The following is a 60,948-nucleotide window of genomic DNA, read 5'->3' as shown; positions in this document are numbered from 1 at the left end:
CATACCCTTAAAGAAATGGAACATTTCAGTCGACTCGATATCCTCTTCTCAACGTCCCATGTCTCCAGTTCGTGTTCAAGAAGTTTGGACTGTCGTGAGTAGAAATGGTCGCCATTTTTGATTCAGCCTCACCTGGGAGGCGTTCTGGTCCATTTATTCTTCATTTTAGCCTGTTTTTGAGCTCTGGATACTGTTTTTTTCCCCGCAGTTCTCACTAGTAGTGCGTTTTTGCCTGGTGATAACCCTTTTTTGTTTTTGCCTCTCCTGCTGTAATGTTACTTTCTTTTTCTGTATTGTACCTGATTACAACCTTTTATTTTTTGCATATTACACAAGGGCAATTGGTTATATGGTAATGCTTGGGGCACGGTTGATTCCGTGCTGGCGGGTGGGCATTTCTGCTATAAGGTATGCAGATTACTATTGTGAAGGATGATTTATTTGCTTATATTCTCTGTATGAAATTACATTGTGAATTATCAAGCAGGAGGCCGAATTACTAAGATATGTATTATGTGAAAGTGATGATAATGTTTAAATGATTTCGTTTCGTGCAGCAGCCATTTTGTCTGGAGTTCCCATCTTGGTTTTATTGTAGTGAATAGAAAAGTCATTGTTCCTTTAATACAAGTAATGTTGATTTCGTATGTTTTATCTTTGACCTTGGTTCCCATGCGAAGATGGACAGGGAGTGTATTTTATTGTATGCTTTTTACTGAATAACAAATATTGTCACATTGTCTCTGATTGGTTTACCTCAAGCCTACACCCCTTCTGAATTTCAGTTTAACAGTTTGAGTTTGGTAATAAATCCTTCAGATGAGAATTTTTAACATTATCAGCAGCGTCTGTGTGTTTTCTTCTCGTCTCTCGATATATATCGGTGAAATATCCTAATTAGGATTCTGACTAATGGGGTCTGGCCTTGAGAGTCTGTTGGGACTCGTATAAATTTCAGTCTAATATATTTTGAGCGATGGATTTCCACGACAGTAATGGTGCCGATAAAACCCAGGAAGATTGCACGTCTGATAAGCTGTCACTGGAGAGGTCTGGCTTTGCATCTGTGAATTACAAAAAACCGCGGTAGGTAAGGAGCTTATTCTTACACCATTCACACATGTATTGCGTAAGCCTTGGAATCCAGCTGTCAGAACGTCACTTCTATGGACGAGACTCCTTAGTCAGTGGGTTGCAAGATGGATCCAAAAAGGTATGTTGAAGCTTTTTGTGTGATGAAGGATTGCAGGTGTGTACGTGATCTTAAACTGTTGATATGAAAGACATGAGAGAATTTTTGCCAGCAAATACATAGTTAACCAGGAAAAATTGTGAGAAGCCTTTGGAATGCAGTGACGTAGCGCATGGCAGAGAGAAGCCGTAGCTCACATGTGAAGTATTTGAAATGCAAAGAGTTGTTTTGGACTGTGAGGAAAAAACAAAACTTCTGCTTGCTGCTTTGTTGTAGCGTTATTTGTTATTTAGTTGTGTAAAATTGTTGAGGATTAATAGTTGTTCTGTTACCCGTTTGTCAGGGATTATAGTTGGGAGGTACTGACTGTTTGTAGGTGAGATAGTTGTGAGTAATATCCTGTAGTACCACAGGGGCTTCAATGGTTAAGTCCTGATAATGTAGAATCCAGTGCAAGGAGAAGCAATTGTGTCTATATTAAATTTGCACTCAATACCATTACCCAGTACAATAAGGAAGACTTTGAATACTGTATTAGAAAATCATTTATATTTTCCTAACGCATTGCCAGCCAGTGATATTGTGTGTAAGGGTCCATAAACCAGTTGTATGCATTGCCAGAATCGCATAAGGTGGGAATAAGTACAGACTGATTTCTAGCACATGATAATCCGGCATATACACTTTGATGTAAAATAACATCCAAGTAATTAAGTCTGTAGTAGTATAACATCAGACCGCTGGATTGAATACCGTTGTAATATAACATCCTGTATTCAATGAATGACCTGACACTTACCCCAGATGCCACCTGTGTCGTAGTAGTAATTACAGTGAAGAACATTGGTATTGGATCAGACCCATAGCCCGTAAAGAAATTATCACCAACATAGATAACAGCCCCCTAAACTACAACCCACAAAGTGAACGGCTGAGCGGGGAGGATAATATATATATGTTACCAAATATAATTTGCATGTGAAACCATTGCAAAGTGCTAGAGGAAAGAGTTTGGGATATATGCTAGATCATGGGCTGTATGAACTGAAAGACACCCCTCCGGCAGCAAGTGTTCTGCATAAGTGAAGTGACCAACTCCTGCTTGAATCAATGGAGGTTCATGAATGTCGATTGTGTTGAAGAATTTGCTCTTGTAATTGTTGATTGGCAGCATTTTGTCTGTTCTTGATGTTCAATACAGTGAGGGATCAGAGGATCCTACTGCTAGAATGTCTGGAGGAACGACTTTTGATATCGTATTGGTAAGACAGTCTAGGAGATAGACTGGTCTGAGATATCTGTCGGCAAACGTGGCCTGTTTGCCTGGAGGTGGGGGATTTACCGGAAATCACCCTACTGCTCTCCGACCATGGGGTCAGGAGGAAGTTGGACAAAGATGCTTTGGGGCACTGGTCCCGGCCAACATTAGAATGAGCAAAAGGAGCTGGGGCTTTAATTATAAAGTATGTGAAGGCAAAATAACACACTGAAAAAAAAATTGTTGAAGAGGCTGGCAGCGTAAGAAGGATGTTTGCATGTGATAAAGACAATGGTTTGTGGAAAGTTGAGAAAGGGAGTGGAGTGGCCAGGACAAGGCATAAGTTAAAAGGACAAAGCAGGTGATTACAGGTGGTTACAAGTAAGATGATGTGAGAAAGAACAATTTAAATACAGGTGTAAATTTTCATTGGAAGAGTGAAGAAAACGGAGCAGCCGGGTACATTGCAGTGACTAACGTGGGTCAGAACGGGGGGAGTGTAGTGTGTAATGTGATGTGACATCTGTGTGATGTGTGATGTGTGCAATGTAACATGTGTGATGTGATGAGACATCTGTGTGATGTGTGTAATGTAACATGTCTGAAGTTTGAAACTAATGGCCACAATAAAAGCAGAACTATATTGTATGTTTCCTATTTTTAATAGCAGTAATGTCTAAAAATGTTAGTGTTTTGTGTATGGGGTTAAAATCAGTTCTACTTTTTTTTTATGCAACGTGTTTTATTTTCGCGCAGCGCAGTCGTCTGTAACTACACCAAGCGAGAAAAATATTACAGCCGGCTGGATCTGTTTGTAGAAAGATAAAAGCTATACTGCAGATTAATGTGTTATAATGTGATAAGATTTAATGTTGGAATGTTTTGATGTTAATTCAAATGTATTAAACTACAGATATTGTGAGACACGGGGTTTTGAAAATGTATGTGCCCCCTCTGTTCCCTATTCTTATGTACAGCTTATTGGTTTGCAGTAATTAATATTACCAGATATATTATTTTCTGTGTTATTGAATAACTAATTACATTTGTCTTGTTTTTGTTTTCACACATGAGGCACGTGATATGGTGCTGCCTAAACGTTATTTTTGAAAATGTGAGATGTTTTACAGGTAAATGGTTGCAGGTCATTTTAAAGATAAAATGTATTTTTGTCAGGAGAAAGTAATCTTTTTTTTGTTCCAGGCTGTTGTGTATTACAGGGGGTTAAACTAGTGCCACCCCGATAGAGTGTCTAATTTCATTATGTTGATATGTAGTTTTGAACCCTGCTACATTATTTTCGCAGAGTCCAAATAGGAGGGAATGTTGAAGGGACTGATCAGGTAGTTTTTGTTTTTTTGTTCTCCTTTTTTTTTCCAGGCAATTTTATAACCCCTTCACAGCCAGAGGGAGCTATGCCAAGCACTGCCCTATCCCAGTGGCTGAGAAAGGGTTGAAGATTTCCCAATATTGAAGGGACTGATCAGGTAGTTTTGTTTTGTGTTTTATTTTGTTTTGAATTAATGAATTTGGTTCTAGGAGATCTACAAAATGTGTATGAGTTTCAAGGAGTAACCCAGATTAAATGTGTATGAGCTTCAAGGAGTAACCCAGATTAAATGTGTATGACAGTAACTTATATTTTGAGGTTTTTATGTGTAGATGGTTCCAGATCCCCCTCCAGCCAATTTACACAGGAGGCAGAGGTGACGTCACTCACAGATGAGTCTTTACAGATTTAGATGGGGAGAAGGCAAAACAAAAAAAATTGTTTGAATATTGTTTATTTTATGCCAGATTTCAGTAACATAATTTGTTTGTTTTTGTATTAATCAGGTATTTACAGGACCTGGTGGTGGGATTTACAAGTGTTCTGGATCATCAGATAAATGTGGAACAATAAAACTCCACCCTTTTGAAATGTTCTATCTATATGTGACATGGGTTTCCAATGTAAATTTGTAATGTAGACATACTTTATCATATACAGCATGTGTAGAACAGGATACAAGGCACAAGGTAAATTACCCAGAAACCACTCTCACCTTCTTGTTCATCTCAAGGAGCGGAGTTGGAGGTGCTCGCTGAGGCTGTAACCTGGCAGAAGGTAAGACGGCCGACATTTACACTGACTATAGGTACGCTTTTGGCATCGCCCACAATTATGGGCCCATTGGTAGTAGGAACTTTATTGGATCATTGGGTAAGCCAATTGAGAGAGCAAGAGAAAACAGAACTGACAACAAGGGTATATGTAGCCAGGTGTCAGTAAATTGGCTTGTCCCTGGATACAATAATGCCACCACTAGGTTTGTAGCAGCCGGCATGATGTGCGCACGGCATGACATAGGTAAAACAGCAAAGGTACCTGTGAAAAGTGCAGCCCGGCCAGATTACCCGTCCCAGCGACTGCAGAACATACAACTACCCGAGGTAGAAGTGTATGACAATGTGCTCGTGTGTGTAGGTGTAGACCTGTTCTCAGGGGGGCCTGAAGCCCGGCCTGTATTTTCCCCACTGCAGACGTTGTGTGCAAGTGACGGGGGAACAATGTTATCCCAAGTATTGACCTGATGTTTGTACAATAAGATATCAGCAGTTCTCCAGATGTTATCCCAAAGTTAGTTTGTTTAATAATTGTATTTAAGAAGTGTTGTGGGAATATTAAATACTGAAGTTAAGTTTTATGTAAAGTTCTGGATCAGCCTTAGCATTGGACTATTAGAGTCATGCGTCAGATAAAAGGTACAGAAGTGGAATATTCCCATTTGAAAATATTTTTAGTTATTTGTTTTTTGTCGTTGTTATTGTGAAAGGAAAATTCTGTGCAGTGTTTGTGTGTGTGTATATATATATATATATATGTATATATAAAGAAGAAAAATGAGTTTGCATGTATCATTTCTAGTTATTGCTCAATGTGAACGTTTGATGTAAAGATGTTATTTGTTAATGTTTTTCTTCAAATTAATTATTTGATTAAGATCAATTAATGTTTATACAATGAAAAAGCTTGTTCTCCACAGGACGAGTCCAACTGGGAGCGGAAGGCGTGAGAACCAGATTCTAACAGAATGTGGACGGATAAGGGAACGTGAACCGGTAAGACCCAAGGCACTCTTGATGGCTTTTGCATTGATGGTGTATGACCTCACATAGGCCCCAAGACTGCAAGGATCGATTTGGTGAGATCTAATTGGTATGTCCCAGGCTTTACAGCTGTTGCTGCTAAATTCTGTTAGAGCTGTTTGATTTGCCTACAGAACAGTCCTGGTAGACCGGTGCCAACCTTATCATACCCGCCTCCCACGAAGAGAACAGACCTTGAGAGGCCTCCCCATGCAATACAAATTAGAGTAAGAAAAATTGGTTTGCGACATTTGTCAGATAAACATGTTGAATCTGTGTATATTTGGTGAGCTGGAAATGTTCCAGGCAATCAGCTCAGATCAAGGTACAAATCCTGCTGGAAAGCGTGAAACCAAGTGCATATGAAATGTACCCAATAATTACACATCTTCTAGGTGCCCTGTCCATTAGAACAGAGACGTTTTTCTTATATAAAAGGTGTTTGTTTGATTTAGTTTAAGGGCCTGACATTGTTACGTAGATGTTATCACCAGATTAGTAACAATTGACAAGGGTTGGGGTCCCCCAGCAAGTGGCAGTAAACATGAACCAAAAGATTTTTAATACGATGAACTCCATTACTGAGGTGCGGCAGGAGCAGCCGGAGCCAGTACAACGCGTTTGTCATGAACTGACGGCAGTGTCACAATTCCAAGCAGCCGCCCAGACAAGTAAGAAGACAGATGAGCGGAGGGTTTGTGGGGTCACAATAACACCCCACTAATCCGCCTACGTGGGATCTCACACCAGGCTCACAGCATGAGGTGTTGTGTATAGCCCGGTGACGTAAACTAAAAGAGACGGTGTCTGACAGATGAAAAGGACCAAATCAAGTCCTGATGACATCAGCAAAGTTCCAAGTAAAGACCAAAGACCTGAGTGAATCCGTCAGCAGTATCAAGTGCAGAAGACAGGAGAAGAAGAGGACGACGATGATGTACATGACTTGTCAATACACTGGTGGGACCCCATACCCTAACCGGACATTGGTGATGGCATCATATTAGTTGTGGCCCTATTGATATATTGTTTGAGTTTCATAATCATAATATATATAATTTCTGTAATTTAATATGAGAAAAAGGGAGGTTTGTGAAGGATGATTTATTTGCTTATATTCTCTGTATGAAATTACATTGTGAATTATCAAGCAGGAGGCCGAATTACTAAGATATGTATTATGTGAAAGTGATGATAATGTTTAAATGATTTCGTTTCGTGCAGCAGCCATTTTGTCTGGAGTTCCCATCTTGGTTTTATTGTAGTGAATAGAAAAGTCATTGTTCCTTTAATACAAGTAATGTTGATTTCGTATGTTTTATCTTTGACCTTGGTTCCCATGCGAAGATGGACAGGGAGTGTATTTTATTGTATGCTTTTTACTGAATAACAAATATTGTCACATTGTCTCTGATTGGTTTACCTCAAGCCTACACCCCTTCTGAATTTCAGTTTAACAGTTTGAGTTTGGTAATAAATCCTTCAGATGAGAATTTTTAACATTATCAGCAGCGTCTGTGTGTTTTCTTCTCGTCTCTCGATATATATCGGTGAAATATCCTAATTAGGATTCTGACTAATGGGGTCTGGCCTTGAGAGTCTGTTGGGACTCGTATAAATTTCAGTCTAATATATTTTGAGCGATGGATTTCCACGACACTATAATATCCCTTAATGTGAAGGGTCTGAATAGTCCATTTAAAAGAAGTATGTTTTGGAAGGAAGCCACTATAGATTTTATTAAGCTCTTTATATTTTACAAAGGCTGCAGATGTACCCTCAGATTTGTATTTTTTAAATGCCCTTTTTTTGTCATGTATTGCCCCTTTCACAGAAGGTGTAAGCCATGTGGGGTTTAATTTGAGTCGTTTATACTTGTTACCTGTAGGAATAAATTTTGCACTATAATAACTCAAAGTAGATTTGAAAATCTCCCATTTATCATTTGTTCCATTATTTGACATTAGTTCTTCCCAGTCTATATCCTGAATTGCCGCCCTCATCCTGGGGAAATTGGCTTTCTTAAAATTAAATGTTTTTGCCCTCCCAGCCTGCATTTGTTTTTTACAGTATAGGTAAAATGTAACTATATTATGATCACTGTTACCGAGGTTTTCACGAACATTGACATTCCCAACAAGATCTGCATTATTAGAAATGACCAGATCCAACAGAGCTTCACCTCTAGTCGGGTCTTCCACAAAGTTCTCACCAGTAGTGCGTTTTTGCCTGGTGATAAACCCTTTTTTTTCCCTCTCCTGCTGTACTGTTACTTTCTTTTTCTGTATTGTACCGGATTACAACCTTTTATTTTTTGCATATTACACAAGGGCAATTGGTTATATGGTAATGCTTGGGGCACGGTTGATTCCGTGCTGGCGGGTGGGCATTTCTGCTATAAGGTATGCAGATTACTATAATATCCCTTAATGTGAAGGGTCTGAATAGTCCATTTAAAAGAAGTATATTTTGGAAGGAAGCCACTATATCTCGTGGTGATGTAATTTTTGCTCAAGAAATTAATTAAATTCATGGTAAACACCCTAAATGTGCGCATATTAAATTCCCAATTTTTTTTTTCGTCTGATGGGATTAGGAAGAAACGTGGGGTTTTGATGGCGTTTGGGGATTCTGTGGCCTTTTCTCTGCATACTACTATACTAGAGCCTTTGGGAAGATTTCTTATCGTTGTTTGTGACATTAATAATGTTTCTTATACCCTAGTGAATGCGTATTTTCCTCACACTAGTCAGTGAAGATTCTTCTCATCTCTTTTTAAAAAGATGGATGCTGTCAGACGCGGGAGTTTGGTTGTGGGAGGGGATTTTAATTCTGTTATGGATCCTTCGCTGGATATTTCGGCAAAGTCACGGAGATCTCCATCTGCTATTGTTTCTCTTTTAAGTGAGCGGGTATTGTATGATACCTGGAGGTGTCATCACGGATCAGAGGTAGATTTACATTTTTTTTTCCACATGTATATTCCAGCATTGACATGTTCTTTCTGGAGCATCAGGGTTTTTGGGAAGTGGTGGGGACCGAGATCGGCACGATAACCTGGTCGGACCATGCACCGATTACGCTCTTACTTAATGAAACCGTTTCGCATTCGCCTACTTATGTATGGAGGCTTAATTAATATATTTTGTCGCATCCAGACCATCAACACGTATTGGAGACGGAACTGGTACAATATTTTGACACGAATTCAATATCGGTTTCAGACGATTTTATCATCTGGAATGCGTACAAAGCAGTCATGGGAGGTGTGCTCCTCAATGCGTTTGCCTTCGCTAAACGGAAACGTGAAAAAGAATGAAATTTTTTAATTTCTAAAATTAGAATGGTTGAGACTCAAAATAAAACGTCCCCTTCTGATAGATTAAATTCCGAATTGCGTATACTTCGCTCTGATTTACGCAGCCTTTTGTTGTCAAAATTTAATTATGTGTTTAAAAAGACCCAATTGAATTTTTATGCTCGTGATAACCGATCGGCAGCCGTATAGGCTAAGCAATTAAAAGCAACAAGATCTAAACAAAAAGTTAGATTTTTATTAGACTCAAAAGGTCATAAAATCACACACCCTCAAACGATTGCAGAATAGTTTGCATCTTATTACGAGTCCCTTTATAATCTTCAGCAGGACCAGGGCATGTATATACCGTCAGAAGTCGACATTTCTGCGTTCTTAGACATTGTTTCCCTCCCCCATTTGACTAAAGATCAGGTTATTCCTCTCTCGCTCCCTATCTCTGTGGAGGAGGTTACGCGAGCTATTATGTCCTTAACTGGTTCCCGACCGCTGGCTGTGTTTTTTACGGCCAGCGGTCAGGGTCCTTAAAACCCGAGCCATAGACTTTTTACGGTCCGGGTTTTAACTTGCTGTCTGAGCGATCGGGCAGCTGAATGTCGGGTCTCTGGCTGTCAGTGACTACCGGGGACCCTGAGGAGAGGATAGAAGCAGCTTTTGCTGCTTCTGTCTTCTCTGATGACATGTACACAGCGCTCAATGAACGCTGTGGATAGAAATAGAAGCAGCGGCTGCGCCGCTGTCTCTATTGCTCCCAGTGTTCATGTGACTGGTCACAGGATCGCCGGGTGCCGTTAGTGACAGACTGCTGCTGGGTCTTACTAGACCCAGCACAGCCCTATTAGTGACAACCGTCACTATGAGAGGGCTGATTTCCTCTGTAACTGGGGCTGCCGTGCAGCTCCAGTTACAGGGGAAAAGCATGGTGTAAAAGAAAGAAAAAAAATATATATAAAGTTCCCCAAAGGTCTTTTTTGACCTTTGAGGGACAGACCATAGTAATAAAAAAAGTAAAGTAAAGTGCAAAAAAATGTAATAATAAATACACAGAAAATACCCACCCCAAAAAAACGTTCCCCTTCCGCCAATCATTGTCGTAATGCTTGCCTGGACCCAATTACCCTAATATAGACATGTAATATATTAAAATTTACGGTAGACAATGACAATCACAAATAAAAGGTCTATTATAGGGTAAAACTATGTTATTACCAAAAAAAATACCTGAAACTTAAAAAAGCTTATTTTTTTTACTATTATTTTCAAACTTTAAGAATAATAATTCTAAAATAGCAAAAAGGATGTGTCCAAAAATGATATAAAAAGAAACCTGCATTGTCTATGGAAAAAACATCGCAAAAATCACGTCGTTGGCCCAACAAATAAAAAAGTTCTAGCCATTTAACTAACATATGCTAAAAAGGGCTAAACAGTGTCTGGTCCTGAAGGCTCAAAATAGCCCGGTCCTGAACTGGTTAAAGGTTTTTAAGTCCCCTGGTCCGGATGGTTTTTCTAATGGGTACTATAGGAAATTTGCTTTGAACCTGGCTCCCCACTTGGCGTCTGTGTTCAATTTGGTGATGGTTCAGGGCTCTTTCCCTGCGGAAATGCTGGAAGCTCTGATAATTACTGTGCCTAAATCTGGCAAGGAGCCGACTACTCCTGCAAACTTTCGGCCGATCTCCTTGTTGAATATAGACATCAAGCTATATGCTAAGATTCTGTCTGCCCGTTTGTTTGCGATTTTGCCTGATTTGATATATCCTGACCAGGTGGAATTTGTTCCTCATAGACAGGCTCCCAATGGCACTAGATGATTTTTAAATCTTATCAGATCTGCGGAACTCGCTCCGACCCCTTCTCTGTTTCTAGTTTTGGATGCGGAAAAGGCATTTGATCGTATTCACTGGGGCTTTTTGGAGGCAACATTGACTAAATTTGTCTTTACAGGGCCCACTTAATCTGCCGTCTTGGCTTTATATTCATCTCCCTCTGCGAGGGTGTTTACATCTAGGTGTCTTTCAGGACCCTTTCGTATCACTGATGGGACTAGGCAGGGGTGACCCCTGTCCCCTCTCATCTTTGCACTTATGATGGAAACCCTGGTGGAGCGAGTTAGAACGTCACCTGGGATCCAGGGAATTACGGTGGGTCGACAGGAACACAGGATTAGCCTTTACGCCGACTATGTGATTTTGGCAGTGACAAATCCGGTGGTCGCTTTATCATGTGTCCTGGATCTCTTAAATGCCTTTGGGTGGGTCTCCTACTATAAAATTAACAGGTCAAAGTCCCTACTTCTTAATATTGGATTGGATCCCCTAACCAAGTTCTCTATAGCAACCTCCTTCCCCTTTAAATGGAGTGATTCTAGTATCCCGTACTTGGGCATATCCCTGACTAGCCCTAGCTCCGCTACGTTTGCGTGGAATTATACTCCTTTATTGTCTTCAGTCCCTGAGATACTGTCTGGTTTTCGTAAACCTTTCATTTCCTGGGCTGGTCGAATAGCAGTACTTAAAATGATGATCCTCCCACGCATTTTATATCTGTTTAGGACTTTACCAATTCTGGCCCTGGTGTCCTTTCTCAATAAGTTACAAACTATATTGAATAAATATATCTGGATGGGGCGGTGGGCTCGAATAAACTTTTCCACGTTATCTAAACCAACTGATATGGGGGGGATGGGTGCTCCTGATGTTAAAAAATATCATTATGCCACCATGTTGGACCAACTTAAATTTTGGTGGCCTTCAACCTCGCAGAAGTGATGGGTTTCTATAGAGGTGACGCTTTTAGGGGCCCCTTTAGTATCTCTTTTACACCCCAAAACGGCCACCCCTGTCTGTACGCTGCCCCAGGTAGCTAGCATAAAAGCGGCAGTTTGCGCATGGATCTACCTCGATTCTGTATGGACATCTGATTCCTCGGGAGTGGTGCCAATCTCGGTCCTTCCTTTATGGTATTTATATACATTTATCCCACAGCTAGATCTAGCTGGGTGGGAAACATTGGGTGTTAGGAAAATTGGGGATTTGTATGAGGATCGGAAGCTGGTTACAATTTTTTATACTGTGGAAAGTATTACGCACACCGATGAGGATAGTTTGCAAGTAAAATCTTTTATTTTATCATACTAGAGTGCAACGTAATGTTTCGGTCCTGGCACAGACCTTTTTCAAACACTGGAGATCAATGGTAGATACACATATAAGTTATTAAACATCATAGCAAAGGGGGCGTGGCTGGACGAGCTGGAGAGCAGACGCGTGTGAGTGAGCTCTCCAGAAGCCTGTGCTAAAAAGGGACAGACAGGGCAGTCAAATGGGGAAAACCCGCTCCAAAATGTCTCAACGGGGTACCCTGACACAAGGGGGTACAGATACCCCGTTTTGTAATTTTTTTCTACCACTGACAGCCGGGGATTCGAGCTCGGAAGGAGCCAAGACGCCGCCTCTGATGGATCCGCCGGCGGGAAACGTGGCGTGCAGCCCCGCCCGCCTAGCTCTCAGCTTGGGAGATCTGCTGTCGCAGGAGGTAGAGCGGACAGAGGCACAGGCCCCCGATTCCCTAACTGGGGGGGACGGACGAGAGAGGAGTAGAGACCCGAAACGCTCTGGACCTCGAAGAGGTTCCAAGATGGCGGCGGCCAGCAAAGAGGTGAGCCACCGCACGAGATGGCGGATGTCGGGCCATCCTCCGGACGCGGGCAGGCCCAGTCTGCGGCGCAGACGAGGAAGAAGCTGGCGGTGGAGACCGCTAAGTGGAGCCCGGGAGAGAGCAGCGAGGGTAGGGGACATCGCCTACCTGAGCCTGCCGACGCCTCGAGGGGGTCCCAAGATGGCGGCCGGGACCGGAGCTTGGCAGCGGCGCAAGAGATCTGCGCTGGGGAGGTGAGAGGCAGTGTGACAGACGGGTCTCCGATGCAGGTCACCGGGAGGGACCTGGAATCTGTGGCCCCAGTGACAGTCCAGTGGCTGATGCCGGAATAGGGGTCTGACCAGGCTCAGGCAGCGCCTGGGGAAGAGGAGGAGGGGGAGGATTACTCCTCAGAAGATGGGGGCATAATCCCAGAGACATGCAGGCGGTGGAGACATAGGAGGCTGGTGGGAGAGAATTCCTCACCACCTTCCTCTAGAGATGGCAGTCTGCTGGGGGATCTACCACCACCGGACCGGGTGGCCCAGACACTCAGGGGTCAACCGGAATTGCAAGTACTGCTGGCGCTTCTCCCCTCTAAGAGGGACATGGAGGAGATGGCTGCCGACCTGAAAGTCGCGTGGCGCAGGGATCTACACGTGATCCAAACTGAAGTAACGACCTTGCGTGCTAAGGTGAGGGCATTGGAAGCATGGAAAGACTCTGTGTCGGAAACTATACAACAGCTTACAGAGGCGCAGAGAGTTTCAGGCGCACAACAGCGACAACTACAAGGGCAGCTGGATGATCTGGAAAACAGGAACAGGAGAAATAATATACGTCTGAGAGGCTTGCCGGAAGCAACTAAAACTGCTGCTGCTGACGGGTATCTTCAACACCTTAGTGAATCGCACAGTGGATACTTATATTGAAATAGATCGAGCTCACAGGGCCTTGCTTCCACAGAGTGCGGATGCTACTAGACGTCATCTGCCGTATCCACTACTACGGCCTAAAAGAAAAGATTCTACAGAAGGCGAGACTGCCAAACTGCTTCTGTTTCCGGATCTAGCGAGACGCACCTTGAGGCAGCGTGGGCTGATGCGCCCTTTGCTTTCTGTGTTGCAACAACGGGGGATATCGTATCGGTGGGGATTCCCCTTCGCCCTGCATGTGCGAGTGGAGGACAGAACTGTCTCGTTGTATACACATGCGGAACTCTCGGGATTTCTGAGGGCCCTTAGATTGCCTGTCATCTCATTGCCGGACTGGGAGACTTTTCAACTGGATATGGTACAGAGACCAGAGGCGACACCGCCTGGAGGACCCGCGCCTGGGAGTCGGGAGAGATCTGGTTCACCGTTGCCGCAGAGACCGCAAAGGCGTCAGAGAGCGTCCCCGTCGAGATTTCGGGAGCGTTGACGTGATGTGATGTATCTGCGTTGTCTTTAACCCCGTTTCATTGCAGGTGTTCACCTATACAGGGATACCTGAGCCCGGCGTGTTAGTGAGTCTGGGAAATGCAATGTTCATCTTTCCTGATGGTGGGAGGTAGTACCCGGGCATAGATATACTATGTGAAGTTAGGCTCTAGGGCGGTTAGACATATCCCGGAGTGGGCTTAAGTTTGGAATTTCTGGTCCCCGTAGGTTGTTTATTATAGCATAAGAAAAGTCTGTCCCTTGATGTAACTATTTCAGCAGGCGTTGATATTAAAGGCTGCGGAATTTAGTTTGGTATCTATACTTCCTGTTAACAGGTAACAGTGTACTGTTTTACGGTAGTCCTCTGTGACCCCCACATAGGAATATCGCTGCGACTTTACTGGTTCTAACCAGTGATATAAGTGCTGAGTGACACAAAGTAGTATAGTGCCAGGATGTTTTACTTGTCATCTGTTTGTTTTTTCTTTCTTCTTATTATCCATTTTCTATTTTCTAGGCAATGCTGTAGTAATGCAATGTATACATGGAAGGAGTGTGATGTACTTGGTGTCCTTGATGGGGCGGTGGGCATGGCGGCAGTGTCTGGCGAATACAGGTATTCTGTGATTAGATGCATATTGAGTCTTTTTGACTTCAGGGATAATGGCTGATTTCACCATCTCATCCATGAACGTGAAGGGATTTAATGTTCCGGAGAAGAGGTCTCAGATCTTGTATGCTTCATACAAACAGAGGACCCATGTGCTTGTGTTCAGGAAACGCATTTCCGGGCGGATCAGGTCCCAACCATTCGTAATAAATATTATCCGGTGGGATACCACTGCAGTAATCCGCAGGATAAGACTAGGGGGGTGTCTATTTTCCTACATAAGTCATTCCAGGGTAAGGTGATAGATACCTATGTGGACTCAGAGGCACGGTTTCTTTTTCTGAAATGCGAGGTGGGGGTCCGCACGGTCATGATAGCCAATATTTATGCCTCCAACACCAACCAGGTTCCTTTTTTCCTGAAAATGCTGGCAGCATTGAGCAGTTTCTTGTCTGGTGCGCCTATCCTGTGTGGGGACTTTAATCTGGCCATTAACCCGTTGATTGACACATCCTCTGGGCGGACTTCCCTGGCCTATAATAAATTGAACAAATTGAGGAAGAGGCTTAGAGATATGCAGCTATGTGATGTGTGGAGGCTGACCCACCCAGACGATAGGGACTTCACTTTTTATTCGTTCGCCCGTAACTCCTATAGCAGGATAGATTACGTTATGGTTCACCATAGTCTGTTGTCCTTTGTGAAAGAGTCCTCTATTGGCAGTGTGCTTCTATCGGACCATGCTCCGATGTCTTGCGTACTGCGTTTTTCACCGCAGCGTCGCAGTGACTTTACTTGGCGCTTAAACGAATCTCTGCTGAAGGACCCATTGTGTAGGGCAGAATTAAAACAAACGGTGGAGAATTTTAGGCGGGGATCACGTTAGAGATGATACGGCCCCAGCGGTGAAGTGGGAGGCTCTTAAATGTGTGCTTCGGGGAGTACTCATCAAGCACGGAGCTCGCCTTAAGAGGGAGAGGGGGTGAAACTGCAGGCACTATTGGTAAGCATACAGTCCCTAGAATCCCAGCATAAGCAGATGTTATAGGAGCGCACTCTTAGGGAGCTTACTAGAACTCGCCATGAGATCCAACTTCTGCTGGATAAGCAGAGTGCTCGGCTATGTCAGGTGTGTTCCCGCTATTATTATGAGTGGGGTAATAAGGCGGGGAAGGCATTGGCGAGGGCATTGCGGGAGCGGGGGGCATCTTCCTTTATACCCTCGATACGAACTGTAGCAGGGGACTTAGCGTTTAAGACAGAAGATATAACATTGACCTTCTGCAAGTATTATTCCTCGCTTTATAACCTGCCCTCCCCCGCTCCGGGTAATGTCCCGTCCGGATTACCGCTCTCGTTATCTGAATACATTAAGGACACAGCGTTGCCTCGGTTGTCTCCAGAAGAGGTGGTGGGCCTGGATTCACCATTCTCCAGAGAGGAATTACTGCAGGTCATTAAAGCATTGCCGGCAGGGAAGAGCCCGGGGCCCGATGGGTACACGGCGGGATTTTACAAATCCCTGGCAGAGGACTTGGTGACGCCGCTGCTGGAGTCGTTTAATTCTATTTCGGAACAGGTGAAATTCCACGATTCGTTTTTACAGGCTCATATCACGGTCATACCGAAGGGGGGTAGGGACCCGCAACATTGTGCGAACTATAGGCCAATTTCTCTCATTAACACAGACGCTAAGATGTACGCTAAGTTGATAGCGAATAGACTAGCTGGGTTCCTGGGATCCCTGATCCACCCGGATCAAGTGGGATTTATCCCAAGACGCGAAGCTAGAGACTATACGCTAAAGACCTTCTCTTTGATACATCACGTGACTAAGAATAGAGTTTCCTGTATGCTGTTGTCACTGGATGCAGAGAAGGCCTTTGACCGGGTGGATTGGGGGCTTCTGGAGGCGGCTCTGAGTCAGGTGGGAGTAGGACGTCTAATGTTGACGCGCATTATGTCCCTTTATAATCATCCCCAGGCGAGTGTTAGGGTTAATGGTTCTCTTTCTGCTCCATTTAGGATTAGTAATGGGACTAGACAGGGCTGCCCACTGCCGCCCCTGCTGTTTGCGGTTGTGATGGAGCATCTTTTGGTAGCAGTTTGACGTAACGCTGACATTCGGGGATTGCAAGTTGGGGAGCTGCATCTTAAGGTGTCAGCGTTTGCTGACGATTTATTGTTCTATATTACAAGCCCGCACCTCACATTGCCGCCACTGATGAAAGCCATTCGAACATATAGCTATTATAGTAACTACAAGATGAACATGTCTAAGAGCGAGGCCATGAATATATCTTTGTCAGGGGAGGATGCCCAACAGGTGCGTAGCAACTATCCTTTTTCATGGAGACGGGCTCGTTGAAATATCTAGGAGTGCGGATACCTGTGGCTCTTGCGGACTCCTACTCTCTAAACTATCTGCCAATCCTTCAAACGCTCAGAGCGGACTTAGACAAATGGGAACCCAAGGATTTTTCGTGGTTGGGTAGGATAAACGTGATAAAGATGAATATCCTGCCGCGCTTAATGTATATTTTTCAAACAGTCTCGTGTGTCTTGCCCAGGGTTTTTTTTTTCCAGTTAAACAAAGCTTTGGCCAGGTTTGTTTGGCGGGGCAGACCACCGTGAATAGCGAAAACTACTCTGTTCAAGAGTAAGCAGAGAGGGGGGTTAGGATTGCCTGACTGTTTGACCTACTATTGTGCGGCAGTGAGTGCTAGGATCTTAGATTGGTTCCATCATGCGGACTCTAAATTGTGGGTGAGGTTGGAAAATCTTCTGGCGCCGATTCCTCTTACCATCCTTCCATGGCTCCGGGGGAGGTACTCTAAGGGGAGGGAGAACAATACGCTCCCTCTGGTGGCGGGACAGGTGGTACTCACATATAAACGTTATCGAAATCTGGCTAGAGGGATTCCTCCCGATGGCCCATTAGTTTGCCGATATCTCATAATGTGGACTTTCCGCCGGGTAAGCACCCTAACTTTTTGTCCTTTTCGTCCAGGCCCTCGCCATTGATGTTTCGACATGTTCTGACGGGTAGGGGTAAATCCTTTGAGGCACTTGTCCCGGAACCAGAGAGATCACCGGTTGGGCGCTGGGATTTTTTGCGGCTACAACACTTCTATAATGCTAATAGGGAGAGGCTGGCATTGAACAGAGATCTAATACCGATAGAACAGCTATGTGTTGCTGATTCCTCTCTGGAGCGGGCTATTTCCCTTCTCTATAAGTGTTTGCAGGAGTTACATAATGAGGTTCCTCCTTCCTATGTGAGAGGGTGGGAGAGAGAGCTTACGTCGCCTCCATCGTCGGCGGATTGGTCAAAAGCTTTTAAGTTGTGTCATAGTTTCTCCATCTCCTGCAAGGCCCAGGAAACAAACTATAAGATCTTGTCGCGCTGGTATAGGGTCCCTGCATTGCTCCATTCCTTCTACCCGGCGGTACCAGATGAATGTTGGCGGTGTGGCAGAGCTGGGGGTACGATGCTGCACATTTGGTGGGAGTGCCCGTTGCTTCATCCATTCTGGGCAACGGTGGTGGACCTTATACAAAAAATCACGGGCCAAGTACTCCCCAACACTCCGGAGGTGTTGCTTCTTTCCATGCTCCCTGGAGCGATTAAAAAATATTCGAAAACTCTGATCAGTTTCCTGTTGATCGCAGCCTGCACAGTTATTCCACGGTTAGGGAAAACCAGTAGCGCGCCGACCATCACTGAATGGTTTCGGGAGATTTTAATGCTGCAGAGAATGGAGGAGGCAACACGGGCCCAGCAGGAATACCCGAGAGCGGGGAGATTGGTCTGGCAGGAGTGGCAGGAGTTTTGTGAATCGGACGAATATCTACTCTATGCATAGGCCATAGAGGACGTAACAGGGGGGAATGTTGGCTTGAACCGCCGGGAGGTTGATAGTGGGAGTTTGGGTCCTCTGGTTCTGTCTGATTTATTTTTCCTCTATCCGAAGTGGAATGCGCAATTGATGCTTCGTCATATGCTATGGTACCTTGCCGTCTGCCGTGGTGCCCACTGTCCTGGATGCACTTTCAATATCGTGAGTAATATATAGATCTGTATTCTCGCTGCCCAGGCATACGGTCCATTGTATTAATTTCGTCCCGGCTGGCACAGAGGTTGGTGTTACATTATATAGTTGTGTCATGTGCATAATACAGCTTGTTTATTTTATCATGCTTTATGCATGTGTTCTCTGACTCATTAGGTAAAATGGACGCGTATGTTTTCTGTATTGATGTATACTATTGGCTTGTTATGTTTTCTTTGTGTTGAAAAATACCCAAAAATAAAGAATGTTAAAAAAAAAAACATCATAGCAAAGTATGTGGTGAGAAAAATTATTACAAAATCAACAGTATATACATATATACAAAATGAATGTAATCATACAAAGTCGGAAGAAGATAGATACGATCACAGGTATCCGTCTGTGTTGGTAAGTGTATTCCATGTTCATAAGCAGGTCAGAGGTAGTTGCAGTTGTTACGTGGAGACGTGTCACAAGGTGAGTGGTATCAATTATATATTTGAACTGTATGTTTGTCTCTCAGTATATATGTGCAATGGTTAAGGTATAGAAATATGTTTCATAAAAGTAATTCTATCTGGTACAGTAAAGATAATAGAATTCCTATAACGTAGAGACATAGTCTGAGCAAGATATCGTGCTAAATATGTAATTCCACACATGTATAAACATACATCAATATACCGAGAGCAATATAAAGTTTATAGTCATATAATAAGTACACAAAGTCGTGTTTGTGGTTGTCTGTTATGACAGCCTACAAGTCTAGAGCAAAACATAAGTGTTACTTGAAGTGGGGTAATAGTTATATGTGTGTGTCTATATCTGTGGTGCCTGGGAGAGGGAAGGTGGAATTGTCATTAAGTGTAATAATATCCGTATCCAAGGGTCCCTGGTCTAAGCGTGCTTATCTATTTAATTCTGGTTGGATGGCGTGGCGGCGCAATGAATAGCGGTAATTCGCTTCTATGCGCGCTGTATGTACATAGTCGCGTTCTGTCTAATGTAGACTTCCGGATTTCTGGTTCGGGTCATGTGAGAGTAACTACGTCACTCGTGACGTACTGGTGTCTCTGTCCGGATACGCTGATCTCGGATGTGGGGAGGTTAGAGCCGCGCCATCTTGGATAAGGGCTAGGAGAGGGAAAGCGATGGGGAGACGTTTTACGAGCCCTCCTCATGTTCCTTATATTGCGTGGTTAACCGGGGCTCTATATAGGTAAGTATATTGTAGCATAATGTGATCTGGACTATGTGTACTGACGAGACCGGATGTGACGTTTGCGTTATAGCGCCATCTTGGAGAAGTGCAAGCATGATGTGTACAGACAGGTAAGGGAAGAATCCGTGTCAGTATTGTTTGTAACTAACTACTATGTCGCTGTTTCTACTGTCTGCATTTTGTACCTCATAGATGGAGTTGCATCTCACTAGACCTACCCCACCTTTTCATACAATCAGGAAGAAACGCATAGTATCCTATCACAGGTCACCATCTCAAGGGACTTCTTACAGACAGCACCAATAGAGACCCGGAGGAGGGACGTGGAAAGAATATCTCGACGACTGATTAATCAGGAACTCCATAGTGCCACCCTTGCTGAATACATCCATGTTCAAAAAATCCCAGGAGGTCTTCGTATGCCAATACGACTAACTATCTTCAGAGAAAGCACAGAGTACTGTCTACAATTCGAACAGATCTTGAACAAATGTTCATTTAATCTTATGACACTGACTGTCTCACACCTGCAACGAAACATCACGGAACTTAAGGAAGAGATCACAGCATCCGAGATCCAACTAAAGTCGACATTAGCAACAACTGAATATACGGAGTTCGAGAAAAGCCTAAAGATGACCCTTACTACTCACCACAACGAAGTCGAAGCACAGAAACGCAGCAAATTCCAAAGAGACCTCGACTATAAAAACAACAGGGTGTATAGATGGAAAGAGGACTACGTGAGTACTGGATACAGAGGATATGCTCCTCCCTCAGCCTCCTCGCACTCTGGTTCTGGAAGCGATGGGTCGAACCACTATCATCAATGTTGGAATCCTTTTTTAGGCCGACGACGAGGGAGAAGGCCACGAAGAGGATGAGGAGGGGCGGTAAACACCACAGAAGAAGGGGCACACACCATGACGACCAGATCTCAGGTGAGATGAACTCCGAATCCATAGTGGTTAACATATCGTCTAAGTCCTTAGGCCCGGCCCAATTACAGCTCCTTCAAAAAGGCTTATCGTTTTGCCCATCATATAGCTATGACCTTTTCCATTTCGACAGGTTTTTCAGATCATTAAGACTTCGGGTACATTTCTGCAAAGAGGAGGAAACCCGAAGAACAGAAACCGCTTCCGACCCGGTTTCAACATCAGTGGTTAGTTCCAAGAGTCTGGGCTTGAGAAATAAGAGCATGTTCTCACCACCCAAGAACTCCCCACCTCTCAAAACGTTTATGTGGTTTGTCCTTCAGGACATCGAGATGTTTTGTCATGGCTTCAATTTAGGACACTACAAAAGGCAATCGAATCTAAGTAACCTGGATAGACAGGCTCTCTCTTCATTGATTGAAGACAGAGATATCATAATCAAACCGGCTGACAAGGGCGGAGCCCTAGTCATCATGGACAAGTGTGATTATGTTGGTGAAGTGACTAGACAACTTAATGATGAGACAATATACAATAACATTGATCATGACCCTACAAAACTGTGATCGCAATGAGGTCACGTTACGCCTTGATCTCCATGCAGGTTCAAATCAGGTGGGGGGGGGGGGGTGCGAGCTCGGAGAAGCAAAGACACACTGAGACGTTTCTCAAGGCAAAAATACTTCTGACTTTATTTGCAGAGACACAGAGTTTATATAGTAAAAATATCATATAATTACGTGCAGACACATATACATTCTTGTGGTTTCTTTCCTCATTATTCTTATCTCTACATACATTGTTCTTATTCCTTACATCTAATTTTTAATCCGGTGTTCTACCCATATCTATCTTGGCTGTACGCCCAGAACCCAAAAAGTCTGTAAACAGACTCCCTAGTTCCTGGTAGTACCCTCATAACATAATGAATTCGCAATTTCCAGTTTCGGCAGAACATCTGCAGATTATCACATTCCATAACCTTTCAATAATACCCAAAATATAGACTCGTTTATCCTTCTACCTTGAAGTAGTACATACATTACACTTATATCATTGATTATAGGTTGTTCTATACCATCACAATCCCTCCTTTTGTGATTTTACCAACACCTAAATTCCAATGCTACTTCTATCTCCTGATAGCAAGGCTTCGATCCATTTCTTCACTTGATTCACACAGGTATGTAGGTGGGGTAATCTCACAACACTCTTTGATCATAATGTATAGGCCTCTGATTGAATGCTTCCCTTATCTTGCAAAATGCATAACAATTGAAACATGTAAGCAATACAAATAATATCATTAAGCAAATCAACGGTTGGAAAAGCACATGTAATATTTTAGTAGCTATAGGTGAGAATCCTGTAAAAACGTCATACCAGTGATGGGCACTAGCATCTTTTATTGCTGACGATAAATTTATTACTTCCCTAGCTGCTATTGTAGCCAATATTTTCACTTTACTTAGAGTTACATTATGGGCTGCTATCAATTTCTTTACGTCTTTAGACTTTTGTAACACTTGTTTTAACTCTTCCAGTGGCAAACTAAAATTTCCATAGGGCAAAGGTTCAGGTACCCATATAGTGGACATTATTTCTTCTAAAGTAGGCAGGAACACTATAGTTTGGTTCCCCCAAGTCAAATGCGTCACATTGTATAGACATCCTGAAAATGATCCTATGAGATTAAACTGGCTAAGGGTCTGCTTGTTGTTAGTTATTAAACATACATGCTGTGGACCTACTTCAATATAAACCTGTAGGTTAGCTTCTGGGATTATAGTGAGTGCGCATACATTATCCTGGTACTGCATTAGACAGGGTTCATATATCCCTGACTGTTGATTACATACATATCCTTGCTCTGTTAACTGGCACAAATCTATATTCCTGGTCTTATTTTGAGAATCTATGTGTGTTCCTTTCATTTCCAGGATACAATATTGTCCTAATAATGTCACCGGATCAATCATTACCATTGGCATAACAATAAATTTGCATAATAGAGTAGGATTTTTCACATTAAATGCTATTAGTCTTCCTGCACACCATCTAGGTGTACACTCAGTATACTCAGGCTGTAACAATAACCACGTATCATTTCTCTCTCCTATGGGCAGAATGTCTGTCCATTGCCTAACATGACTCTTATATGTGGCTTAAAACTATCTCTTAAAATTGTTATCAAGAATACAAAATATATTCTATTTCTTATTTGGCTATTATTCATACATAATATCATCCCATCAGTTTCTTTTATTACAATCGTAGAGTTGAGCCTCTCCTTGTTGCATCTTTCATAAGTCTTATTTATCATTTCATTTCTATTTTTACTGGTTGTATATTTCTGTAGATACTGTAAATCTGGTTCATAACAACAAAACAACAGCCCCGGCGTCTCTTCTTGTATGCTAATGTGGGCTGTTTTGTCTATGTGAAGGTACACAGTCCCTCCATGTGGTCCTTTTTTCCAAGTCCCTTCGGTTGTAGTCACATTTGTAGTATAACACGGGGCATTGGCCTTACAGGTGTAGTTACCCTGCTTTCTATCCACTGTGGCATTCGCCCACCCTGTCCTGAACTGTTCCAGTGATTCTGTACTGATTACGTGTACAGGAGTAGCAGTTCTGCCTTTTTGTATAAGAGCACACGCAACAACCGCCGCAACAACCGCAAAGATCTTCATTCTTCTGGCTGAAGAACCTTTTTACAATGACTGGCGTGAATCCAACTTGTCTTTCCTTCGAGCTTCACTGAGGTGCTTGTAACGAGTAGGACTTGAAATGGTCCGTCAAATCTTGGGTCTAGACTTTTCCTCACGTGTCTTTTGACAACGACCCAATCTGCTGGTTCTTACTTATGCGTCCCTTCAACTGAATCAGGATCTGGAATGGAAGCAAAAACTTGTGCATGCACCTTGGTCAATTGTTTGTTCAGCGTTGATACATAATCTGTTAGTCTACCATACTGCATTTGGAGCACCTGTGGAAAATAACATCCTAATCTGGGAGCCGACCCAAATAAGATCTCATATGGGCTGAGACCTGTTCTTTTTGTCGGCGTGTATCTTACTGAGAACAAGGCTAATGGTAGACACTCGGTCCATGGTTTCCCGGTTTCTACCATTGCTTTTTGGATTTTCAATTTGAGAATCCCATTTAGTCTCTCAACCTTCCCACTGCTCTGTGGATGGTATGGTGTATGTAGGGCTTGACTTATGCCTAGAGCTGACAACACATGGTTCATGATTTCACCCGTAAAATGAGTTCCTCTGTCGCTCTCGATCACCTCTGGAACTCCATATCTGCACACCACCTCGTTGATCAGTTTCTTTGCTGTGGCTACGGCTGTAGCTTTGGTGACTGGAAAAGCTTCTGGCCATCCTGAAAAGAGATCAATACAAACAAGCACATACTCATAGGTACCGACTTTTGGTAATTGAATATAGTCTATCTGTAGTCTCTGGAATGGGTAAATTGGTCTGGGTGTGTGCTTCTGTGGTACTTTTACAGTTCTTCCAATATTATGTGTTGCACAGATCATGCATCCTTGTGTAAAACTGCTGGCCATCACACTAAACCCTGGGGCATACCACACCTTGTTTACCAAGTCCATCATTGCCGTTTTTGACTGGTGTGTCTCTCCATGTGTTATTTGGGCCATCATTGGGAACATTGTCTTAGGCAGGCACAGTTTATTCTGGCATTGCCAGAAGCCATCTTTTCGTAGCGTTGCTCCTTGGGCCGTCCACTTGTCTTTTTCTTCTTTTGTTGCTTGTCCTTGAAGTTTTTGCAGTAGTTCCGGGCTTACAGCTGGTCTTGTTTCCTCTGGATCTTTTATCTGACATACGGCTGCTAACACGGGTAGCTTCTGTGCTGCTTGTTTTTGCGGCTTGGTCTGCCAAAGCATTTCCTTTTGTCTCTGGTGAACTCACCTTAGTGTGAGCTTTAATTTTTACTACTGCTACTTCTGTGGGTAACATCAGGGTCGCCATCAAATATTTTACAAAGTCTGCATTCTTTACAGGTGTACCTGCAGAGGTCAAAAATTGTCTTGCCCTCCATATGGGGCCATAATCGTGTGCAATCCCAAATGCATATCGAGAGTCAGTGTATATATTTGCTGTCTTTCCTTCTGCATGTTGGCATGCTGCTGCCAGGGCCTTAAGCTCCGCTTCTTGTGCTGAGCGGGACGCTGGTAAGGAGGCTGCTTCTAGGACTACATCTTCGGTGGTTACTGCATATCCTGTAAAAAAAAAGATCCTTCTACACAATACCTTGAACCATCCACAAAGAGTATTAGGTCTGGGTTTTGGAGTGGGGTGTCTTTTACATGTGCGAACCCCACTGTTTCCTGGGCCATAAGGGCCATACAATCATGTTCATCAGTTTCAGACAAAAATTGTGACCATACTTTACCTACGTCTTCTCCCCCTTGCTCCAAAGGCAGTAAGGTAGCTGGGTTCAATGTAGTACAGCTATGGAGTGTGACCTGCTCAGGGAGAAGAAGCGCACAGGTTAATCTTAGATATCTTGCTGTTGACAAATGCTTCAGCTGTACTTGAATAAAAAAATAGCAGTAATATCATGTGGTGCAAAACTTGGACTGGAAATGCCAGGACCAAATCTGAGGCCTTGTTTAACATTGAATTTACAGCAATGATAGCTCTCACACATGATGGGGAACCTCGGGCCACAGGGTCTAGTCTAGCTGAATAATATGCTACCGGGCGCTGCTGTGGTCCATGACTTTGTGTGAGAACTGCAGTGGCATGTCCATTTTGTTCAGTACAGTACAAAGTATATGCTTGCGTAGAGGTACTCCATGGATTGGTGTCACAAGCCGCTACCAAACACAACTCCTCCTCATTCAGCTGATAATGCAGAATACTTTGAGAATCTCACTTTTATCAGGTTCTGCAAATTCTTGATTAATACAAAAACAAATAAAAATAAAACATCCCCAAAAACTTTACATCAAATTAACAATGTCCAGACAAGTTTTGTTTTGCCTTCTCCCTCATCTAAATCCATAAAAACTCGTGTGAGTGACGTCACATCGCCTCCTGTGTAACTTTGCTGGAGGGGCATGATCTCTTACACATAAACCAAAATTGTACCTGATCAGTTCCTTCACCCTTCCCCCCTTTGTGGACTCTGCGAGAGTGATGTAGCAGAGTTCAAAACTACATCTCAACATAACACTAGTTTAACCCCCTGTAATGTACAACAGCCTGAAACAAAAATAACTTTTTCCTGACAAACATTTGATCTTTACAATAACATAACTCATGTGTGAAATCAAAAATAAAACAATTGTAGTTAGTTATTCAATAAAACAGAAAATATTATCTCTGATAACATTAATTACTGCAAACCAATAAACTGTATATAAAAAATAGGGAACGGTGGGGGGCACATACATTTTCAAACCCCCGTGTCTCACCGTATCTGTAGTTTAATACATCTGAATTAACATCAAAACACATGAAATCTGATCACATCATAACACATAAATATCGTAACTTTTATAACCAACAGCGCTTGCGCAAAAGAGAAGAAATGTATTTCAGTTTGTACACATTACTGATATATATATATCTCAGCAGTGCATATTGAAATCCCTTGGTCTCATCAGCCCTGCAGACTGCACCCAGTCAGCCCCCCTCCTCCTCCTCCCAAACACAGCACACTTTAGGGGGGAGGGAGGGGGGTCACAAACTCATTTCTCACAACTTCTCACAATCTTAACACTTTCAATGCCGGCAAAACAACATACGTATCTGCAATCATTCATCACACCATTGTACAGGAATTATCTACGTTAATGTTTAACAGTACAATCTGTCGGCCACCATCTCTATATTATGATGACGTGTTGTTTCATCAGTGAACTAAAACTGGAACTTCTGTAAATAGAAAAGACACTACAAATGACAAAATTAACAAGGTGATTATTTCATACTGATTTGGTTGGGCCGGGCGTGGCCACATCAGGGGCAGGGGGGGGCAGCCTCTCCCATTGGAAACAGTGCGCAGGGGGTTTCCCACCAACAATGAGGACACACTCAACATGAGGTACGGACGCCATTACCGGGCGCCTGCTGGTCCTGTTCTCTAATACATACGATACATTTCTTATTCCTAACTTCCTCTTCTGCAAATCCCTCTAAAGCACTTTTCATCAACTTTCTACCTTCCAACTTCCCTTTGTTCTCCAGAATACCTTTTGCCCAATCTGCGGCTTGGAGCCGCCCTCCTCTTTTTCCCTCTGCCAGTTTTCATGCCTTGATCAGGGCAAGCAACTCTGCACTCTGTGCAGAATGTATGACAGGATCAAGGGTCTCATAATATAAGACAGAGGTGTCTGGTGGTTTGGCTGTGAAGGACTGCTTATACATTATTACATTTATCACTTTTCCTGATTCAATCTACAAAATGACACAAAGTCATACAAAATATCTATATCAGCATTTAATGTTGTGTCCATTCATTTCAAGAACAAGATTACATTTCTTATCTCACTAGCAGCTGTTCTTCACCTCCCCCTTCTCTTGTCACACTAGTTGATTCTAAATTATACCATATGGGAATTTACTATAAGGTCATTTGCAACATTAAAACAACTACTACTTCTATCACTTCCTTTGCTTTAAACTTTACTTTATAAAATATGAATTTCCTCTGACAACCTCCTCGTACTACTTCTTCTGACACTTTTCTCCATGCTTCTGCTTTCCCCTGTAACTTTTTATCTTTCAACCATCCACGTTTTGTGTCACAACATTCATTCCATTTTTCTGCGTCTAACCGTCCATGGGATTCTAGACCACATGCTTTCATTAATTTTTTTATTTTTTTATTTTTATTTATTTATTTATTTTATTTTTTGTTCCCTGCGTTGCCTTTTTACCTTCTCTTTCTGCTACTACCTGTTTGGCGGTTTGTCCTTTGGGGTGCTCATCTCATACTCTTGTTACAGATTCTAGCTACTGACAGATGAATTCCATTCTCATCTGTTTTATACAGTTTCTAGTTTCCGTACTTACTCTTGTTACAGATTTTAGCTGACAGACGAATTCCATTCTCATCTGTTTTAGACAGTTTCTAATTTCCGTACTTAATAGGGACACCAGTTCCCCATTGTCTAGTTATAAGTGGTCGCCTATAGGCAGACCCTAAGTTATGTAGGGGGTAGTTTTCCTGATAGGTGAATTTCTGGATTTACGATCCCCTAGTAAGCTTACACCCTTTTAACAGGTGCTTGCTCACCCATATGCCATACCTCAAACTCTCGTTTGCCATGACTGTTTCCCATAGCCCTGCTATGATGGAGGGGACTCTTACCCTTCTCTCTCAGTTTTTATCTTCACTAACAAACACTATGGCTATTGGCTGTTAGGGAAAGTCCCACACTACCTTTCTCACCTATTTTATACAGTTACTTATCCCCTCAAAACCCTTTTAAACCTTCTTCTACTCTGGCCAGAGAATTAAATTCCTTTTATAACTAGCTTACTTTCTTCTTATTCACTTTAAACACCACTCAAGGAGATATCCTCCACACCATAACAGTAATATGACAAATATTCCTGATCCAAATAATAAGGCAAACGTAAAATCAAGCTGTTCATTTGACATGCCGGATTATCGGATTGCAGAAAATTCTGGAATTTTGAGCTGAAAATCAGTGCATGATAATCCCCGCAAGTACCTCAATGCTGTACACACATTTTCGGTATTTTGCCGGATTATCAGATTGCACAAGATTTTCGATTTCCGGGCTAAAATTTAGCCTATCATAATCCCCATAGTCACCTGAAGCATGTACACATGTTTCTGGTAATTTGCCGGATTATCGGAAGTTTTTTTCCAAAAAACAATTTCCTTATTCTAAAATGCATTTGTGACACAAAACTGGGTTTCTACAACATTCATACAAATACTGTCATGGAGATCAGGCACTTTATCCTGAGGGTAGGATTACATATAGACTTGACCAGATTTTTACACTAAAAATACCCTCATGTGGCCCCTCTATTCCTCAGGAGTACTACCGGGAAGGTGACCTACCAGACAGGAAGGTGCAGAGCAGAGTTTGTAAGAATTAAGTCTTCTTACCTTGCTGCAGCTGTGGTCTGCCCGTTCCTTAGTCTGGAGAGTCGCCACTCTAGTCCCGGGAGATCCCCTAGGTGGGGTGCCGTCCTTCTGGTCAAGTCCCTGTTTCGGGCGCCAATTTCTGTGATCGCAATGAGGTCACGTTACGCCTTGATCTCCATGCAGGTTCAAATCAGGTGGGGGGGGGGGGGTGCGAGCTCGGAGAAGCAAAGACACACTGAGACGTTTCTCAAGGCAAAAATACTTCTGACTTTATTTGCAGAGACACAGAGTTTATATAGTAAAAATATCATATAATTACGTGCAGACACATATACATTCTTGTGGTTTCTTTCCTCATTATTCTTATCTCTACATACATTGTTCTTATTCCTTACATCTAATTTTTAATCCGGTGTTCTACCCATATCTATCTTGGCTGTACGCCCAGAACCCAAAAAGTCTGTAAACAGACTCCCTAGTTCCTGGTAGTACCCTCATAACATAATGAATTCGCAATTTCCAGTTTCGGCAGAACATCTGCAGATTATCACATTCCATAACCTTTCAATAATACCCAAAATATAGACTCGTTTATCCTTCTACCTTGAAGTAGTACATACATTACACTTATATCATTGATTATAGGTTGTTCTATACCATCACAAAACTAATCACAGAGAGGATTAGGGGGCATTATAAATCATCACCGAGAGAAAGATACCATAGACTACGACACCGTCAATTATCTCACTAAGCAACATCCTATTACTCTAGTCTTTTATATCCTCCCTAAAATACACAAAAGATTAGATAAACCACCAGATCGACACATTGTAGCCTCGACTGACTCCATTCTCTCCCCCTATCCATTTTTTTTGGGAAAAAATCCTTACACCATTGGTCAAATATACAAAATAGTTTCTTTTGGACACTTCATCCTTCCTTGCCCTTATACGTGAGATAGATAAAGTCCCCACAGAAACACTCTTAGTCACGTGGGATGTTAGTAGTTTGTACACATCAATTAGACACGACAAAGGTTTAGAGGCAACAAGAGCCCTTTTGACACAAACCAATAAAGATATGTAGATCACCAGACTCTGTATTGATCTAGTGGAGATCATCCTCACGGAAAATTTCCTCTTATTTGAAGACAAATTTTAGATGCAGAGACAAGGGACCACAATAGGTTCTAATTTGGCTCCCCCCTACGCCAATTATTATATGGCCTGATTTGAGGACAGATTCATATATCAGAACGATCTTTTCTCCACCCACGCAGTTATGTGGAAACGTTATATAGACTAAATATTCCTGTCTATGGAACGGCCCCGTCACCACACTGGTAGAATTTTCCGATTATATGAATTCGATATGGCCTGAGCTACAATTTACCATGGATTTCAGTGAATCCTCGACAAACTTCCTAGACACAGTTATTCTTAAAGATACTGAAGGCAATCTGAGCACAGATCTGTACACTAAGGACACCGATAAGAATAGCTTACTACATTTTACCAGTTGTCATCCAGTAGCCACAAAATCATCTCTCCCAAAATCCCAATTCGATAGAATCTCTACTATAGTAGATGACACAAAGCTGAGAACCGTAAGAATAGACGAAATGACACGAAAATTCAGGGAAAGAGGCTACCCAGAAGATGTCATCCACAAAGCCCAGAGACAAAATAGAATTAGGAGAGACAGGACAACCATCAAACGTATACCATTTGTACACCCGTTTCAGCCGTGTTCCTTTAAAGTACATCACATCATCAGAAAGCACTGATCACTACTGAGGAAAGCCTATCCACACATTAAAGAATTTCAGACACCTTTTCTACCTTGCACTAAAAAAAACATCCAATTTGAGAAACAAATTAGTGAGAGCCGACATAGGATCAAATAAAAAAAATGATGAGACAACAATTTCTCAGTACTCCCAAAAAGGAACTTTCCCATGCCTAGCGTGCATACAATGCACACACATAATTAAAGGCCATAAAATATTCCATCCACACACAAGACAAGCTATCCCAATCCGAGGTCACTTCACCTGTAACAGCAACTTCGTGGTATATGTCATTCGATGCCCATGTGGCCTAGCGTATGTGGGTGAAACCACACAACGCATCAAGGAAAGAATTAGACAACATAAATCCACGATACATTGCGGGAACACACTCCTACCTATCCCTGCGCACTTTCTGCATCATAAACATAACATTGCCCAACTACGCTACCAAGTGGTAGAGCATGTACCAGCTCCCAGAAGAGGTGGGAATAGAATACAGATCCTAAAAAGAAGAGAAGCATTTTGGATAAATAATTTGCAAACCCTTGAACCAAAGGGGCTAAATAGATAATATGAAATTAGTAGTTCTAGCTGAATGCTACATCAAATTTTGAACTAACCTATCTATTTCTCATTAGAATCCCATTCTATTGCATTCATTACATTCATTTTTCTCAATTATTCCTTTTTATTCTAATTTTCCTTCTTCTTTTTTTCATTTTCTATTTTTATCTACTAACAGTAGTATTGCATCCCCCTACAGACCTAATTTACCTATTTTGCTAGCCTGGTGTGACGGGTGAAGAACATCAATTGAGTATCCTTCTTGTATTAGGACTTCATATAATTCAAGCAATATAACACATTAACAAATATAGATCAGTAGGGAACTAGAACATACATTTCAATGTGTTACAAATTACTACCTAGGGTACATATACAAGTGTGATAATCTCCCTGCCCCATCCCACACCCTTATCTAGTGAGATGCGACTCCATCTATAACGTACAAAAAAATGCAGTCACTACACACAGCCAGTGGCGGATTAAGTAGACCATAGGCCCTGGGCTGTTACCCATAGTTGGGCCCCCCTTCTCCACCGCCACCCTGTAACTATTGTTAACACTTCCTTTTTGTCCAGACATTAACAAATGGGTGTTACTACTCCCCTTGTCAAAAGGCTGTGTCCCCACATACTGACAGTCTCCAACCATCGCTGACAGTATCGCGCCGTGTAGGGACACATTCTCCTGACAAGGGGAATAGTAACACTTATTTGTCTATCAGTCCTGGACTGCACAAAGACTTTGTGAAATACAAGGATTTCCTAAAATAAACATGTCAGTAGAGATGACAGATTGTCTATAAATCTAGTGACTCACAGGTGACGAGGTAGTTTTTTTTCCTCTTCTCCATCCAGTTCAGACTTCATGACGACTTTTCCCGGCCATGACCCATTTCTGCAGAATTTGCCACTCAGATGTCTTTGGCTCCTCACTTTTCCAACATTTCCACACCTATAAACAAAGATAATATTATTATGGTGCCACACACTGTGCCCCTAAATATAATAGCACCAAACACTGCTCCCCTGAATAAAATAGTACAAACACTGTGCCCCTAAATATTATACCATAGACTGCACCCCTGAATATAATTGTATCAAACACTGTAGATAGCACCACACACAGCCCCCTGTAAATAGTGTCACATAGGCCTCCCCCTCTTGTATATAGTGCTACACAGCAATCCCCCTTAGATATAGTGATACACAGCGCTCCCTTCTATATAGTGCTATACAACAATCCCCCCTTGTATATTGTGCTACACAGCGTCTCCCCCCTTGGACCTGCAGCTCTTGTAATTGCTCAGTATAATGTCCCACGTAGCTGCCCCCATAGTATATTGCCACCCATAGCTGCCCCCACAGTATAATGCCCTTCATAGCTGCGACGCAGTATAATATCCCCATAGCTGCGACACAGTATAATGCCTCCATAGCTGCAACACAGTATAATGTCCCCATAGCTGTGAGGCTGGGTTCACACGACCACGTTACGTCCGTAATGTACGGAACGTATTTCGGCCGGAAGACCCGGACTGAACACACTGCAGGGGGCCGGGCTCCTAGCATCATAGTGATGTACGATGCTAGGAGTCCCTGCCTCTGCGTGGAACTACTGTCCCGTACTGTAATCATGATTACAGTACGGGACAGTTGTCCTGCAGCGAGGCAGGGACTCCTAGCGTCGTACATCACTATGATGCTAGGAGCCCGGCCCCCTGCAGTGTGTTCGGTCCGGGTCTTCCGGCCGAAATACGTTCCGTACATTACGGACGTAACATGGTCGTGTGAACCCAGCCTGACACAGTATAATGCCCCCATAGCTGTGACACAGTATAATGCCCCCATAGCTGCGACACAGTATAATGCCCCCATAGCTGTGACACAGTATAATGCCCCCATAGCTGTGACACAGTATAATGCCCCCATAGCTGTGACACAGTATAATGCCCCCATAGCTGCGACACAGTATAATGCCTCCATAGCTGCGACACAGTAAAATGCCCTTCATAGCTGCGACACAGTATAATGCCTCCATAGCTGCGACACAGTATAATGTCCCCATAGCTGCGACACAGTATAATGCCCCCATAGCTGCAACACAGTATAATGCCTCCATAGATGTGACACAGTAAAATGCCCCATAGCTGTGACACAGTAAAATGCCCCATAGCTGACACAGTATAATGCCCCATAGCTGACACAGTATAATGCCCCATAGAGCTGACACAGTATAATGCCCCATAGCCGACACAGCATAATGCCCCATATCCTACACAGCATAATGCCCCATAGCCGACACAGCATAATGCCCCATAGCCGACACAGCATAATGCCCCATAGCCGACACAGCATAATGCCCCATAGCCGACACAGCATAATGCCCCATAGCCGACACAGCATAATGCCCCATAGCCGACACAGCATAATGCCCCATAGCCGACACAGCATAATGCCCCATAGCCGACACAGTATAATGCCCCATAGCCGACACAGCATAATGCCCCATAGCCGACACAGCATAATGCCCCATAGCTGACACAGCATAATGCCCCATAGCTGACACAGCATAATGCCCCATAGCCGACACAGTATAATGCCCCATAGCTGACACAGTATAATGCCCCATAGAGGTGACACAGTATAATGCCCCATAGAGGTGACACAGTATAATGCCCCATAGAGGTGACACAGTATAATGCCCCATAGCTGACACAGTACGATACCCCATAGCTGACACAGTATAATGCCCCATAGCTGACACAGCATAATGCCCCATAGCTGACACAGCATAATGCCCCATAGCTGACACAGCATAATGCCCCATAGCTGACACAGCATAATGCCCCATATGTACTTACCTAATAAAAAAGAAAACATAATTACTTACCTATCCCGGTTCCCACGACGGTGGGGGATGCTTCTCCTCCTCTGCACTGTGCTGTGAGTGACTCCATGCAGACAGGCGCGATTACGTCACTACTTCGCGCCTGCCTGCACCGAGCCGCTCACGGCAGAGTGAATGCTGGGGCGAGGCTCCAGCATTCAACCCAACTGAATCTGCGTCCCGCGGACGCAGATTCAGTTGGAAGCGGGCAGCGCGGCATAGTTTTTGAAGTTTGTGTGCGGTTCGGGCCACGATGGGCCCCCTGGCAGCCTCGGGCCCTGATGGGCCCCCTGGCAGCCTCGGGCCCCCTGGCAGCCTCGGGTCCCCTGGCAGCCTCGGGCCCCGGGCGACCGCCCGAACCGCCCATATTATAATCCGCCATTGCACACAGCGACATAGTGGTTCGTTACAAACAATACTGACAGGGATTCTTCCCTTACCTGTCTGTACACATCATGCTTGCCCTTCTCCAAGATGGCGCTGTTACGCAAACGTCACATCCGGTCTCGTCAGTACACATAGTAAAGATCGCATTACGTTACAATATACTTACCTATTTCCTATATAGATCCCCGGGTAACCACGCAATATAAGGAACATGAGAAGGGCTCGTAAAATGTCTCCCCATCGCTTTCCCTCTCCTAGCCCTTATCCAAGATGGCGCGGCCCTAACCTCCCCACATCCGGAATCAGCGTATCCGGACAGAGACACCAGTACGTCACGAGTGACGTAGTTACTCTCACATGACCCGAACCGGAAATCCAGAAGTCTACATTATACAGAACACGGCTATGTACATACTGCACCCATAGAAGCGAATTACCGCTATTCATTGCGCCGCCACGCCGTCTAACCAGAATTAAATAGGTAAGCACGCTTAGACCAGGGACCCTTGGATACGGATATTATTGCACTTAATGTCAATTCCCCCTTCCCTCTCCCAGGCACCACAGATACACACACATATATATATATATATATATATATAAAACTATTACCCCACTTCAAGTACCACTCATGCTTTGCTCTAGACTTGTAGGCTGTCATAACAGACAAACACAAACACGACTTTGTGTACTTATTACTATACTTATGACTTTAAACTTTATATTGCTCTCGGTATATTGATGTATGTTTATACATGTGTGGAATTACATATTTAACACGATATCTTGCTCAGACTATGTCTCTACGTTATAGGAATTCTATTATCTTTAATGTACCAGATAGGATTATTTTTATGAAACATATTGCTATACCTTAACTAGAGATGAGCGAACCGGGACAACCAAACCCGGTTTCGGTTCGAACTTCAGGAAAAGTTTGATTCGCAGCGAATCCAAACTTCACCGGGTTCGGCCGAACCCGTTTTGACCGAACCCGGCTACATTTTGGCGCCTGCCACATGTTACATCTAAAATGGAGGATTTCACAAGATCACCTGACATCAGGCTACCCCATAATGCCTTGCAAACGGCTCTCCCAGCCAATCGGGAGGCAGCATAGGGGCGGGCTCAAGCCTGCAATAAAAGTCTATGCACGGAGCTCAGCGGCCATTTTACAGACAGGAGCTGTAGGGATAGCATCTCTGTGCAGTAAGGGAAAGCTTTAGGATCTAAAAGGCAGGAATCCAGCAATCGAAGGGGCTCATCCACTACTCACTACTCAGCCAGTGTGTGAATACGCTTTTATAAGGGGCTCATCCCCGTTGCATCCAACTTGCAATACAGGCAGGCTTTGTAGTACTACAACGCCCAGCATTCCCTGAGTCAGTGCACTGTGGCTGATAGAAATTCGCATTCGTTGCCATTTGCCAAGCCAGTGTGTGAATACGCTTTTAGAAGGGGCTCATCCCCGGCCGTTAACATAACAAACAAACAACAATCCAACTTGCAATACAGGCAGCCTTTGTAGTAGACGTAGTACTACAACGCCCAGCATTCCCTGAGTGCAATGCGGCGTGGCTGATAGAAATTCTCATTCATTGCCATTTGCCAAGCCAGTGTTAGTGTGAATACGCTTTTAGAAGGGGCTCATCCCCCGGGTTTTGATTCAACTTGCTGCACTCCAGCAGTGAAATGTCTGGCAAAAAAAAGGTTGTGAAAGGACGGGGTAGAGGAAAAAACAACCATGCCGTCTCCTCTTCCAGTCCAAATGTTGGATCTGTTGGTGCCAGACCCAGTACCAGCATTTGTGGCACAAGACATGTGCCCAGTTCCACTAGTAGCAGCAGCCATGTGCCTGCTGGTAGTAGTAGCAGTATCAGCAAGCCAGACTTGCCCATCTCCTCCGGTGGGCGGGTTACTTTAGACAATACGGCCATTGTGGACTGGTTGGCTGGCTCGCGGTCATCTCAGCAGGAAGACTCTGACGATCTGGCTTCAAGCCAGGTTTCGTTGGATTCCAGATCCTCTACAGTTTCTTGGCACAGTGACAGTAGTAATATAGGTATTTCTAGCGTTTTCATTCCATCATCTATGTCTTCGCTCCCCCTTCCTAGCGGGAAGCCATCTTTCCTGAGAGTCCTAAGAGACATCTCCTCGGGTGCGAAGGAAGATACTGAACAACATAGTGATGATGATGATTTGTTTTCTGCGAATCAGCCAACGGAGTGTGTTGTGGCGGTGGTGGAGGTGGAAGCGGTGTCCGAGACGCATAGCTGCGGTAGTGGGGGTGTTGGTAGCCGTGGTGGCAGACGCAGTAATGAGGGGGGGCATGGAGCCCGCCATGATGTCACATCACATTTACAACACAGTGACAGAAGTGGCGGGGATGATGAGGAAGGCTAAGATGATGATGTTGTTTTAGACAGGACGTGGGAACTAGGTGACGAGGTGATGACGGCGTCAGAGGAGGAGGGTAGTAGTGGCGGCACTGGCCGTGATAAACTTCCAAGCCGAGGTAGGGGCAGAAGTCAATCTGCAAAATGTTGCAGTGGTAGGGTCAGCTCAGGAGCCGGTGACGGCGATACTGATGCTGGTGTAGGCTCCCGAAAAAAGCCTGCCAGACAAGGGGCAAGCACGGGTGGTGGTGGTGTTGGTGGTGGACGTGGTACTACCGCTTTACGGTACTCTGCCGTGTGGCAATTTTTCTGTACCTTCCCGGAGGACGAAAACATGGCACAGTGCCGTATCTGCAAGCAGAAAGTAAGGCGTGGGCAGGGCAGCAATGTAGGAACTACCGCTCTACGTAAACACATGGAGCGGCTTCACAAGGCCATGTGGGACAATCGACATGCCCCACCATCATCATGTACATCTAATGAAGACCCCTCTGCTGCTGCTGCTGCTGCTGCTCCGAGTCCCTGTCATCTAAGTAGTAGCCAGGCCTTATCCACCATGTCGTTGTCATCATCATCATCACTGTCATCTAGTGCTACTCCTATGTCCCGTCAGTTATCCATTACGGAATAGTTGTCCAATAGGCAACAATATATACCCAGTCATCCACTTGTCGTGCGGCTTAATTCACACCTGGCTAAGTTGTTGGTGGTGCAGTCGCTGCCGTACCACCTGGTCGACTCCGCCGGCTTCAAGCAATTGATGGCGTGCGCTCAGCCTAGGTGGCGAATACCTAGCCGACATTACTTCTCCAAAACAGCTGTCCCTGCTTTGCACAAGCATGTGGAGGAAAAGGTGTGCCAGTCCTTGCAATTATCCGTGTGCAGCAGGGTACATGCCACCGTCGACACGTGGAGCAGCAACTATCGGCAGGGACAGTACATGTCTTTCACGGCCCACTGGGTCAATATTTTGCAGTCCGATGCACCACCGCAGCAATGCCAGGCATTACCACCTCCACGCTTGTATCTTTCTGGTTCAACTCCGGACACCAGGCGCCTACCATCCTCCTCCTACTCCTCCTCCTCCTCCTTGCCTTCCTCCTTGGAGGTCTTCCTGTCCCCGACAGGACACAGCGTATCTTCCACTCCTCCTCCCTCCTCTTTTCATAGGTGCAAGGTGAAGCGCCACAACGCTGTCTTACACCTGCTGAGCCTGGGCGAGAAAAGCCACACAGGGCAGGAGCTGCTGCTGTGCATCAAGGAGGAAATCGCACGCTGGCTGTCTCCTCTGAAACTCACACTGGGCAATGTTGTCTCTGATAACGGGAAGAACGTTGTGGCTGCCCTGCGTCTAGGTCACCTGACACACGCTCCTTGCATGGCACATGTGATCAATCTGGTCATAACACGCTTCTTAAAGTCATATGTTGGTTTGAACGGTGTGCTGGCCATGTCCAGGAGGGTTTGCGTTTGCTTTAGACGTTCGTATGCATTTAAGCACGCCCTCCTGGACTTTCAGCGTCAAAACAATCTCCCAGAACACAGCCTGATTTGCGACGTTCCAACACGCTGGAATTCCACCCTGCACATGTTGGACCGTCTGTACGAACAGCGGAAAGCCGTGAATGATTTCCTGATGCAGCAGACGGGCAGCGTTTGGAGCCAGTGTAATTTCGAGCTCAGGCACTGGCAGCTGGTTAGAGACGCATGTCGCGTTTTGAGGTCCTTTGAAGAGGCCACACGATTTGTGAGCCGTGACGCTAGCGGAATGAACGATGTTATGCCGCTGATATTCATTATGGAGCAAACGCTCACAGCGATGATTCAGCAAAGGATGGAGGAAGGATCACATCTGGCTGTGGATGTTGAGGAGGAGGAGGAGGATGAGGATGAGGATGAGGAAACAGGACCTGAAGAGGAGCTGGATTTGGAGATGGAATCACAGGAAGGGATAGGGGACGAGGCAGCCGCACAACATGACAGTAATGGTGGTGACGACGAGTCTGACGACGACCTTGATGATGGACAACCATGGCAGTATGGGGCGTAGATGGAACCAACCGGGCCCTCTGAAACGCTGGCCAGGATGGCGAGCTGTATGCTTCGTTACTTGCGCGCTGGCTGTTGTATTGTTAGCATGAAGCAAAGAGATGAGTACTGGATAGCCACACTTTTAGACCCTCGGTATAAAGCCAGAATGGGGGAGTTTTTTGCGCCTTCCGAGAGGGAGGCAAAATTGGCTTATTATCGAGAGAAGCTATGCAGCCAGCTTGTCACGGCTTTCAAACGGCAAACACCTGCTGCAAGCATGTGTGACCGGGGGGCCACTCTCCGCTCCCCACTGTCTCATCGTTCCACCGCCTCTGGCAGAGCTTCCTCTGCAATAGGCGGCAGCAGCAGCCAATTCAGTTTGGAAAATATGATGACAACATTTTTAAATCCAATACCCCGACCTGACACATCGTAGTCACCAAAGGGATGTTCACCATCACCAGGTGCAGCACCTAAACAACCAGGTTCACTCGTACCTGGACTGTGCCCTTTCTCCGTCAGAAATGCTGATCCCAGACCCCATGGACTTCTGGGTCAGCAGATTGGATCATTGACAAGAACTGGCCCAATTTGCCATGGGTGTACTGTCTTGTCCACCCTCCAGTGTAGCGTCAGAGAGGGTATTCAGCGCGGCAGGGGGCTTCGTCACCCCTAAGCGAACAAGGTTGTCCGCCAACAGCTTGGAAAATCTCACGTTTCTGAAAATGAATCAAGCGTGGATCAGTGAGGATTTTAAAACCCCTGTGCCTGATGCCACTGATTAGATCTGACATTGCTGCTGCTGCTGCCGCTGCCGCCTGCTACTGCCGCCTGCTACTGCCGCCTGCTACTACGGGATTCTGTCCTGTCCACTCTTTTTTTAATGTGCCGCTGTTGGTCCTTCTACTACTTCTATCACCAATCCACCCCCAGTGCCGTCTGCTACAAGCAGGCCTGCCCCACCACAGGGCTTTGTCCTGTGACTGTCGTCCAGTCTCTTTTTTTAATGTGCTGCTACTACTACTACCACCACCCTTGCTGTCTGTGTTGGCTACCTCTACTACCACCAATACACCTCCACTGCCGCCCGTCTGCTACAAGCAGGCCTGAGGCCTGCCCCACCACAGGGATTTGTCCTGTGACTGTCGTCCAGTCTCTTTTTTTAATGTGCTGCTACTACTACTACCACCACCACCCTTGCTGGCTGTGTTGGCTACCTCTACTACCACCAATACACCTCCACTGCCGCCCGTCTGCTACAAGCAGGCCTGAGGCCTACCCCACCACAGGGCTTTGTCCTGTGACTGTCGTCCAGTCTCTTTTTTTAATGTTCTGCTACAACTACTACCACCACCCTTGCTGTCTGTGTTGGCTACCTCTACTACCACCAATACACCTCCACTGCCGCCCGTCTGCTACAAGCAGGCCTGAGGCCTGCCCCACCACAGGGCTTTGTCCTGTGACTGTCGTCCAGTCTCTTTTTTTTAATGTGCTGCTACTACTACCAGTCTACCACCCTTGCTGTCTGTTTTTGGCTACCTCTACTACCACCAATACACCTCCAATGCCGCCCGTCTGCTACAAGCAGGCCTGGAGGGCTTGTGAAAAGCCATTGCTTGTTGCTTTTACATTACATCCATGTATGGATGAACCCCGGCAGGCATCTGCCAATAAAAAGGGTACATTTTTGGAGGGCTTGTGAAAAGCCATTGCTTGTTGCTTTTACATCCATGTATGGATGAACCCCGGCAGGTATCTGCCAATAAAAAGGGTACATTTTTTGAGGGCTTGTCAAAAGCCATTGCTTCTTCTTTTACCACCTTATAAGTATGAACCCTGGCAGGCATCTGCCGCCAAAAATGGTTAATTTTTGTACCTTTTTTAACAATGCATTAAGCATACAACATGCACAAGTGCAGTGGTTTCTGTTAGTTATCACCGTGCCCCATCCTTTTTCCTATAGCCATACATGTTGGCGTAACTTTGACACTAACTTTGCCTTAAAAACAGCTCAAAAGTACTTGGATACACTCATGGGTGACCTAAGAGTGTTATACAGGGCTTCTAGGGCTTTTAAACAGTGTTATACACGATTTTTAGGGGCTTTCTTGTATTACAGGTTCGGTCAGAACTAGTTCGGTCCGAATCAAACTTTTTCATGAAATTCGGCGAACCTGCCGAACCGAACTTTTCATAAGTTCGCTCATCTCTAATCTTAACCATTGCACATATATACTGAGAGACCAACATACAGTTCAAATATATGATACCACTGACCTAGCGACACGTCTCCACATAACAACTGCAACTACCTCTGACCTGCTTATGAACATGGAATACATTTACCAACACAGACGGATACCAGTGACCATATCTATCTTCTTCTTCCGACTTTGTATGATTACATCCATTTTGTATATTTGTATATATGTATATACTGTTGATTTTGTAATCATTTTTCTTACCACATACTTTGCTATGATGTTTAATAACTTATATCTGTATCTACCATTGATCTCCAGTGCTTGAAAAAGGTCTGTGCCAGGACCGAAACGTTACGTTGCACTTTGATATGATAAAATAAAAGATATTACTTGCAAAATATCCTCATCGGTGTAATACTTTCCACAGTCTACAGAGGCTTGGGCCCCTATTTATGCACCCACATACTAGATCACACGGTGCTATCTAAACTTACACTATCTATATTTTATAATTCCTTTTTTTAACCTGTTTCATTAGTCAAATCTTCTCATATGTTTATCTGGGAGAGAGACTTTGAAGTCCAATTTTCTTTGCTTAATTGGAAGCATGCTCTGTCTTGGGTAAAGAGGGTATCACATGGTATTAATCATTGGGAGATGGCACAGAAATTGTTCCTTCGTTGGTATTTCACTCCTGTTAGGTTTGCTCAAATGGATAAATCTTATCCGGAGATCTGTTGGAGGCAATGCGGGCTTAAGGGTACCTACCTCCATATGTGGTGATCTTGTCCGGTAATTAAACCATTATGGGATTTCATCTTTACACTGATTCATATGGTCACTACCCATCCGATTTCTCCGGAGCCATCTTTGGCTCTCTTTTTCCTGGGAATGAAGCATATTCCAAGAGATCTGGTAGTGGCTTTTAGCCATATTATTCTTGCCACGAGGTTAGTAATTGCCCGGCATTGTAAATTGCCTATCACCCCCTCAAAACAGGAAGTGATTAATGAAGTTTCTCATTCTTGTAAGATGGAACAGTTGTACTGTGCCAGATACCGTGGAGGTCATTCACATACAGTTCTCTGGTTGCCATGGACTCTGTATCAGGCTATTACTTCCACGTAGCCGTCTATGTTACTATGTGTTTTAGTTGTTATTTTATAACATGATTGGCCGTCCGGATTTACGAAGAGTCTAATTGTACTTTAACCGGTTAAGGACTAGACTGTTTTACAGCTAAATGACCAGAGCAAACTTCACAATTTTGCTATTCGCTTCTTTAGATGACTATAACTCTGCAGGTGAATAAAGTTCATTTTTTAAGTTTACACTCTTTTTAAAGGACAGATAGCGCTTTGTTTTAGTGGCATTTGTCAGTATACATCATTTTATTTTTTTTCTCAAGCGGGCAAAATTGGAAAAAAAATGCAAGAATTTAGCAATTGCGTCAGTTTATGATAGCATTTTTCACACACAGTATAGACCACGGACAAAATTAATCTCCTTTCACATTCTTCCACTTCCCCGTGAATGGGGATACCAAATATGTGTGCTTTATTCATGGGCATGTGCCAGGGCTTGGCATAAAAGAAGGCTTTTTGGCCTTTTCGGTCCAGGAATTCTACATTTGATTTTATAGCAGCATACGGTTTTCTGGGGGGCCTAATGCTGCTGAAACATTGGAAACACCCCATAAGTGACTTCATTCACACAAGTAGACCCCACAAGGTTTTCTTCAAGGGGTTTATCATATTTTTAGACAGTACAGTTTTCTTCTGAAAGTTTCTTGAATAAGATGGAACAAAATAAAATTAGCAATTTTTTACCAAATGCGTCAGTTTATGCTAGCATTTTTCACACATATAGACAACGGACAAAATTCATCTCCTTTTGTGCCTTATTTATCACATAGAGATATAGGACGACTTATGATAGAAGAAGCTTATTTCACAAATTGCCTTTTTTCAAAGCTGGTTTTACAAAACTCAAGAGAGTTTCTATAACACTTCCAAAATATCTGCTCTTGAAGCAGAGATCCCAAAATATTCATCTAGGGATATAATGGGAATTTATTTTCTTGGGTTTCCTAAAATAAGAAATTGCAGGTTTATGCAAAATGGCGCTATCCAGCAGATGAACTTTAGAAAATATGCAAACATGACATCCACCCCCCACCCATTCCCTCCCTCACCCTTGGAGTAAAATCAGGGGAAAAATAAAAATGTAATGTAGGGCAAATATATTTTCAACTAATTAACTAAAATCAAATAATTCAGAACAGCATAGTTTTTTTTTAAAACATGGGTCAATGTACAGGCCTGGTTGCGAGGGACATGAGGGACAGAAATATTGGGAATCTTTGCGGTGCCTGTCTTTTCTGCAGACGCAGCACATTTCTGGGGATTGCTTCTAGTTGGTGTTGGGGGAATCCGAGTGATGAAATGTCTTTCAGTGAGTCGCTTGACATCCTCAGACTGGGGGCATTCTCTGGTGTCCTGAACGTCAAATATGAGGCCTTCAATAATTTTCTCCTGGAAATCCAGGTATGTGTCTCTGCCTCTGTTTTTTTTTATAGAGCACTAATGAGTTGTGGATTGCCATCTGTAAAAGATAAATGGCCCCTTTTTTGTACCAAGTTTTTGTTTTGCGTTTTACTAAATAGGACTGTAAAACCTGGTTGCTTAAATCCACCCCCCCCCCATGTACTTGTTATATTCGGGCACGCTCACTGGTTTGTGCTTGTCCGATGTTGCCCCCTTTTCCCTCACTGCCACGGTTCCTGCGGTATGAATCGTGCTTAGCACATATACATCTTTGCGATCCCTGTACTTGACCACCAGCAATTCTTCAGCTGCATAAGCACAGGAGTCCCCCGTTACCATGCGCTTCCCCACTAATTGCTGCGGAAAACCAATTCGGTTTTTGCACATGGTACTACATGCCCCAATCCTTGCAGCATGCAAATGCCTAAACAGGGGCACACTGGAATAAAAATTATAGCAGTACAGGTGGTATACCTTGTGAAGCAGAGGCTGCATTATCTCCCACACTATCTTACCTCTGGTGGAAAGATCAGGGGGGCATCCAGGAACATTTATTGTGCGGTCCCGCCCTTCATAAATTCTGAAGGCAGTGGTATATCCTGACCCGCTTTCACATAATTTATAAAGCTTAACACCATGTCTTGCCCTTTTGGAAGGTAGATATTGGCGAAAGCTAAGTCTGCCATGAAAGTTGAGGAGGGATTCGTCCACACTTACATTCTGCTCAGGGGTGTAAAGTTGCAGAAATAAATTATTGCTGGAATTTATCAGTGGTCTTATTTTGTACAACCGATCACGGTTTGCATCGGTACTTGGGGGGGCCTATGCGTTGTCATTGAAGTGGAAGAACCTCATTATTGTCTCATAACGAGACCTGGGCATTACTGCAGAATACACTGGGGTGGCTTGGGCGGGTCTTGTTGACCAGTAAGACCTAATGGAGAGCTTTTTGACAATACCCATATTTAAGGTGAGCCCCAAAAATTGTTTTAATTCCTGCAAATTGGTGGGCGTCCAATCTCTGGCATGGGTGGATGAAGGTTTCTGCCTTATATACTGAGCGGCATATAAATTAGTTTTGTGGACAATGATTTTTAGGAGGTCGTCAGTAATAAATAAATGGAAGTAATCCATTTGGATAAAATTTGTATTGTCCACAGTTATGCCAGGAGTGGCAGTAAATCCGTGGATTCTAGGCCCAAAAGATGAAGCAGGTGCCCATACAAGAGCCTGAACTGGAGGGACCAGGCTGTCCCATGCTACAGCGCTACTAGGCCCTGCGCTCTCATGTTCCGCTGTGTCTACTGCATCAGGGACAACGTCCCCTGAAGATGAACCTGAAGTGACGCTATCATCATCACCTCCTAAAACAGGATCCAACTCTGACGCCATCTCTGATGCGGTCTCAGACCATAGCATGGCGTATGCCTCCTCAGCGCTAAACAACTTCCTCGCCATAATGTCACCAACACTAACTAAGCAAACAATTACTATTATTTTTTTTATATATTTTTTTATAAACAAACACAAACTAACTGGTGTATGTATGTATGTATATATATATATATATATATATATATTTAAAATCGACACTACCGCTAAAAAAAAATAAACCGCTATTGCTATATATATATATATTATATATATATAGAATTATATATTCCCTACCTGCCTATTCTAATATAATAAAAGATAGAAAGGTAGATAGATAGAAAAATAGATAGATGGATAGATTGTATGGATAGATAGAAATCTATCTATACAGAGAATGTATTGATGTGTAAGGCCTCATTCACACAAACTTATTTTTTTCCTCCCGTAAATACTGGCGTCATTACGGGTCCTTGGTCACACGTATTCGACCTGTATTGCACCAGTATTCATGGACTCGTGCCCGTAAATACGGGTCCGGTGTCACCAATATTCCACTGCACTAATTGGCAGCCCCTTCTCTCTATCAGGGCTGGATATGGAGAATGGGCAGCCCTTTTCGTAGTAAAAGTAAAAGAAATTCATACTTACCCGGCCGTTGTCTTGGTGACGCGTCCCTCTCTTGACATCCAGCCCAACCTCCCTGGATGACGTGGCAGTCCATGTGACCACTGCAGCCTGTGATTGGCTGCAGTGGTCACATGGGCTGAAACGTCATCCCGGGAGGCCGGACTGGAGGAAGAAGCATGGAGTGCTGGTTAAGTATGAACTTCTATTTTTTTTTACACGTTGATCTATATTGTGATCGGTTGTCCCTGTCCAGGATGATGAAAGAGTTACTGCCGATGGTTTAACTATTTCAGCACCCTGGTAGTGACTATCCCCTGACGTCGCCTAGCAACGCTCCCGTAATTACGGGTGCGCACACGTAGTCACCCGTAATTACGGGAGCCCTATAGACTTCTATGGGCCTGCCCGTGCCGTTATTACGGCCTGAAATAGGACATGTTCTATATTTTTCAACTGCATGGGCACCTTCCCGTAAGCATACGGGGAGGTACCCGTGGCCAATAGAAGTCTATGGGCCCGTAATTACGGGCCGTAATTACAGCCCGTGATTACGGGCGTTTTTACGTTCATGTGCATGAGGCCTTATACTGTATTTTTTTTTTCCACAGGATTCTTCTGGCAGCAATTCTCTCGAGTCTCTTCTTCTCCTCACACTGAAACAATGTGTGAGGAGAAGAAAAGAGGCAGGAGATTTGCTGCCAGTAATGTCAAAATAAAACAAATGTGATCGCTGTGATAGGTTTTCACAGCGATCACATGTTCAGGGACCATCAGATTGGTCCCTGATACTCTGCCCAGTGCCCAGAGCTGTTAGTAACAGCGTGGGCACAGGGCTGTGTGCACACGATTGCGTGCACCCTATATTTTGCATTGAATTGCATGTGTCCGCTGTGATTGGTTGTCACAACGATCACATGCTCAGGGACCGAAAGATTGGCCCCTGACACTCTGCCCAGTGCCGATGGCTGTTAGCACACTCTCTGAAGTGCCGCCGTAATTAGTCTATACGGCGGACTTCAGACCCTGACCGCTGGCTGTAAAAACACAGCCAGCAGACGGGAACCTGTTAAATGTACCAATTGCTTTTTGATCACTGATATTACCACCAACGGTAGTTTTATATCTGCATTAATGTACTCAGGTATGTTTTGTTCTTTTTTTTGTTCTTTTTTTTTTTTTTACCTTTTTCTTACCCTTTTAGTTTTGTTTTGTTTCCTATTGGATGATTGTTTATACTGAAGCAATTGAACTTAAAAAACTTTATTGTATGTTTTTTGTAAAAGAAATAAAAATTATATTCTAAAAAAAGTAAGAAAAGTAAAAATCCCCCTTTTTCCCTTATCCGTCCTTTATTATTAATAAAAATAAGTAAACAAATAAACTATACATAATTGGTATCGCCGCGTCCGTAACGGCCTGACCTACAAAAATATTTCATTATTTATCCCGCGTGGTGAACGCCATATAGTAAATTTATAATAAACCATACCAGATTCACAATTGTTTGGTCATTTCACCTCCCAACAAAATGAAATAAAAAGAGATCAAAAAGTCGCATGTACCTAAAAATGGTACTGATCGAAACTACAGTTCGTTACGCAAAAAATAAGTCTTCGCACCGCTTTCTTGATGGAAAAATAAAAACTTTATGGCTCTTAGAATAAGGCAACACAAAAAGTTAATGATTTTTGACAAAAAGTATTTTATTGTGCAAACGCCATAAGACATAAAAAAAACTATAAACATATGGTATCGCCGTATTCGTATCGCCCCGCAGAATAAAGTAAATATGTAATTTATAGTGAACGCTGTAAAAAGATAGAATAAAAAACAATAGTAGAATTGCTGTTTTTTAGTCACCACACCTCTTAAAAATAGTATAAAAACTGATCAAAAAGTCGCATGCACCACATGAAAATTACAATGAATTCCTCAAGGGGTCTAGTTTCCAAAATTGAGGGGTTTCCACTGTTTTGGCACCACAAAACCTCTTCAAACCGGTCATGGTGCCTAATAAAAAGGAGGCCTCAAAATCCTCTAGGTGCTCCTTTGCTTCTGAGGCCAGTGCGTCAGTCCATTAGCACACTAGGGCCACACATGGGATATTTATCAAAACGTAAGAATCTGGGCAATAAGTATTGAGTTGCGTTTCTCTGATAAAACCTTTTTGTTTTAAAATAAAAAAATTGAATAAACAGATTTTCTGACAAAAAAAAGAAATATGTATATTTATCTACTTTACTCTAAATTCCTGTGAAAAACCTAAATAAACTTTCAAAATGCTGTTGTGAATACTTTGAGTGGTCTAGTTTCTAAAATGGGGTGTTTGATAGGAGTTTCTAATATATAGACCCCTCAAAGAAACTTAAGAACTGAACTGGAACCTAAAAATAAATAAATGAGGCAATACTTCGCTCCTTACATTATTCTGATAATGGGCCGTGCCCGCCCCGAGATGTTTTGACCGTTTGTATAAACTGAGACCCCCTTCATTAGACCATTTCAGTGCCCAGTTTTCCCAAGCATACACCCCCAAGGAGTGTATTTATATTGATGAGTCCTTGGTACATTTTAAAGCGAGGCTTCAATTCCGCCAGTACCTGCTGAGTAAGAGGGCAAGGTATGGGGTGAAGACGTATAAGCTGTGCGAGAGTGCATCAGGGTATACCTACAAATTTAGGATGTATGAAGGGATGGACACCAGTATTCAGCCCCCAGAATGGCCCCACTTACTGGGAGTTAATGCAAAAATTGTGTGGGATTTGGTGCACCCACTGCTGGACCGGGGTTACCACCTCTACCTGGATAATTTTTATACCAGCGTCCCGCTCTTCAAGTGCCTCGCTTCTAGAAGTACTGTGGCATGCGGCACTGCTAGAAGAAATCTGAGAGGCCTCCCTAAGACACTGCTTGGGCAAACACTTAGAAAGGGTGAGAGCAGGGAACATTCTAGCAGCAACATATTGTCTGTCAAGTACATGGACAAGAGAGATGTCCTTGTATTGACAACAATACATGCCCACACCAGTACCCATGTACCTGTACGAGGTACCAGTACAGAGACACCCAAACCAGACTGCATCCTGGACTACAATAGGTATATGGGAGGTGCGGACTTGTCAGATCAAGTCCTGAAGTCCTACAGCGCCATGCGGTGTGGTATAAGAAGCTGGCCATGCACATCATACAGATGGCATTGTACAATGCGTACGTGCTACGTCAATGTGCAGGCCAGAGGGGAACTTTCCTGGAATTTCAAGAGGTGGTTATCAAGAACCTAATCTTTAGGGACCAAGAAGGGGGGGCACCCAGTACTTCTGGAAGCCAGGCCACATGCATAGTACCAGGGCAACACTTTCCAGGAGAAGTTCCCCAAACTGGCAGGAAGGGAAAAAAAGTCTAGGAGGTGCAAAGTCTGCTATAAGAGGGGGATAAGGAATGACACAATATATCAATGTGACACGTGTCCCGAAAAACCAGGGCTCTGTATGAAAGTGTTTAAAAATCAAGGGATGTATGATACATTTTAAATCTACCCCAGTTTTACTTACCCTGATGCACTCCGCACAGCTTATCCCCCTCATCTTTCCCTTCTGAGCCATGCTATGTGCCCAGGCAGCTGTTAACAACCACATTGAGGGTATTGCCATACCCAGGAGAACCCACATTACAGTTAATGGGGTGTATGTCTCTAGTGAAAATGCTCACTACACCTCTAGATGAATGCCTTAAGGGGTGTAGCTTTTAAAACGGGGTCACTTCTCGGGGGTTTCAACTGTACTGGTACCTCAGGGGCTTCTGTATTCACGACTTAGCACCAGAAAAGCTCCAGTAGGCCAAATGGTGGTCCTTCCCTTCTAAGCCCTGCCGTGTGCCCAGGCAGCAGATAACAGCCAAATGTAGGTTATTGCCATACCCGGGAGAACCCACATTACAGTTTATGGGGTGTATATCTCCGGTGGCACATGCTGGGCACAATATATTGGACACTGAAATGGTATATATATTATATATATATATACATATATACCAGCAGAGAGCGACAGCAGCACTCGGTTTTCCAGCAAAAAAAGTCCAATAAGGGTGCCAGCTAGTAGTCTTGATCCAAAGACAATGTAGATATCCAGAAATAAATCCAGCAGCACTCTGGTAATCAAGGTGAAAAAAATGTGGTTTATTGTGCCAACATGGCAAGTGCAACGTTTCCGTCCCACCTTGGGACCTTTTTCATGCTTGGGGGACGGAAACGTTGCACTTGCCATGTCGGCACAATAAACAACATTTTTTTCACCTTGATTACCGGATTGCTGCTGGATTATTTATTTCTCTGTAAGGTGGGAACCTACGCTGCACATACACCCAGAACTGGGACTAAGCCTACATATATACCTGGGGATGGTAGGATTCAGCATTGAACTAATTAAAATCACCCAGGGCAGAATGGGAGGAGTGCAAGAACAAAAATGGAGGCAGTCACTAACCCCACATATATGGATCACATAAACAACAAAAATTTGAACAGCACATTCCAACTAAATGATATAAAATGTGTATGCAGGTGCAGGACACCTGTGACTGCAAATATACAGCAGAAAAAGAATGGCGACAGCACACTGCGACACTAATGCCACCTAAACCACTAAATATAAAAAAATATGCACTAAAGCTAAATCTACTTATAATAGGGAGGTTCTTAGTGCACATTTTGATCAAAAAGTGTTTGCCCACCTGCTACGACAAGGCGACCTCTGTAAGGTGGGAACCTACACTGCACATACACCCAGAACTGGGACTAAGCCTACATATATACCTGGGGATGGTAGGATCCAGCATTGAACTAATTAAAATCACCCATTTTTGTTCTTGCACTCCTCCCATTCTGCCTTGGGTGATTTTAATTAGTTCAATGCTGGATCCTACCATCCCCAGGTATATATGTAGGCTTAGTCCCAGTTCTGGGTGTATGTGCAGCGTAGGTTCCCACCTTACAGAGGTCGCCTTGTTGTGGCAGGTGGGCAAACACTTTTTTATCAAAATGTGCACTAAGAACCTCCCTATTATAAGTAGATTTAACTTTAGTGCATATTTATTTATATTTAGTGGTTTAGGTGGCATTAGTGTCGCAGTGTGCTGTCGCCATTCTTTTTCTGCTGTATATATATATATATATATATATATATATATATATATATAAAATTGCAAATCTCGATCTGCATCATCTTTTGCGCATTATCTTTTAGACAATACCTGTGGGGTCAAAATGCTCACTACACCTTTAGATGAATGCCTTAAGTGGTGTAGATTTTAAAATGGGGTCGCTCATTGCTTTGATACCTCTGGGGCTCTGCACATGAGACATGGCCCTCGAAAACCAGTCCAGCAAAATCTGGACTCCAAAGAACACATAGCACTACTTCCCTTCTGAGCCCTCCCATGGGCCCAAACGGCAGTTTATCACCACAAATGGGATATTGCCGCACTCAGGATGAATTGGGCAACAAAATGGGGTATTTTATTTCTTGTGAAAATAAGAAATTTTGAGCCAAAACTACATATTGGAAAAATTATTATTTTTTTAATTCACAACCCATTAAAATAAGTTCTGTGAATAAACTGTCGGGTCTAAATGGTCACAACACCCATAAATGTATTCCCTGAGGGGTGTAGTTTCCAAAATGGGGTCACTTCTGGTTGTTTCTATTGCTTTGATACCTCTGGGGCCAGGGGCGTAGCTAAAGGCTCATGGGCCCCGATGCAAAAATTCTTACTGGGCCCCCCCTCCACAAACTTCTCATGGCCGACGGTCCGCAGCCTTCAGCTGCATCACTGGGTCTCCTAAGTGACCCAACAATGCAGCACTATCAGCCGGGGCGTCACTAAGGCTGGGTTCACATACCCTATTTACGGACGTAATTCGGGCGTTTTAGCATTGAATTACGTCCGAAAATGCGGCTCAAAAGCGTTGGCAAACATCTGCCCATTTATTTGAATGGGTCTTACGATGGTCTGTGCCGACGGTCATTTTTTTTTACGCGCCGCTGTCAAAAGGCGGCGCGTAAAAAAGATGCCCGCGTCAAAGAAGTGCCTGTCACTTCCTCAGACGTAAATGGAGCCGTTTTCCATGAACTCCATAGAAAAACAGCTCCAATTACGTCCGTAATGGACGCAGCGAAAGACGCCTGCACATGCCATTACGGCTGAAATTACGGTGCTGTTTTCTCCTGAAAACAGAACCGTAATTTCAGCCGTAACAGACGCTGCCGTGTGAACATACCCTCAGGGCTTAAAATGTCAGGGAAATAGCCCCAATACATATGTGTCCGCCCAAAAAAAAATGTGTGTATAGGAGACAGCATAGCATATCTATAGCACTACGACCCTATAAACTATGGATAGGATTAGATACAGTGGCTCAGCAGACAGTATCACACATGATAGGATTAGATACAGTGGCTCAGAAGGCAGTATCACACATGATAGGATTAGATACAGTGGCCCAGCAGACAGTATCACACATGATAGGATTAGATACAGTGGCTCAGCAGACAGTACCACACATGATAGGATTAGATACAGTGGCTCAGCAGACAGTACCACACATGATAGGATTAGATACAGTGGCTCAGAAGGCAGTATCACACATGATAGGATTAGATACAGTGGCTCAGCAGACAGTATCACACATGATCGGATTAGATATAGGGCCCAGCAGACAGTATCACACAAGATACGATTAGATATACAGCTCAGCAGACAGTATCACACATGATTGGATTAGATACAGGGCCCAGCTCGCTGACATTTCGTCTCCAGCGCTGGACCCAGGAAAGGTAATAATAATAATTTTGCTTCTTTATGTGTTACTGATTATTTTTGTGTGTTTGTGTTTTTTTTTACAGGTTCGGTTGTTGGACTTCGGATTCGAGGACTTCAATGACGGCGTTTTTTTTATTCTCAATAAAATGCTTAATGAGGATTGTGTTTTTTTATTTCAATAAAATATTTTTTCTATGTGCTTGTATCTTTTTAAACTTTATTATCACCGCCTTAGTAATGGCCGCTGGCTGATTGACAACCTTCATTACTAAGGCGGGGCTTAATGTTAGCCGGTGCAGAGGCTACACTAACCCCCATTATTACCCCGGTACCCACCGCCACCAGGAGCACTGGGAAGAGCCGGGTACGAACCAGTACCCAACCATCTGTAGTGACGGGCAGGCCCCGGGGTGGCCGCAGACTGGTAGTATTACGCTGGGGAAGGCCAAAAACCAGTGGCCCTTCCCACCCTTGTAATGCTGCCTGCTGCCATGTTGTATCTGGCTGGTTATGAAAATTGGGGGGGACCCCACATCGTTCTTTACAATTATTTTTTATTGTTTTTTTTTTTTAAATAACGTGGGGTCCCCACCATTTTTCATAACCAGCCAGATACAATAAAGCAGCAGCAGCCTAGCATCACCAGGGTAGGGGAAGGGCCACTGTTTTTGGCCTTTCCCCTCCTGATAATACCAGCCTGCGGCCACCCCAGTGGCCGACCATCACTACAGGTGGTCAGGTACTGGATCGTACCCGGCTCTTCCCAGCACCCCTGGTGGCGGTGGGTACCGGGGTAATAATGGGGGTTAGTGTTAGCCTCTGCATCGGCTAACACTAAGCCCCGCCTTAGCAATGGATGCTGTCAATCAGCCGGCAGCCATTACTAAGGCGGTAGTATTATAGTTTAAAAAAAAAAACACAGACATAGAAAAAATATTTTATTGAAATAAAAAAAAAACCACACAGCCCTCATTAACCATTTTATTGATAATAAAAAAAAAGCTGTCATCGAAGTAGTCCTGGAATCCGACGTAGTCCAACGACCGAACCTGTAAGAAAACACACAAAAAATGATTAGTAACACGTGTGTTAGGCTTAGATACAGGGCCCATGTGTGATACTGTCTGTGGGACCCTGTATCTAAGCCTACCACAATGTAGGCTTAGATACAGGGTCCAGCAGACAGTAATCTTATACAGTATAAGTTTACTGTGTGCTGGGGCCCTGTATCTAAACCTACAGTGTGGTAGGCTTATATACAGGGCCCATCAGACAGGATCACACATGGGCCATGTATCTAAGCCTACCATGTGATTGGCTTAGATACAGGGCCCAGCAGACAGGATCACGCATGGGCCATGTATCTAAGCCTACCATGTGATTGGCTTAGATACAGGGCCCAGCAGACAGGATCACACAATCTGTGATCCTGTCTCATGGGCCCCCTAAGCCTGCTACATCGTAGGCTTAGGGGTTGTAGAGTCCCTAAACATTGATGGCCTATCCTCAGGATAGGCCATCAATTGCTGATGTGTCTCTCGGGACCCGCAAATCAGCTGTTTTGAAGGGGCCAAAGCACTCGTACGAGAGCTGCTTCCCCTTCATTTCACTACTCGCCCACACTGTGAATCGCCGACACGGATTCACAGTGTGACCGGAATGAAGTGACAGGAATGAAGGGGAGCAGCTCTCGTACGAGTGCTGCGGCCCCTTCAAAACAGCTGATTGGCGGGTCCCGGGAGTCGGACCCCGCCAGTCAGGGCTAACCTTACCTTCCTCTTCGGCCGCGGCGGGAGTTCTGTCGTCTCGATGCTGTGCGCGGCGCATAGCGCTGTGACGTCATGCGCCTGCGCACAGCGCTTGACGTCAGGACCTCCGCTGCGATCCGGAACCAGGAAGGTAAGTAAATATGTTACTATAGTAACAGGGGCCCGCGGCCCGAGTTACTATAGTAACTTTTTATTGATGTGGTGCGGGGGACCGCTGCGACCCCTATAGCTACGCCAGTGTCTGGGGCTCTGCAAATGTGACATGGCACCTGAAAACTAATCCAGCAAAATCTGCACTCCAAAGAACACAAAGCACTCCTTCCCTTCTGAGGCCTCCCATGGGCCCAAACGGCAGTTTATCACCACAAATGGGGTATTGCTGCACTCAGGAAAAATTGGGCAACAGAATGGGGTATTTTGTTTCTTGTAAAAATAAGAAATTTACATAATCTTGGAAAAAATAAAAAAAAATTCATTTCAAAGCACAATTCAAATACGACCTGTGAAAAAACTGTGGGGTCAAAATGGTAACAACAAGCATAAATGAATTCCTTGAAGGGTGTAGTTTCTAAAATGGGGTCATTTCTGGGGGATACCTACTGTTTTGGCAGCAACACCTCTCCAAACCTGGCATGCTGCCTAAAATATATTCTAATAAAAAAGAGGCCCCAAAATGCACTAGGTGCTTCTTTGCTTCTGAGGCCTGTGTTTTAGTCTACTTGCAAACTAGTGCCACATGTGGGACAATTCTAAAAACTGCAGAATCTTGACAATACATATTTAGTAGTGTTTCTTTGGTAAAACCTTCTGTGTTACAGAAAAAAATTGAATAAAATTGAAATTCAGCAAGAAAAATGAAATTTGCAGATTTCACCTCCACTTTGCTTTAATTCCTGTGAAATGCCTAAACGGTTAAAAAAAACTTTCTAAATGCGGTTTTGAATACTTTGTGGGGTCTAGTTTTTAAAATTGGGTGTTTTATGGGGGTTTCTAATACATAGGCCCCTCAAAGCCACTTCAGGACTGAACAGGTACCTTAAAAAAAAGGCTTTTGAAATTTTCTTCAAAATATGAGAAATTTCTGTTTATGTTCTAAGCCTTGTAACGTCCAAGAAAAATAAAAGAATGTTCAAAAAATGATGCCAATCTAAAGTAGACATATGGGAAATGTGAGCTAGTAACTATTTTGGGTGGTATAACTATCTGTTTTACAAGCAGATGCATTTAAATTCCGAAAAATTCTATTTTTTCTAAATTTTCTCTAAATTTTGCAATTTTTCACAAATAAACACTGAATATATCGACCAAATTTTTACGACTAACATAAAGCCCAATGTGTCACGAGAAAACAGTCTCAGATTCGCTTGGACAGGTTTAAGCATTCCCAAGTTATTACCAGATAAAATGATGTCAGATTTGAAAAATGGGCTCTGAGCCTTAAGGTCCAAACTAGGCTGCGTCCTTAAGGGGCTAAACCCAGGTCTAGCTCATGGCGCTTGAATGAATCCCTCCTAACAAACCCCCAAATATTCAAAGAAATTACAACGGAACTTGAACAGTATTTCCAACTTAACTGTGCGACAGACACTTCCCCAGCAATTAACTGGGAGGCCCACAAAGCTACCCTTAGAGGGAAACTTATTCAGATTGCCACACGTCCAAAAAGAACTAGAGAACAAACTCTTATAGATAAGGAAGCGACAGCAGAAGGCGGACACTAACCTCGATTTTCGGTCTAAAATGAAGGGATGCCCGTACTGAGCTTAACTTATGCCTTACAACTACATCCGATGGATGCAATACCGATTTTTTGCCCAAAGTAACCCGACACCCTATTAGCTCGGAAACTTGCTCCATTGTCTCATAATTTTATGGTCCCTAAACTAAGACTAGCAAATGGTAATCTCACGCAGCACCCTAAAGAAGTTCCCAATAGGTTCTTTTCATTCTAGTCCTCACTATATAAATCCCCTCCCCAGCTAGATGAAATGAAAGCTGATACATTATTTAAGGATATCTCCTTGCCCGTATTATCAGACCCCCTTGGAGATAATATGGAGGCACTTATATCGACTCGGGAAGTTCTGGCTGTTATTAAATTCCTTAAACCAGCTAAATCCCCAGGACCAGATGGGTTCACTAATCTCTATTTTAAAAAATTGGCAGATGTGTGGGCCCCTCACTTGGTCCTCCTATTTAATTCTTTAAGGGAGGGTTTGTCTCCTAGACTTGAAGCTCTCAGGGCATGCATTTCTGTGTTCCCAAAGCCAGGTAAAGACCCCTCTTCTTTTCAAAACTATAGGCCTATATCAGTAATTAATGTTGACATGAAGATCCTCACTAAAATCTTGGCCATGAGACTCAATGCCTTTGTAGAACAATACATTCACCCTGAACAGGTGGGTTTCGTTCCAAACAGACAAGTGGCTGATCAGACTAGAATGATTATTGATCCTATATCCCTTGTTCGTTCACACAGGGATGGAACGCGGAAGACGGGAGCTCTGTGCCTGTCACTGGAGTTGCATAAGGCTTTCCATTCTATGACCTGCGACTACTTATTTTTTGTCCCGAAGCGCTGCGGGTTTGGAGATAAATTTCTTACCCTTTTGAAGAGTCTATATTCGGCTTCATCTGCCCAGGTAATGATCAAGGGATTCTTCTCAGATCGTATAACTATAGGCCGGGAAACGACACAGGGGTGCCCCCTATCCCCTATTCTTTTTGTCTTGGCAATTGAGACCCTGGCCCACCTGATCAGGATGAATAACAATATAAAAGGGGTTGAGGTTAGGGGTCAGACACATAAATGTGCACTTTATGCGGACAACATCTTACTGGTTTTGTCGTCCCCCCTTAGGTCCCTCCCGAATCTCTATCACCTCTTAGATCAATTTTCCCAGGTCTCGGGATTGAAAGTCAACCATGACAAGTCTGAGGTTTTGTACATCAGTATTCCACATTCTATGGTCAAGTTGATACAATTGAACTTTGAGCTGAGATGGAGAGAAGACAAAATCTCATATCAGGGGGTTCATCTTACCCCTTGCTACTCCACCCTTTTTCACACAAATTTGCTCCCTCTCAAACAAAAATTGAAAACAGACCAGTTACACTGGGCTTCTATGCCTCTTTCCTGGTTTGGTAGGATAGCAGCTGTTAAAATGACGGTTCTTCCCAGAATCGTATACTTCTTCCGCATTTTACCAATAGATGTCCCTGCCCCCTATTTAAAAGACCTTCAAAGGCTTATACTGTCCTTCGTTTGGGGTCCTAAACGATGTAGAGTCCCTCAAAGTACTCTGTATGCTCCTAAAGTATCCGGAGTTTTGGTTTATTGAACCTCAATAAATACTACTATGCTGCTCGTCTGACACCTTTAATCTCACTCCACTGTAAAAGTAACCAAACATGTTGAACAGGCAGCTAATCCTGATGTTCCTGTAGACCAGTTGTTATGGCTGAAGCCCAAGCACAGACCACCATTCCTCTCTTCTTTCTTGGCACTGTTCGATAAATTGAGTCATAGGTTCCGGCTCTGCTCTGTGCACAGACCTGCAGCCAGATTATTTGCTAATCCTATTTTTGCTCCTGGATTGCAACCGTCAGCATTTCAATGGTGGCTGGATAAAAATCTATATAGAATTGGACAATTTTGTGATAGACTCTGTCGGTTTTACCCGTCCATCCACCACATGCCGGACTCACATTTTATGTCCTCATTTAAACCTACTTCGGTTCTGCAGAATACTTCAGTATTTGAGAATTTATGTTTGAATAATCCTAGTGGTCATCATATATCGTCTAATATTTACTCATTTTTGGTTTCTCTCGTCAGACAAGCTGTCATGTATGTCTATGTGGGAGAGGGACTTACACACATCCTTTACTATTAGGGAATGGCAAGATATGGCAGAACGTACTACGAAAATTTCTATTAACGCTTCAATTATGAAGTATTTTTACGATGGTATTTAGTTCCCTCTAGACTGGCCAAGATGTTCCCTTCTACCTCGTCTTCTTGCTTCAGACACTGTGGATGTGTGGGAGACCCTCTGCATATATGGTGGGGTTGCCCAATGGTATACCGGTTTTGGCGACGAATCTTTAACATGTTATATTCTATAAGTCATATTAACTTGAAATTGTCCCCATCACAGGCATTACTTAATGAAACCATCCCTGGACTGCCTAAAGCCTCTTATAAATTTGTATCCTTTCTTTTCCTGGCAGCCAAAATTGCTATAGCTAAATCTAGGACAAGTCCTGTGATTCCTCTTCATCTGGTTAAGACTAAACTGATTGGATAATGGTTAATGATCGAAGTGTGGGAGCCATGGCTCAGATATCTTGGGACGATCTCTTAGGTTCATTTTGCATGGAAGACATTTGACCCTCATTTTTCTGTCTCCCCCCCCCCCTTTTTCCCTCTTTCCCTCCCTCCTTTTTACTCTTTTCTTATTTATTTTTTTCCTTTTTCGATATATAGCAATATTTGAAATATATTTGTCTTTTACGATTCGACTTACGGGGAACGCCCCGACTGTTATTTGCTCTGTTTGATGTATAGTTGGTCTTAGTTGAAAACCTTCAATAAAAATTATTGAAACGATTAAAATTATTGAAATGATCATACACTGTTCTATCATCCTTACTATATAAATTCAAACCGTGTAGTTTCAGAACATTGTGCTCCATACATCCATACTGATAAATATTAATAAAAGCTGCACAATGCTAATAGGTTTTTTGTGTAAATTTGCCTCAAATTACATATTTTATAATATATTTTGTTTGAAATATATTTATTACCTCAATTTCTAAAAATTATTTACATCTTCTCTATGTAATCTTTAACCTCTTAAGCTTAAGGCTCAGAGCCCACTATTCAAATCTGACATATTTCACTTTATGTGGTAATAGCCAAGCGATTCTGAGATTGTTTTCTCGTGAGACATTGTGCTTTAGGTTAGTGGTAAAATTTGTCGTTTATATTTAGGGTTTGTGAAAAATAGCAAAATTTAGAGACAATTTGAAAAAAATTGCATTTTTCTGAATTCAAATGCATCTGCTTGTAAGACAGAGGGTTATACCACCCAAAATAGTTGCTAGTTCACATTTCCCATATGTCTACTATATGTTGGCATCATTTTTTTAACATTCTGTTTTTTTTCTAGGACGTTACAAGGCTTAAAATTTCAAAAGCCTCTTTTTTTTGGTACCAGTTCAGTTCTGAAGTGGCGTTGAGGGGCCTATATATTACAAACCCCCATCAAACACCCCATTTTAGAAACTAGACCCCTCATAATATTCAAAACAGCATTTAGAAAGTTTAGGAATTTAAAGCAAAGTAGAGGTGAAATTTACAAATTTCATTTTTTTGTAAGAAAATCCTTTTTAGCAAAAAAAAAATTCTGTTTAACAGAAGGTTTTACCAGAGAAACGCAACTCAATACTTATTGCCCAGATTCTTCCGTTTTGAAAAATATCCCACATGTAACCCTAGTGTGGTAATGGACTGAATCACAGGCCTCCAAATCAAAGGAGCATCTAGTGGATTTTGAGGCCTCCTTTTTATTAGGCACCATGTCCGATTTGAAGAGGTCTTGTGGTGCCAAAACAGTGGAAACCCCTCAAAAGTGACCCTATTTGGCAAACTACACTCCTCAAGGAACTTATCGAGGGGTATAGTGGGCATTTAGACCCCACAGGTTTTTTGCTGCATTTTGTGGAATTAGGCTGTGCAATTGAATATCAAATTTTTCCAATAAAACGTAAGAATTTTTAATTTTGACAATGAATAAAGGAGAAAAAGCACCCCAACATTTGTAAATAAATTTCTCCCAATTACGGCAATACCCCATATGTGGTAATAAACTGCTGGTTAGACAAACGGCAGGGCTCAGAAAGGCAGGAGTGCTATTTGGCAGTTCATTTTTGCTAGATTGGTTTCTGAGCGCCATGTGGCATTTGCATAGCTTCTGAGGTAAAAGTACAGGGGAAACTTCTTAAAAGTGACCCCATTTTTTAAACTAGACCCCTTGAGATATTCAGTGTTATTTTCATCGGGTTCATGCAACTTTTTGATCAGTTTTTATTCTATTTTTAAGGGGCTTGGTGACTAAAAAAAACGCAATTCTACTATTGTTTTTTATAAAAAAAAAATTACAGCGCTCACTGTGCGCTATAAATGACATATTCACTTTTTTTTGCGGGGCGATTTTTATGTCTAATGGCGTTAGCACAATAAAATACTTTTTATAAAAAAATAATTTACTTTTTGTGTTGCCTTATTCTAAGAGTTTTAACTTTTTTTATTTTTCCATCAAGAAAGCTGTGTGAGGGCTTGTTTTTTGTGTAACGAACTGTATTTTCGATCAGTACCATTTTTAGGCACATGTGACTTTTTGATCTCTTTTTATTCCATTTTTGGGAGGGGGAGAGACAAAAAAATAGTGATTCTGGTATGGTTTATCATTATTTTCTTTTATGGCGTTCACCGCGCGGGATAGATCATTAAATACTTTTGTCGTTTAGGCCGTTACGGACGTGGCGATACCAATTATGTATAGTTTATTTGTTTATTTTTATTAATAATAAAGGACTGATAAGGGAAAAAGGGGGATTTTTACTTTTTATTACTTTTAAAACTTTGCTTTTTTTAT

At 43.3% G+C, this 60,948-nt stretch overlaps 1 long non-coding RNA gene across 1 annotated transcript; it reads left to right on the top strand.

Annotated features, from left to right (window-relative positions):
- Positions 1-428: 428 nt before the first annotated feature.
- On the top strand, positions 429-7,084 carry LOC142658020 (uncharacterized). The gene is made up of 2 exons (XR_012850018.1): positions 429-3,793; positions 3,938-7,084. It is a non-coding gene; the product is annotated as an uncharacterized LOC142658020 (long non-coding RNA).
- Positions 7,085-60,948: the final 53,864 nt, after the last annotated feature.

The sequence above is a fragment of the Rhinoderma darwinii genome, chromosome 7, assembly GCF_050947455.1.
Source record: "Rhinoderma darwinii isolate aRhiDar2 chromosome 7, aRhiDar2.hap1, whole genome shotgun sequence".
NCBI classification, from domain to species: domain Eukaryota; kingdom Metazoa; phylum Chordata; class Amphibia; order Anura; family Rhinodermatidae; genus Rhinoderma; species Rhinoderma darwinii.
The sequence above is the reverse complement of the archived record's forward strand: the minus strand, read 5'-3'. Positions and strand labels throughout refer to the sequence as shown.